We start from the raw sequence: 66,395 nt of genomic DNA on the forward strand, positions 1-66,395 counted from the left end.
CTGGACGCCACAGCCAGGGCACACCTGGACACTGAACCGAACAGGAACCTGCCCGCTGGCACACGCTGGGAGAATGGCAGCGCAAATTTGGGGCTATTGCACTGTTTCGGAGATGGGGGTTTTTTGGCTGGGGGGACTGGAGGTGTCTAAAGGTAGAGGCGAAGCCAAGCAGCGCCTGTTCAGCGTGACAAACCTGAGGCTGCTGAAAGCCCAGCATTGGGGCTGCTCCCGAGCTTTGGGAGCTGTTAAATGGGAGTGGGACTGTGAAACTGCAGCCAGGGGCGGGCCAGCCCAGCAGGACTGGGCCAGTCTTGGTGTAAAAGCAAATTAAAGCCCAGCTTTGGGCAGGGAGGTAGAGATCATCCTGTAACTCACAGCCCATGCGCGTGCAGTGGCACAGGGCAGCAGCACCCAAATCCCCATTCTGGGAGATGGGCATCCACAGCTTTGACATGTCACAATGTCTGCCTGTGTCCATCTTCCCGCAAAGAAATTCACTACAAACCCTTTGCTCACAGCTGTTCATGCAGGAGGAAGTAGCTCAGTACCTACAGAATATGGAAACACTCAAACACAGAAATACTTAATTATCAAACTTTAATTCATAAGACTAATCTTACAGAATAAAACACCAGGATAACCAGTCAAGGTTACACTTAAAAAATCCAGCAGTGCAAATCTAAGACTAAATATTTGTCATCTCCCTCCCCCCAAAATAGGCAATAGTTTATTTAAGAATACCATAATACATGGTACTCACATATTCCATTTAAAATAAATCTGCAGTGGACACAAATATTTAAGTTTTTTTTAATATAAAACCAAAGAATTAATTGCTTTGAGTATGGATAAGACAGAGTGAACTTCCATGAGCTACCAAGGTGAATCCTTGGCTAGAAAGTAAAATGGCCACGTTTCATACAAGACTTGTTATGGCTCTCCTGGTCCCCTGCTCCCCTTCGGTGACAAGGACGTTCACTAACAAAGCCAACGGTTGCATCGTAACAGGTGGGGAAAGGCTGGAGGACAGAACTGAGGGTGTAAACAGCTCCACTGGAAAAACCAAGTTACAAAGGAAGAAAAGTAAACCAAGAGAAGTCTGGAAACAAGCCCTGCAAGGATGGGAGCAGGGAGTGCTGTGCCCAAGACAGCGGCACCGGTGGGGTCAGGACCGTGGCTGTGGGGCAGGGGGTGCAGAGCAGACCCCACCGTGGCACCTGGGCAGCGCAGCAGCAGGGAATTGTTTCTCTTTGGCCCTTAGAGCATGGAGGAGCAGTGGGCACCAGCCAGCAGGTGCAAGCTGGGCAGGGTGTGTGTGGCACCAGCAGAGTGTGGTGGTGGTGACAGTTTCTTATCTCCTTTGAATCCAGATCACTCTCTTCCGTCACCAGAACATCCTGACTGTAGTCCACATTCCTCATCAATGTCATTAATGGAAATTACTAATTTACTTTAAACTTGGTATGAAACCACGTGAGTAACACAAGCTCTTATGCAAGACAGTCTCTGTTCAAACCCCAACCAGGCTGAGCAACAACACTTCTGCATTCCCAACAAAGTAGTGATCCTGAGACTGCTTACACTTGGGATGCACAAATGGAGAAGGAAAGAATATTGAACTTGGGACAAGTAGAGGAGGAGAAACCTGCAGTGCTGGGCAGGGATGGAGAGGGGAAGGGATGGCACACAGGGGAGCTGTGGTACTCAGTGTCATGGAAAAAGTTGGGGAGCTGGGAGACTGACAGGAGGGATCCCAAGACAGCAGCAAGGAGGGGACACTGCTTGGGCTCTGGGAGCAGCCAACAACAAACACCAGTTGTGTCCTGCAGGAACCTGCATTTGCCTCATGAATACTTCAATCTGCAATCAGCAAACCCAGAAAGCACTCAGTGCAACCTCATACGGAGTGCCACCCCAGGATGCTCCCAGGGAATCACACCTACACACAGCAGGAACCAGTCACTGCTGAAAAACATCCTGTTAAATTGTAATTTAATACAATACAGCTGAAATACACTTTTGTGCAGCTGTTACTGTTAACTTCCCACAAAAATTGTATGTCAGATCTCAGAATCACCTTTAGCACCAATTCCAAATGCCGAGTGTTCTTGCACTTTACTCACACACTGTGTCTCACTGAGGACCAACCACCAAACTCCTCCCCAAGACCATCGGTTATGTCGAGTCTGCCTTGGGATGGTCACAGTGACCAGAGAGCAAAATCCAAAGCCAAGAGAGAGGCAGGCAACAGCTGCGAGGCAACTGTGGTGCTATCCCACTAAAGAGAGGGTGTTTCTTAATGTCAATAACTGCCTCTGGTGTATACCAGAACACACAAAACTCCACATCATTCCCAGAAAAAAAAATGGATCTTAAAAGTAGTGCTGCTAATTTGTTAGAATATTCATTTCAAAGAGGTCCCCAGAAGCCTGGGATACTGAGCCAACAAACACCAACTAAAGCATTTATAAGTCACTTTCCTGTATTTTAATTCAAATTTTGCACATAGAACAAAAAAAATGAAACAATTTCATTTTTCCAATCAAAACCAACCTGCAAGGAAGCACTTAAACAGGATCACATTTTCTTAGTGTATTGTATTTTCTTCATGTTTAAAACTGGTTTGTATGTAACCAAGGGGTTTGTGCTCAGTCTCTTTTGAGCAGCTGGGCTGTACCTGGCCCAGGATGCAGAGCAGCTGTGCCCCTCTGGCAAGGAGCAGCAGGAGAGTGACACTGCCCTGTGCCCCGGCAGCCTCAGCAGTGGGTCGGTGCCTGTCCCCACTCACCCCAGAGTTACTCACCCGGTTGCTGTGTCCAGCACAGAAGCCAAAGGAGCTGGGAGGAGCTGGAAGTCGGGCACATGCCCTCCCCAGGAGCAAGGGGGCGAAGGAACAGGAAAGGAAACGAACATGAACAGATGCACGACAGGTCTGAGCACGTCAAGGAACAAATGGGAGCTGATCATCACAGAACCAGCAAGGTGGCAAGTGCCAACGTGGCCCCAGGTGACAGAAAGTGCCAGTGTCACTCCTTTGCTTATCCTGTAGTGCCCATACCTTCCACCAGGTAACGAATTGTTAATTTAAGCCTTAACACCACAACTGGCAACTAGAAAACCACAAGTGTGATGGCTGCATTTCATCCATGACATTGTCACCAGTAAACTCAGGCCAGCTCCCCTCTGCCCCCACTGCTCCAGGGACTGCCAAGGGAGCTGACACGGCTCTTCTGGCCTCAGCCACTCATGTCAAGACACACTGCTGCTGGCTTGTACACAGAAAGGAAATACCTCAAGCTACAAGAGTAACAAGCACGTCACTAGTTCCTATGTAGGATATGAAACACCTTTAAAACTCATACTGTGTGGCTGTTCTAACAGAAAATACAAACTAAAAGCTGCTATCTAGAGGCTACAGGGAAGTACGTAACCTCAACACCTACCAGAAAGCCAATGTGTTTTCCAGTCTCTCAAGTAAAATACAAATAAAGTAAGTATTCATTTGGGAATTTGCACCTGCTGAGCTTCAACTGGGCTCTTCCCTCAAGGAGCATATTCAGATTAGCTATTCCTAAAAGGCTGTTTCTGCATGGGTTTGAGCTACTGGCACGGAGCAGCACCGAGCCCCAGCGCTAATGCAGAGCAGGGATATGTGAACTGCTCCAGTCTGGTTGCACAATGCCATCTGCTATGGGCTTTGCACCTGTCCAGGGCTGAGGGCTCTGTTCACAACACCTGAGAGAAATGGCACGTGGATGGATGGCTGGGATGACACACAGAGCATCACAGCCCGAGGCGCAGCACGTTCCTTCCGACAGAATGAGGTGTGAGGGCTTCTTGTGAACTGAAACAGGAGAAAAGCTGGAAAGTGGTTTACATTTCAAAACATCACTTGCTGGATAGTTAATCTAAAATATGATTCACTGAATTCAAGATCACTACAAATTTTCAAATCCAGCTCAGAAAAGACTGCTGCTGTTATTAAGAATCCAAAACAGCATCTGAGCTTCTCTCTTCCCTACTGCCCCCACCCCGAACAGGGCAGGAAGGTCTCTGAGGTTCCCTCCCTTTGGGAGATCTGTGTCACCCCGCTCCCGCCAGGCAGCGTTACGGTGTTTCCATCCATGTCCATGTCACTGTGTCCCCTTGCTCGCACCAGGCAGCACAACGGTGTTTCCATTCCAACAGCTCAGTGTCAATGCAGCAGTTGCAATATGATCCTGGACTGCAACATGCACGAGCAAGAAAATGCTCCCAAAATGTAGCAGCCCAGGGCAGGAGATGAAGCACTGACCTGGCACGAGAAGGAACAGCTGGCAGCACTGGGTCACCTGCCATGGCAAAACATCCCTGCAGAATTCACCTGCTCCACACACGCTACACAGACCAACCCGGAGCTGCCAGAGTCAGGAAAAGGTGAGGAAAAATCCCAAACAAGCAGGGCATCTTTGGGTTAAAACAAAAAATTAGTTCTGCTACCAAAGAGTGGAAGCTGCCCTGGAGGGCCAGCGGGATATGGCTTCACCGAACAGCAATGCTGCACACTGCTACAGTTTGTTCTTAAAAATCTGCTCCTCAAAGTCCCAGTCACAACCAAGTAACTAAATTAAGTCTAATGCTGATAACTGAAAGATTATGAAAATATTTGTTTTTGTTCAAACCATGTAAAAAATCCTCAATAATACATTGTAATATTTTCTTTTTAAAACTAAACTGGAAGATCAACTCTCAGCAGATTTAAGTGTATTACACACGATATTTTGTGAATTAAGATTTATTGATTTCCATTGTATTTGCTTTAAATATGGTTGAAGCTGACTGCAGAAAAGGGATGGTGAAATCTTTAAGTTAAAAGTAAACTAATGGTGAAAGAACATCACCTCTGGCTTCCATCCATGCCTCGTTTAGCATGTTTTAATAGTAAGTTCCAGGACTGTCACATCCAGGGATGTTGGAGGCCTCTCCCAGCAGTGTCCTTAGATTTGTGTCATTTTCCTGTGCCAGAGGTGAGCGTGCTTTCAAAAATACTGCCACTTCCCCAGCACCGTGTCTTTGATTGCATCGACATACTGAGTTGGGACCCAATAGACCCAGTAGTAAGATGCTTCTGTTGGGCCCAGCTGAAATGCCTGCAATTAAAAATGACAACATTTACACATGGGAACAAGGAGCTGGTCCCAGTGGACAGGCACAGCTTGTCCACTGCCAAACCAGACTAGCCTGTCCCACCTGCTGCTCCCTCCAGCACTCAGGGCATCCTACAGCTCTTTGGTGGGCAATTAAAGGAGCATTCCAGAGAACAAGAGCTGCAGAGCACTGAGAAAACCACGAGCTCTTTCCTTTTACAACATCACAACAGTAACCAAAACTCCTGGCCAGTTTCAAGAACATGAGGAAATTATTCTAGTAGACAACCTGAAGCATAACTCAGAGTCTCTAAAGAAATGACAAAGCTGAGAAGCCAAACAGGAACTAAACAAGACAATGACCATGTTTTTATAGTCATAGGATTTTATATTTAGACTTAATGTCCTCTTCCCAATTTCTCTCCTATGCCCAGAAGAGGGGCACCACGGCATGTCAGAGCCTCTGTTCTTGCTGTGAGATAAGTATATTGTAACGTGTGCTGAAGAGGACATCATCTTACATGAGTGGTCAAAAATCAAGTATTTGGACAGAGACTAGAGCAGCACCCTTCTGCAGGTCATGATTTTAAGGAAAAACATTTCCCTTTCCTCCCCCGACAGAAGGAAACAGACTTCTTATAGAAAAGAAACTTACTTCAACATTAAAAAATAGTTACTGTACTTTGAAAAGTAGGATCTTAAAAAAACCCCATGGACTAAAATAAACAGCCAAAAATTCAGCACATTAGCACAGTTCTCTTCTGAAATGTAACTTTGCCAGATCCCATGCCAGTTGTTCAGAAAATTACAGGTGTGAAAAGATATTACAGCATCAAATCCTTTTTTCTTAACTCCATCAAGGCCTGTTTAAATAAATACCACAGAAACTAGAAATTAAATCAGGTAGCAAAAAATATCACTACCATTAAGAAATCATGAGCTATGTTGTGAGTATGTTTACTGGTTTAACACTGTCACAGTCAGAAGATACAAAATTATACTTAAGCACTTCATGTTTGTGTGAAACCAGTCCAGATTTCCACACAGCAGCAGATATTCAATATGGACCCAAAATATTGACAGTGTGAGAGGAGCCCATGGCCCCATCTCCACAAAGCTGGAGCCACCATCCACCTCCAGCATGCTCTGACCTACAGCCTCAGTAGTGTGCACTGTGTGAAGGAATTAGATGGTTATGATTAAAGTAGAGCTGTTACTCACCATCATGTGATAATCCTCATGGCCTTCAATAGGTTCACTCACCACATTTTTAATGGACCCCATGGGTAACTTTTCTGTTCTCTCTACATTAAAATTGATCAAAGTATTATTTCTGACATGCGGGGAAGCAGTATTTCATATTAATTTCATACACCACCTCCATTAATGCCAAAATCTCCTCAGGTCAACAGTCTACCCTCCAGGTGAGTTTTGGATACCTGCTGCCCAGGACGTGGTGGCTGCAGCACCACACACCCCACAGCTGGCACCCCAGTAGTGTGAAGGAATCCAAAAGTGCATCACACAGTTCCCCTGCATCACAGGAAGTATTTCAGTGTTCATGATTTGGGCCTAGACTGAGTGATGGGAAATCCCAAGATTTACTTAATGTTTTCACATAAGGAACTCCCCTGAGAGCAGCAGGGATGCTCATCCTAGTGGAATCTAGTCCAGGTAGGAGAATATTCAGGACTAACTACCAAGGATTATACTGAACTCTCAACAGCAAGGCTGAAAGCTGGCAAAGATAGGCTGATCTAACTCTGAAAGCTTAGGCCTGGCTTTACCCTGTCACAGAGTGCAGAGAAGCACAGGGAAGGGAATAAAAAAGAGTAAATAGGGAAAGAACAAGTAAGAAAAACTGAAGCCCCCAAAAGACTACAATTACAAGGCAGGGTAACGTCAGCCAGCCAGAGGCAATGACAAGAGCAACAAAATACATAGTCCAGGGCAGAGTTTTCCTGTCAGCTCTGTCCTCACTCCTTTCTGAACACTTAATTCCAAGATCCTGCCTTTCAGTTCAAGCCTTCAGCATCAGCCGAAAGTTACCTTCTCAGATACAAGACAAAGAATACCCAAAACACTTTAAGAAGGAGAAACTGAACTCTGAGTTCTTGAGATAGATCTATTTCATTTGTGATCCAAAAAAACCTCACACCTACCTACAGAAGGCACACAGGGAGATAAACTCAGTGATGTAAGGAAAAATATTCTCTGCCTCAGCACCGTAACTGAGCTCACTCTGAACTACCTGTTCAGACCTGTGACTTCATTCATGAGAGGAAACCCCACTCTGCCCTCCTTTAGCATCCCCCAAATCAATTTCTGCTCTGAGTATCCCAGCAACAGACAAATCCTATTATCAATGCCTCTGTGCAACTGACACAGAGCAACTGGGGAACATCTGCCTGTACCAAACTTCAGACTACAAACACCTGCACAAACCCTCTGTGAGGCCCAGGGAGGCTGCAGGGGTGGGGGGAAGAACCAGCTCCAACTCTCCAGGGCCAGCAAATGACAAGCTGTGTGAACACCCAGATGTGTTTACTCCAGCCCTTACCTGCTAGCCTCTGCCATGGGTTTCTCAGAGTAGGAAGTTTTTCCCAATAACAGCCAGCAATTACAGCCATTCCCTAGAGGCAGCAAGCTGCTGCTAATTTGGGAAAGTAGGGAAACGGGTTACAGGAAACACATGACTACACAAAGAATCAAATTCACAGCTTTAGGAACACTACGTAGAACACCTCAGAAACACTATACTTGAAACTCTTCTGGAAGGTGATGAAAGAGATTAGTCACCTAAATACTGTGCATGGATTTAGAACCTGGGACCAGTAACAGAAAAATCTGCCTACCCAACCTATTGAGGAAAAACATGGCCCAATGCCTTGCTCCATCACTTCACCCAGGAGAGAAATCATTGCAACTGGCATCAAGAGAGGTTTTAAAGCCAGAAAAAATCTTCACAGTCAAGTCTGTCCTACAAAGAAAGGGTCAAAAACTTTTGACACTTCTGCTTACTTTGGAACTACTGTAGCAGCTGGAGGCAGTATAACCATCCAATTAGGCTACTTTACTGGGACAGTGAGCAAGCACTTTCATCCCTCTTGCTCATCACTATATACTGCCCATCCTAGTCAAACTGAAGGAGCATAGCTTCCTTGGCAGGTGAGGGGATCCCAGTGTCCCATTTAGTCCCAGCCAGCAATTAAGCACAATGCAGCCACTCACTCCCCCTGCCCCGCTGGGATGGGGAGGAGAACTGGGGAAAAAAGTAAAAAACTCATGGGTTGAGGTAGGAACAGTTTAATAATTGAAACAAAGTAAAATGTACTACTACTACTGGTAATAATAACAGTCATAAAATAAAATTAAAAAGAAACTCCAAAGAAACTAGTGATGCCCAATACAGCTCCTCCCCACCCACTGACCAATGTCCAGCCTGTCCCCCATCAGTGACTAGTCCCTTCCAGCCAACTGCCCCCAGTTGATACTGGAATGACGCTCTGTGGTGGGGAATACTCCTTTGGCCAGCTCTGGTCAGCTGTCCTGACCCAGCTCCTTGAATGCCTCCTCACAGGCAGAGTCTGAGACACCAAACAGTCCTTGACTGAGGGAAGCACTGTGCAGCAACAACCAAAACATCCGCTGTTATCAGCATTACTCCCATCCTGAATCCAAAACAGCTACTGGGAAGAAAACCAATTCTATCCCAGCCAAAACCAGGACAGAGACATCCTCAGCAAGGTAATTTATCCCCACGTCATTCCCAGCTCCTCCTGGCACCACTCATGGCTGCAAACCAACCCCTCTGCACAGCACCACAGTTGTGCATTACTGAGACGAGACATAATTTTGGCTGGAAGGACAGAGAGTGCCGGAGATGCCAACACTCCTGGTTTCTATCCCAGTTCTGAGTTTTCCTTCCAAGTCTTGGCTAAGCCACTGAGCCCCTGTGTACTGCTGGCATCAAATCCATGCTTATGGAGTGCTTTTGAGATATGCCAGAAGTGTCAAATACTATTGTTTACATTTGGAGCCAGGAACAGCACACTGGGCCAGTCTGCTGGCACCACTCAAATCCAGTTTTTCAGGAACTGATGTGGAATATCAAGTACTATTCAATGACCTGGGAGAATGGCACCTGAAAACAGGAAACGAAGTTTTTTGAAGCACTGCAATACCAACATTATTCCCTAAACACAACTCAGTTAGAGGAGAAGCTTTTCTAGGTCACGCAGTTCAGTCACAGCCTAATCACCAATTGTTCATCCCCGAGGCTGAGAGGTGCTCACCTTTTGTACCAATCCACAGCTGGTCTTGCTCGAGTTTGAAGGTCAATCTGACTTTCCCCCCTGACTTGTTGTACATGCCAGACAGGGGCACCGTGGGCAGACGCTCCTGCAACGAGACACAATCAGTCACGGGCAGGGGCTGGGACAGAAAAGCTACATTCTCTCAACTTTTTAAGCATGAGGACCATCCATCTTTCCAGCTTTCTGCTAAGACAGCAAAGAATGACTGAATCAGCAGGGAAAGGTCTCAAATCACAAAGAAGTCTCTTTTCTGATTCTGAGTGTCTCAAGACCTTATTCACGCACCTGCACACCTTTGACAGAAGGCATCACATCGTCAGGTTTTCCTTTATCCAATACTTTTCTGTGTTGCTACAATATAAAAAGAGAAATTAAATTCACAGAAACATTACAAAGCTTTGCAATGTACTTCCAGCTGCTCCCCCGACTACATCCCAATGGCACTGAGAGACAGCTGAGGGCTGTTCACAGGCATCTGTCCCGTGGGCATCAGTTCTTTTCAAACTTATTGTGCACTTTCTAATATACTCTCAAGAAATTACCAAAAAGAACAGAACTCCAATATAATGCCAAGGGTATCAGCCTTCTCAAATACACACACACATAAATACATGTCTATAAAAACCGAATTGTTACATCCAGTGAACGGCAGAAGCCCTCTGTGACTGGCAGTGCAACCCAGCACCAAACCAGAACGGATTAGAGCAGTAGTAACTTTTAAATTCACACTCACAGCTTGTACCTGGCTGAGCATCTTTAAGAAATGATGGGACTGACACTGAGTGTGAACTGCAATAAATCACAGAAAACCAACAGCATGCTTCATAGAGGCACTACTTAATTTTAACCAAATTTATTTTGAGAAAGGCACAGGGCTGGTAATACTTTGAGCTGGCAATCCTTCACCAGCCACACTGCAGCACCACCAAACCAGCCTCACTGCACTGTGCTCCAAAATGTGAGAGGAGAATTAAACACCCACATTCCCATCAGGGCTGGGACAGCTGAGGGAACTGCTCTCTTGGTGTTCATTTTAAGCAGTTTTTGGAGATCAAATTCTTTTGTGCCAATAAAAATTAGTTATGTTTTAGACAAAGTTAATTTGGACTGTGTTTGCACTAACATCCATCAAACACTTCCATTTCTTAGCCAAAACGCTTGGCTGTGCCTGGCACCACAAGCAGTCTTGCAAAGCCCCAGTCCCTGCTGGACTAAACAGTTCTCTGCAGGAGAACCACGTAAATCCTACCGCTCCCCCACGCCAGCAATTATTGAGACATTAATAACCTTTTGTCTGCAAAGTGGCTCCTTTTTGTTTTCCTCAGCTTTGACCTCCTGTTGAGCAGCTTCTTTGGGTGTATTTACTGCTAGCACATCGTTGATGGTAGAGCCCACAACCATTATTTTCGCTCCATTTGTTACTTTGATTTCCCGCAACGTTTTCTCCTCTGGCAGAAGTCCCTTGAACATAACTTTCTGCATGGCCGGCGGGAGGCCTAGAGACAAGCACAGCGATTAGGAGCCCGCGGCAGCGGCGAGGGAGGCGCGAAGGAGGCGCGGGGGAGGCGGCGGCGGTCCCGACAGACCTGTGAGCGAGTGGATCTTCTGCTTCAGCTCGGCTCCCGTGCTGTCCAGGCAGAACTTCACGTCGTACTTGTTCTTGTTCCAGATCACCTTCAGCTCCACCAGCTCCCTCCCGCTGCCCTCGTCGCCGCCGTTGCTGACAGACGCCTGCGGGGGCTCCTGGCGCTCCTCGCCCTCCGGAGACCTCCCCGCCGCCGGCAAGCCGCCCCCTCCGCCGCAGCCCAGCGGCAGTTCCTGAGGCTCCGCCTCCATGCCCGGCTCCTCGGCACCTGTGGGGAGCGGACAGGAAGATCCTGGCCCACGGGACGCTGCCCCGGCCCGGCCCCGCTCCAGCCCCGGAGCGCCTCCCGCAGTGTGTCCGGGGCCGGCTCCCCGCGCCGGCGCCTCCCAGCCCGCCCCGCCGCCCCATGCACCGGCATTGCGGGCTCCCAACACCGCGAGGTCCCGACACCGCGGGCTCCCGACACCGCGAGCTCCCGACACCGCGAGCTCCCGGCCGCGCTCGTACCATCAGCGGCGGCAGCGGCGGCGGCCATGATGATTGTGTACAAATCCGCCGCGGGGCACGCCGGGAAACGCTGCCGCTGCCGCCGCCGCCGCCGCTGCTGGGCCGCGCCGGCTCCCGTAGCCGCCCCCGTCCGCCCCTCAGCGTGGGGGCGGTGCGAGCCCCCAAATCTCGCCCCCGCAGCACCGGCCGCGCTGCGCCGGGAGGGGCGCCGGACCCTCCGTTCAGCTCCCCGAGCACCGGAACCCCCCCGCACTGCCGGGCCTGTGGCGGCGGTCGCGGTCCCCTCGCGCGACCGGAGGAAGCGGGTGGAGGCGCCTTTAAGGGACGCCCCGCCCCCAGCCGCGATGCGCGCAAGGATTGGCTGCCGCGGCCGGGCGGAAGCGGCGCCGCGGCGACGTGGGCGCGTGGCGGGATGGCGCGAGCTCTGCGCGCGCTGCGCTGCGCGGCGGGATCGGGATCGGGATCGGGATCGGGATCGGGATCGGGGTCCGGGTCCGGGTCCGGGTCCGGGTCCGGGCGGGGGCCGCGGGTCCGGTTCGGCCCCAGCCCCACAGGTAACCAGCCCCTCGGCAGCCCCGCCCCTGCCCGCCCCCCGGGGCTCCGCTGCGGCGGGGGCGGGGCTTTGGGTTGGAAAACATCTATTCGGGCTCTCGAGGGGCGGGTGTGGGGAAGGTGGGTGTTGGCTTCCTGGAGAGCTAAGGGGTTGATGCTCCTGCCGGAGCTCCTGAGCTCGCCCTGCCAGCGTGTCCCGGTGCCCTCCTGGTTGTGCGGGGTCACTGTTAGTGTACCGTGGCAGTGCTGTTCCTGGCATGTGCCAGCTTATAACGGATTTCCCGGTCATTTCAGGGAATCTGTTCGTGGGAGCAGTCATCCATAAGTTATTTTCATAGCCTGTGCCCCCGCAGCTGTGTTCGTGCGGTCACCTCCCGCCTCGGTAACGCTACTATCGCAGGCAGCATCCATCGCCCTTCCAGCTCATATTTAGAACTCTTCTCTGGGTCTTCAGTGTGACAGTCTCCTTTGATTTCCCCACGACTACAGGTTTTCTGCATTTGGGTGGCCTTAGGACTGCTTTGTACAATTACATGTTTGCCAAAAAATACCAAGGGACCTTTATTTTAAGAGTGGAGGATACAGATCAGAATCGGGTGGTGCCCGGAGCTGCAGAAGGAATAGAAGATATGTTGGACTGGGCAGGTATTTAGAAACATCTTTCATTTTTCACCTACTGAAACCTTATCTTTCTAACAGTACTCAGTTTGAGGGTGGGTTTGGCTCTGCCTTTGTATGAGCTGTTTTGACAGCCCAGCTGTTCAAGTCCTGCTGTGCCGGTGTTCCAGGTATTCCCCCGGATGAGAGCCCCGGCCGCGGCGGCCCTGCTGGGCCCTACGTGCAGTCGCTGAGGCTGGAGCTGTACCGCAGGGCCAGCGCGGCGCTGCTGGACAGTGGGGCTGCCTATCGCTGCTTCTGCACCCCACAGCGCCTGCAGCTGCTCCGGAGGGAGGCTCTGCGCAGCCAGCAGACCCCACGGTATGAGTCCCTGTCCCTGTCCCATGCGGGTCTCTCAGGGCTGCGCACTTGCAAAAAGCCACTTTGCAATGGGATTGTGCCTCGCTGCCCGTAGAGAGAGAAGCCATGTGTCACCCTCCAGAGATGAGGTGTTTGACTGGATGTGTAGTGGGCGGGTTACAGCTAAAATTCAGGCATCTGCTTAGAGTTTTGGGAATGTAAAAATGGCTGATGGTGTTGGCCTGTGTTGAGTGGAAACCTTTGTTCTCATCTGCCAAAGATATGACAACCGGTGTCGGCACCTGACACCCACGGAAGTGGCCCAGAAGCTGTCACAGGGCCTTGACTGCGTCATCCGCTTCCGGCTGGAGAAGGGGGTGGAACCCTTCCAGGACCTGGTCTATGGCTGGAACAAGCATGAGGTGGCTGAGGTGGAAGGTGACCCCGTGATTCTCAAGGGGGATGGCTTCCCCACGTACCACCTGGCAAATGTGGTAGATGACCACTACATGGGCATCACCCATGTCCTGCGCGGGACTGAGTGGCTGACTTCAACTTCCAAGCACCTGCTCCTCTACAAAGCCTTTGGCTGGGAGCCCCCTCAGTTTGGCCACCTCCCACTGCTGCTGAACAAGGATGGTGGGAAGCTGTCCAAGAGGCAGGGGGACATCTTCCTGGAGCACTTTGCTCGGGACGGCTTCCTGCCAGAGGCACTGGTAGACATTGTCACCAACTGCGGCTCAGGGTTCACAGGTAACACCACAGGCTCCTGCCTGCCAGGTCACTTCATGCTGACTTTGTGGCATGGGCTGGTTTTATTTTAATAGCTGAGAACTTTGTCAGTGTTTGAAGGGGTCAGGAAATGGGTGTAAGGTAACCAGTCAGTCACTGGGGTGCCACCAGGGCTTCTGCAAAGCTCCTGTGAAAGGAGCTGGAATGGTGGAAATCTTTCTGCTGCTGTTCAGCCATTAAAATTGAGTCTGATGCTTAATGGGTTCCCCCTTGGGAAAACCCTCACTTCAAGGTTGAGCAACTGTGAACTCTTGGGAAAACTGCATTCTGTGGTTAATAATTGCAGTGTTGTCTGACACCTGTGCCACTGCTCCTTTAACCTGACAGACCATGAGGAATTGAGTCAATGTCTCCTTTTGTGGTTCTTGCTGTGTGGGGATCATAAATTAACTTGTGTTCTGAGAGCTCTGCTTGGGAATGAAATCTTCCTTGGGCAGCGAAGCCTCTTAGCTGAGTGTTACTTCTCTCTGGCTGACTGAGGTGGAGGTGTTCCGCTGAGGAAGGTGATGAAGCCAAGCAGAATGTCCCAGTTCCTGGTGCCTTGAGAGTAGAGCAGGCTCCTGGGGAGAGGGCAGCATCCCGTGTGTGCCTGCTGACAGTTCCCTCCTGCCTGCTGGAGGATGTCCCTGCTGCTGCTGGTACTGCACAGGTGGCTGTCTTGTGTCACCTTTCCTCAGTGTGCTGCTGGCCTGGCCCCGTGCCCGAGGCCTGTGGTGAGGAGAGTGGTGGTTGTTCTGTGTGGGAGCACACACCCCTCTGATTCTGTTTGGGTTGTGTTGCAGAGAAGAAGATGGGGAGGACTTTGGAGGAGCTGATCTCCCAGTTTGAAGTAGGCAGAATTACAACCCATTCTGCTCTTCTGGACCTGGAAGCTCTCCCAGAATTCAACAGGTAAAATATTAGTGGTAGCTTTAAAATGTAGTAAGTACCACATCAGTGAGAATTTATTCCTAGCACTTGGCTTTGCCTGGAGGTTTTGTTTGCTGGATCAAGCATGGTTCTGGTGCAGCAGCTTTTGGGCTGTGCTAAGAAGAAGCATAAGTTTCTTCTCACACCGTTCCTGCCTCCTATCCTGTGCACTGCGGCTGGCAACATTGGAAATCTAGGCAGAGGGTGGATGTAGCTGGGAGGATCTAAAATCTTAGTTTTATAACATAAGAAAATAACATCTAAAAAGAGCTAACGCTTCTGAAAAGTTCCTCTGCAAGTACACTCGTGCTGCTAGGACACTGTGCTGCTTAGAGTGGTCTCATCATCAGTTCACTGTGGGGCACCAGAGCTAAATGCTTCTTTGTAGAGTGTCTGACCGTGGTTTAGTGTTGCTTTTCTAGCACTTCTAACTGAGTTGTAGCTCAGTTGGTCAGAGCATGGTGCTAATAAAGCCAAGGTCATGGGTTCAGTCCCCACATGTGCCATGCACTTAAAAGTTGGACTTGATGATCCTTGTGGGTCTCTTCCAACTCAGAATATTCTGTGCTTTCTGTGAAATGTGGTTGGGGTGATAAGATCCAACATAACCCAAAGCAATCCAAAAGCAGGTCTTTTCTCTGTTACAGGGTTCACCTCACCCGTCACATTGAGAACCAAGGGCTGCGCCAAAGGCTCGTTAGGGAGCTGCAGGGGCTGGTGGAGCTCGTCTATGGGGATCAGCAAGTGGATCCAGATGTTCTGGAAGATGAATATGTGGAGCGAGTCCTCCTGCTGAGAAAAGTATGAGTAGTGACAGAGCACTGTGCTACCATTCTGGGAGCTGAGGTGTTGTGGAGATTCCTGGATGAAGACTCGGCTGAGCCCTGGGCTGTGATAGGAGCTCTGCTGTGGCACAACCTGCACACAGCTGTCACAGCCAGCTCTGGTGGCTGTGTGCCAGCCAGCTGCCAAAATCCCCTGATACAGGCGGCTGAGCTGTGGGAATGGGCCTGGTGAATGTCCTGGTGGTCTTTGCAGTCTTAAACTCATCCCTACTTTGCCGAGCCAGCATGGAACTCCCTCAGCAGAGGGATGACGTGTCCCTGCCGTGGAAGTGATCATGGAATTGCAGGATGTTTTTGAAAGACCCTTCTGCTTCCCACTCAGAACTGAATGGGGGGTAGTACTGGATAAGATCAGCTATGGCTTTGTCTAGATGAGCTGACAACCTCCAAAAAGCCCTTGTCCTGTAGCCCAGGGAGTAGCTGACTTGGGAAGGAAGCTCCAGCCCCCATGTCCCTCATGACAGCATGCAGGTCCCTCATGACAGCATGCAGGTCCCTCATGCCAGCAGAGGCCTCTCCTGGCCTCTCCCACTCACCTCTCCCCTTTGCTGACAGGACAGCATAAGGTGCTTCTGCTTTGCTGCTGCTCTGGGCCTTGGAAGCAAAGTCCAAGCAGCCTCTGCCAAGAGGGATGAAGCTCCTGGAGACACCAGTGGGGTTTGTGTCAGGAGCCTGGGTTTTGGTGAAGGGGCTGAGTGCTCGCAGGGGGAAGGTGACTCCAGCTGTTCCCAGTCTGCTCCGGGGATGCTGCTGGAGTATCTGGGAGATTCCTTGTGAAGGATAAAGCCCTCTGTATGGGCAGGAAGGGACCCAGCTGTCCCAGTGTGAAGGCTGCACATGGCAACAGGATGGTGACTCGTGTGGTTTCCCACTGCATGCTGAAAAGTGGCCACTTCCCCAGCTAGCTCCAAGTCAGCCACATGTTGCTCAGCACCTCAGGGACAGCCAATGCTCTCTGAGCTGCCTCTGTGTCCCCACTCACTCCGGGGGGCTCTGGGGGTGGAAAACCGAGCTACCTTGCTGTCAGCACGAGGGCACTGCTGTGAAGGTGTGAACACTGCTGTGAAGCCCAGGCTGGATGGAATTGCTTCCTCCACAGCACAGCCCTCTGCCCTGCCAGCTTTGCTTTCTTTCCCTAGGGTCACATAAGCCTCCTGAAGAATCTGGTGTCGAGTGATTACTCTTACCTGTGGGTCAGGCCCTCGGTGTCCCGGCAGCAGCTACAAACAATTTCTGCAGAAGTAGATGAAATAGGAAAACTAGTTTTAGGGTAAGTGTGCTGCTGTCTGAGCTGAGTAGTGGCAGCAATGGCTTCTCATCTCTGAAAATTGTGTTCTTTAAAAACCAATCAGAATTACTGCTTTTTCTATGGATTTCCACATCTGTGGCATAATTCTGTGGTTTAAACTTGGTCCTTTGAATGAGCTCTGCTTCTTGTGAGCAGAGGGAGCACCCCGGGCACAGGGCAGGCGTGAGAGTTAGGAATCCTGTGGTTTTCATGTCCCCAGACTGTAAGGACACCTTCTTTCCTAAAGGCTCATGACAAGGCAGGCAGCTGCCTTGACTGTGGAGGAGTTGAACAAAGACCTGAGAAGTCTCCAGAAGCAAACCAGAGAGACCAAGTACAGCAGCATGATGCAGCTCCTCCGCTTGGTGCTCAGCGGGCGGCAGGTAAAAAGAACAATTCTGAGATTATGTGCAATCTACTTTCACAGAGCTCAAACCCAAGTTTTACAAAAGTTCTCCAAAGCCTAATCCTGGCTCAGCTCTGGTGCTAATCCTTCAGGTCCATCTGACCAGGGCTGGCATTTGCCTTCTGGAGGAGAAACCCCAAGCCTTTGTTTGAGCTGCTAATGACCCCCCCCCTCAGTCTGGCAGCGATCCAAGAGCGAATAGCTCCATGGATTCAGTCACCATGATGCACAAACACGTGCCGGGAAGTTTCAGTTCCATGTGTTCAGTGACTCCCTCTGTGTTTGCAGCACGGCCCGAGCGTTGCCGAGATGATGGTGACTTTGGGAGCTGAGGAAGTGTGCGGCCGGATACACAGAGCACTGTCCAGCTGATACGGGACATTGGTGACGCTGCCAGGTGTGCACTCGGAGGGTGCAGGCAGCACCTGTGTGATCATCTCTGATCAGATGAGCTGGGCTTTAGGCCAGGCAGGTGTCTGTGCTGTTCCCATGCCTGTATGACCCTGCACTAAGCACAAGCCACTTCGTCTGGGAGAGGAACCAAATCCAGATTCAACGCCATCCTACTGTCACCTCGTGCAAGGAGCCTGGTTTGCAGGGTGGGAGAAAAAGACATGTATCAGCATTTAAATTCACACCATATGGACAGAAAGTAACTGAACTTCAGAGAGCAGCAGATCAGATTCTTTTTGGAGAGGGCCTTGCAGGGTACCTACAGCTACACAACACAGTTCCCCAATAAATACCATGGGCAGGTATATATATATATATATATATATATATATATATATATATATATATATTATAGCTGTTGCCCTCTTAGCTGCCCTGGTCTCCTACCAGGCTGCGTGAGCTGCTCGGAGAGGGGGACTCCTCCCTGTGTACTATGTCATGCACGTGGTTCTGCTAAAAATATCCCTGATCAGGAGATTGGGATGTTTTTTCCTCTTTTGTCTGATGCCCTTTTAATTATTAAATTAATGTGGTGACTTTGATTCCGTTCTCACCAATACTCTGCGCGCCGGTGAGGGGAGGAGCTCTGGAGGGCTGGTGGCGGGGTGTTGTGCTGAGCCCACGCCCACAGCGAACTCTTCCACGCCACGAAAACTCACGTGGGCTGCCCGCGGGGGCGGTGGAGCCGCTTCCTGCTGGGGCGGAGCGGACGGAGCCCATGGCTGGCACGGGGCAGCTGGAGCGGTGGCTCAGTGAGTGGGGCTGGGCTCTGGGGGTCGGGGCTGGCTTGGCCGCTGGCTCCGGTGCCTGTTCCAAACTGGGTGGGCACTGGACCAGCTTCATCTCCGTGGGGAAGAGCCCATCGGCATCACGGAACCCCGTTAGGGTGATGTGGGTGCTGTCTCGCTGCATCTGTCCCTTTCCCCATCTGTCCTGTCCATCCTCAGCCCCCAAAGCTGGCTGAGTTACAGGCTGGGGAGTGGGTAAAGCCAAAAAAAGACTTTCCCCCTGTAATTTAGCTGTGCAAAAGTGTAAAACTGCCTGTGTTCCAGCACAACAGTGTGGTCCCGGGAGAGCTGCCTGTAAATGGTTTTGAAGTTTCTCATGCTAAAAGCAGCATCTGCTGTTGTCAGGCTGTGCTTGACTTTAAGTGTGTGCGTGGGACTATATTTTTAGGCAAATTTTAGTAACAGCTGTTTCCTGCTCGTCCTGGATCTCCCCTTTCTGCTGCCAAAAGCCCTGGAGCAGCGGCACCAGAGAGATCTGAGCTGCTTCCTGCCCTGAGTGCTCGCTCGCACTGAGGCCGCGCTTTCCTTTTTCCTCTCTTATTTTTCTCCCTTTGTAAGATGAGGCCACTGACCCGAGTACCTCTGAGGAAAACTGGGAATGCATCCAGTGGTTCTGCGACCAGGTGAACGCTGACACGGAGGGGTAAGGCAGACAGACAGCTCTTTGTGTTCGTCCAGGCTGTGTCTGGCTCTGAGCTTCCCTCACGGCTCTGTGGGAATGGGGCCTGAGGCCACGGTGTGGGGAGCTGAGGGGGCTCGCTGGGCTCTGCTGCTCCCGGGAGTGGAAATGAGTTGGAAATTGGTATTTGCCAATGTGATGGAGGGTGATACCTAGGAGTGGGCTCTGACATTGATTGCTGGAGCCCACCGGGCAGCCGATCCTGCTGGCCATGCAGCCCCTCAGGAGTCTGGCCAAGGATTCCTGCTGTGGGGTTCTGCAGGAAAGCCCCGAGGGAGCTCAGCCTCAGCTTTTCCTTCCAGATGGGTGGAGGATCTCTACTGAGACTTCCCCACCTTCCAGCTGACAGTCTGGGCTCTGTGGGAAGTAGCAGGGACTCATTAAGTGGATGACCTGTCAAACCTTAGTGATCATCTCTGTTTGGAGCAGACTGAGCTCAGAGCTCATAGTCTGGCACCCAGCTCGTGCCCAGGAGCTGGAACGGGGTACCCTGGCTGTTATCAAAGCTCCTGCAGCTGCAGAGAGCCAGGTCTGGTGGTGCTTGCCCATGGACATTCCCCAGCCTGTCCCTGGTGCTCCTTCCCAAAGGACAACCCCTGGGCATGGCTGAGGGGCAGTGCTGGGATCACCAATTCCCCTCTTGTGCGTGTGCACGTGTCCCTGGCCGCCGTCATGCCCAAGGAAGGGTATCTGTCCTGTTGTGAATCCAGAAGTTGCTCTTCTCTGCAGACCAAAGCCAGCAGCATTTATTTTTCCTGGGAACTTGTGCATGGTGTGACTTGCTTTGCTCTTCCCCAGCCCGTTGTTTGCGCTGAGGCTGCTGGCACACAAAATCCAGTCCCCTCAGGAGGGGGAAGCTCTCCATGCTCTCACAGTAAGTACTTGATGCGCACACAAAGCAGTCACTTGGAAACAGTCTGGCAGGTAGAACAGCAGAGCAGACAGGATAGCTCTCTCTTCCTTTTCTCTTAGATGTTGATGTCTTTCTCTTTCTCTTGGATGCCTCTCGCTTTTAACTTTCCCTTGCACAAGGAATACAGAAACCAGAGCACAGTGGAGGGAGTAGCTGCCTCTGTGCCTCCCCACATTGCTCTGCTGCGGTGTTTCGTTGGTCTGCGGCTCTGGCTGTGTAAGCTGTGTCCCACCACAGAGGCAATAGCTCAAAAGTTGTTAGTGATGAGTAGAATAGAGCAGGTGGTCTTAACTGTGCTTCTTAGGAAGGTTGGATGAAGGAATAAAACATGTTCTTGCTGCATCACTTTCTCAGTATCTTGTATTCATGAGTGCAGTGCCAGAAGGTTCTTCGATTTAGTATTATAATGACAAAGTTTTTGAAAACTCCCCAAGCCTTGTGTGTTCAGTTCTTGTTGGTAACATTTTGTTTTCTGCAGGTGCTGGAGACCTGTGTGAACAACTGTGGTGACAGATTTCACAGTGAAATGGCAAAATTCAGGTTTCTGAACGAGCTGATTAAAGTGCTTTCCCCAAAGGTAGGTGATGGTGGCTATGGGGCATTTCAGGATAAGAAATGCAGCTCTGCTTTATCAGAGGCAGTGGGATCTTCTGGCCATGCTCCTCTTCGCTGGGGTAGGCCTGGGCCTGCCTGAAACACCCTGTCGGCATTGCAGCCATCAGTTTCCCTTTCTGGTGGATCCTGCACACATTTACCACTGGTACATGTTTCATTTTCCATTGCATCAGCTCAAAGGCAGAGCTGCAAAAAACTGATTTCAAAGAAATGCTCAACTGAAGAACAAAACTCCTTGTCTCAGTCTCAGGCTTGGGAACAGGATTTCAGTGAAACCACAGAATTTAAAGTATATATCACTGAAGACAATTCTGTTTACTGCTCTGAGAGGACAAGTATCATTTAATGAGTTTGACATGCCTGGTCTTGGGGAGGTTTGTGTTTTTGTAATAAAAAGAGTGCTCATAGGCAATAATGAGAGAAATTGGAGAAGACATCCAGATGCTGATAAGAGACAATAACTTTCGTTTCTGGTTTTGTTCAGTTTTTGTGTGTCTGGGGCTAGCTGAGGCCAGTGGTGTGATTGCATTGCAGCAGTTAAGGGGAGTGTTTAAAGTCAAGCACAGAACTGTTTTCACTGAAATAAAACAACCTGCTTTGGATTTTGGATTCAATAACTGATCAGAGAGGTTTGAAGAGGTTTAATTTTGATGTTACAGAACATGTGTGATTGTCATACACTCCACAGCATTCCTTGTGTTTATAGCCACAGCTCTAAACTGTTTCCTAACCCCAAGATACACAGTTGACAGCACTGTGAATAAACTCACAGGAATCCATTTTATCATTGGTTTCTGCACATAAACTCCTTGGGGCTGGATCCCTGTGCCAGATCTGGCACCAATTCTTTGGGTTTAAACTTTTTTTTCTTTCTTTACTGTCTTGTTTTCAGTACTATGGAATCTGGTCTTCAGAAAAAGTCAAGTCAAGGGTCACAGAAGTGATATTCAGTTGGACAGTCTGGTTTCCTCAGGAAGTCAAAATCCAGGATGCTTATCAGATGCTGAAGAAACAAGGTTCAGTTCTGTTATTTCAGTTTCCTTTTTCGCCTCCCAAGCCCGTGGTTTCCCCCACAGATATCTGCCCCCATCAGCTTGTGACTCAGCTTTTTCATAACATGCTGTTTGTAAGGAAAAGGGACAAAGGCCATACTTCCCAGGCTGGTTGGGTTCTGAAGGATGCATGGAACTGTTTAAAGGGATTTTCCAAAGAACAGCCTTCCTGGGCCACAGCCCAGACCAGTCTGGAGGCCTCTGTTCACACTGTGTGCAGGGAAAAAGTACAGGACAAACTCAGAAGTGATCTTTGCCCTGGAATACTCTCCCAGGGTTATGAGAGATGAGTTCAGAGGAATCCTGGGATGGATTTTTCATTCATTCCATTATATTTAGTAGTCCTCAGTGGTACTTTAATCCAGAAATCTGTGCAAAACCTCATGCCCTGTTGAGCATCGAGGTTTCTGCAGCTTGGGCATCATTGAACAGCTACTGTTACCTGTTCCAGGGATTGTAAAAGAAGATCCCAAACTGCCAGAAGACAAAATTTTACCTCCCCCTTCTCCAAGACCTCAGAATTCTATTTTTGACACAGATGAAGAGAAATCCAAGGTAAACCTTAGAGTCTTCATGCCCTGCCCTGTTTTGTACTGATGAAAAAAGAGGATCAGTAATATTTTGGGAGCTCCTGCTGTTTCAGACAGACTATATCAGAGTAATACTGGTCCTTCCTGCAGTGTAACAGCTAGAGAACTCTGTGAGGCTTTGTCAGAAATATTTGCTTAGTAAAAAGTGAAACTTTTTTACAGAAAAATGTCAGTTTCTGTGAAACCTCCCCAAGGGAGGGCTTCTCCAGGTGTTAGAGAAGTTCTGCAGAGCCAGAGTTCCTAATCCTGAACAGCCAGTGTATGCAGGCAGCAATATAACCTGGATTATATTATGGGACAGGATCTGACGTATTTCCAGGATTATAGGACCATTCCTGCAGCAGGTGTCTCTCATGTGTGATGTGTGCCTGCAGCACTGTGCCCAGAGGCTGCTGCTCACTGCTGTCCCATCCCTGCCCTGACAGCTCCTGGCCAGGCTCCTGAAGAGCAGCCACCCTGAGGACCTGCAGGCAGCCAACCGCCTGATCCAGAGCGTGATTAAAGAGGTGGGAACTCCTGGGAGAAGCCTCTTTGCAGCCAGGGAGGGTGGGAGGGAACTTGGCCATTCAGTCTTTGACAGGAGACTCTCTGTACTGTAGCCCCAGAGGAGGGCCCATGTTCAGTCTTTCCAAAATATTCTGAATTTACAGCATGGGATCATTTTGTTTTGTTTCCCTAAAATATGCCATTGCCAGGAAGAGAGGAATATGTGAATGTGCATACAGCAGGACACTTCCATGTCAATGAGACCTTGGCAATAGTACTGCAGTAGTGGTAGGAAATTTCCAAAAGTAAACTCAGTTCCCAGGTGGAAAAAAGTCACTTCTGTACAAAACTGCCTCTTTCCTGCATGCAGTGTGTGTGTGCACATCTGGCCTGTCTGTTTGCATGTTCCATCTGAAGGAGCATCCCACTTCTCTGCTTACGTAGGAGATTTGGTTCAACAAAGCCCTGTGGTCATTTTGGGTGTGTTCTGTGTGGCAGAAGCCACCAACCAGCTCAAATTTTGAAGTCACACTCGTGCCTGTGGTGAGATGAATTCCATATTCCACAGCACACGGCCAGGGTGCTCTGATGGGGCGGCTGGGGGCACGTTCTCACCTGTGCTGCTTTGTGCCTTCTCTACCTGCAATACAGTATCAATAGGAAGCAACTCCCCAGGTGTGACCCAGAGAGCTCCAGACAAACACGTGCACTGGCTGTGTCAGCCAAGTTATCATCTCCTTTTCTTTCATTTTTCATCACAGGAACAAGAAAAGTCAGCTCAGGTGTCCCGAAGAGTGAACACCATCAGTGAGGTTTCTGAGAATGTCAAACGTATGGATGAGTTACTGGAGAACTACAGGAGACATGAATTATCCCCAGCTGACCAGGAGACCCTACAGGTAAATGCTCTTTTTCCTGCATAAATGCTCTTTTTCATCCCTCTTCTAGAGGGAGCTTCACTTGCAGGTGATTGCAGAGACAGAAGTGTGAGTTTGCCTGGGATGTCCTGAGCAGTGAAACATTTCCTCCCCAGGCTCTGTTCCAGCGCTGTGAGAAGCTCAGGCCGCTGCTCTTCCGCCTGGCCAGCGAGGCGGTGGCTGACGAGGAAGCTCTAGGTAAGAGCCAATACTGTCCTCGTGGTTCCCTTCCCTGGGAGAGGAGTGCTTGGGCATTTGGTACCCTGTGGGCAAAGCTCTCCACTCTCACCATGAAACCCAGGGGAAATGGCATTGGGTCTCCTCTTGCTCATCTCTGAGGAAGTTGTTAATTTTCACTTGGAGCCCGAAGTTAAACAGTGAATCCATTTCTTCCAGCTGAGGTGGTTTTCTGAGTTTTTTTGAGTTCTGATGTTCAGAGAACTGAAGGCTTTTGAGGCCTTTCCAGATATTGAACTTCTCCGTCTCTGTAAAAACAGAAAGGGAAGTATATTTTCAATTTTTAAGTGTAATACCAAGGAAGGTATCCTGGTTTCAGCTAGGGTAGAGTTAATTTGATAAGAGCAGAGTCTTTGAATTCCACAATTGGCATTTCATTCCTGTCCATATGCCTTGAAAACCTGACTGAAGCAATGGTTGCTGAACAGACATCTTAAATAGCAACCCCGAGACCTCAACTGCACCTCACACCTTCCTTTCATACCCATGGGTGCCATGGCTCTCCAGCTGGGGAGTGCTGGGTTATAGACTCAAGTACACTGGGAAAACTTGTGGAGAACAAGAAAGTGCAGAAGAGATGGCAGAAATTAGGAATACTTAAGAGATGGGATAAGATTTCAAAGTGATCTTCATGAATGAGAGAGAGGCCTGAAATCAGCAGCCGTATGTGCAAAATGGAATGAAAGGCGAGTGAAGAGTTGAGGGCAGCCTGCTCCGCTGGCCTTCGCTCCTGAGCTGCACTGTCCCTTCCTCACGAGCAGTTTGGGGAGTACTGTGGAACTGTCCTGACCTTCCTGTTGGAACATGAGTATTTTGTATCTTCTCTGGTTTCCCAGCTGAGATCCTGCAGGCCAATGACAAGCTCTCACAGGCGCTGGGGCAGTACAGGCAGGTTGTGGCCAGCCAGGAGAACGGGGATGGAGTAGGTTCAGCTGCCAGCTCTGCCCATGCACCAGGTGAGAAGCACCCACGGCACCCCACGGCAGCTCTGCCCCGCATGCCAGGTGGGAGCGGGGTTTGGGAGGGAAGTGCTTTTCAGAGAATAAACGTGGAGAAAGTCCTATAACACAGGAAAAATATTATATAACCATCATTTTCTCTTGCATATAGTTGACAGAAAATATTCCTGAATTTTTTCACCTTTCAGGCACACCTGTACCCATGGATGTGCCATTCCTTTCTGGAGGCTCCTCGCTAACTCTGTCTCTGTTCCCAAAGCGTGCCGAGCAGCCCCACGGCGCATGAAGAGCTACACCCTGATCGACTTCTCTGAGCTGGAGGCCATGGCCCAGACTCCCCCAGATCCCTTTGCAGACACACCCTCGGCCTCCCGCCACAGCAGCACAACCTCCACCTGCCTGCTCGAGGAGGAGTTACAGTCCTTAGGTCTGTAGGTGCAGTTCAGTGTCACCCTTGTTACTGGGGGGTTTGTGGTGTTTAATAAAGAGAGGAGAACTTTGACTTCAGTGTCAGTCCCAAGAGAAAGTAGAGCCTTCCAGGTGTAAGTTTTCAGGGATGCAGCATCTTTAGTGGTGTTAGACCATAGCCAAACTGCTGTTAGACAGCAAAGGAAGAACCTGTGGAAAAGCCCTGTTTTCTGTAAATTATCTGTGGCATTTTGGTATCTTTCTTAGGTCTCTGCAATTCCCCTGTCATACAGAAACCACCACCTGATTTTGGCCTAGCAGAGGTGAGTGATGCTCAGATACTTTGCAGTCCATAAGGTGTAAAGACGAAAATCAGAGATGATTCCTGGTCTGGCTTTCCCTGGCAGCCTTTTTAGTGTCCCATTCTGTTCTGAGGAGAAACTGGAATCCTCTTGCTCTCAGTTAATCTCTCAAGTGCACTTTGCAACCAAATGACTCTATATGTATTACTACTTTAGGCAGTGTTATTATAAACGAAGTTCTTTCCAGCAGAATAGGTTTATTTTTGCTATTATTGTATAACATGAACCTGAAGGGCCTTATTTTCCAGCCTGCTGTACACAATGGATTTAGGGAAGGTGTAAGTGCTGTTCAAACCCTGGGACCACAGGAGAGTTGGGAAGACAGCTGTGCAGGGAAGAGTGAGTTCCGGAGCCTGGATGAACAGCTCTCTCCATTATCCAAGACCAAGACATTCTCTTTGTAAGTAAACTTTGCCTAATAAGAGATTTCGGGGCTGAGGAATTCTTTTACAGCAGGGAGGTTTAGGAAAACCTTTCAGCTGCCCCTGGTCAGTGATGGCAAGTGATCTGTGCACACGTTGGCTCTTTCCTGCAGTTGTGCACCTGTTAATTGCACTTTGTAATTGCACACCAGGACTTTCCAAGGGTCAGAAATTTGGGAGACAAATCCCATTGGCTGGTAACAAGGTGATGTTGAGCTGAAAGAACAAAAACCTTACAGTCAGGCCTTTTTATAGTAACCTGTAACTCAAAAAGTACTTTCCTCAGCTTTCTCCAGACTATGACAAAGTAGTTTCTAGGCATTCAGTGGAAGCTTGGAACAGTTCACAAATCAATCTCCACAGATCTTCAGAGCAGTGGACTACTATGATATGTTTATACAGTCTGCCATAATAAAAGAAATTTTACTGAAAATTTCCAGCTTCTTGCAATGTCTTTGAGCTGGAATTTACTTTATTCTCCCTGACTAGGGCTCCAGAGAAGCTGTGTGTAGAGACAGCAGACTTCCAAAGCCCTAAAACTAAGTTTTACTATAGTAACAGAACCAAAATCTGCCTTAATGAGTTTTGAAACAGGAAGATCTTCCATAGATGACAAGAGTTTTTTAATTTCTCAAGAACTCAGAATGTAAGCCTGTAGTTTCTTTATACCTAAAGGGGATGAGGGATTGGGAATACAGCAGAAGACAGTATATTCCCTGTAGAATCCCCAGTTAATGCAAGCTTTCTGCATGCTTTTCTTTCCAGGGATTTATCACCAATGCAATTGCCCTTCCCAGATCTTCCAAATAACTCAGTGGCAGATCCTCCACTCCTCAGTCCAGGCTATGAGCTGAAGCCTGCTGCCTCTTTGCATCCAGCTTCCTATGATGCTTCTCTAGAAAACCTTTTTGTGCCTTTAGTCTCAGTTACACCAAGTAAGTGCAATTCTGTGCCCCAGCTCTCCTTACTAGAGGCTTACTAGAGCTCTTCCAAGCAAGCCAAAGTAGCTTTGTGCTTTGTGGGTCAGCTGGAGACAAGTAATGACTGTTCTGTGAAAGGCTTGATGTACCTGAGAATTTGAGCAGGTGCTAGGGGTCATAGCATGGCAATGTCCTTGTCCTCTCTACTTATTACTCAGGAGTTTCGTGCCCTGACTAATCTTTGTAATGTGCTTCTAAACTCTCTGTCCTTCACACCTTCAGTCAAGCTTCAAACAGTTGTTCTACAGGGACCTAAAAGACACTTGTGAATGGGAATTGCCCCACTTCCTAAAGAAGAGCTCTTCATTCCACCTCTGCTTTTCGGTTTCACACTGTATGGCCCAGCTCCGCAGCCCCTCCCCAGAGCATTTCCTGGGTATGTGTCACCCCGGGGTCTCAGCCCAGGGCCACAGAGCCTTGACTCTTACTGCTGCTGGAAGAGGGCAGGTGCAAAGACATCCTGATCTGCCTTCAGTCTCAAGTGAAGGACTTAGCAGCAGATTTTGGAAGGGCTGGGTGGTGATGATTCGCGTGAGAATTTGCCAGGCATGCATGATAAGGAGCCAAATCTTGTGTGTGCTAAGAAAGGCACTTTGCTTTTCCCACTGCATCTCTGTTGGATCCACACCTGACTTCTCTCGATGACTGGTGAAACCTGAGCTGCTAAATCCCAAATGCAGACATTCAGATTCCTGTCTCTGCCTTAGGGGCAGGTGTAAATCAGGGGCAGGTGCTGTGTGCCACTTGGTTTGTGAGTTTGCTGAAGGAAGTAAAAGTTTGTCTGCATTTTCCTTTCTGCTGTTCCTTATCCCATCTTTCCTGTTCGCCCTCAGATGGGAGAGGAATCCAGGCTTTGATTCTGATTCTCGTTTTGTCTCTTGGCAGGCACTATCTGTCCACTCACTGTGTATGATAGGAATGGTTTCAAGGCCATGCTCCACTTCTCCAGAGACCCGGCTCCCGGCCGGCCAGATGTGCTGGTGATGGTTCTGTCCATGCTGAGCACCTCAGCTCACCCCATTAAGGACATAGTGTTCCAGGCTGCAGTCCCAAAGGTGAGAAGCCTGTGACAAAGTAGCAGAGATGCTCAGAAATGTCCTGAGGAGAAGGTCCGCCATTTCTTATTATTTGCCTTGCTCATGGGACACTGTGTGGCTCCCTTTCTCTGCACGGAGAGCCTGTTGTACAGTGGTGCCTGTGGCATCGGTGCCCGTTTCACAGAGTGTATCCATGGCCTTGCTGCAGCCAGAGAGGGCTCCAGACCTGCTGCTTCAGCCTCTTGGGTAGGGCTCTTGCTGCCTGTGCATATGTAGCATGGAATTGGCTGTTCAGGAATATCTGCCTTTAGTTGCAGGCTGTGCTTTTCACTGAAGGATAAGAGTCTGGCTGATATATCTTTAACCAGCTCCGTGGCTCAGTAATGCTCCCAGCCCTTTCCCAGCATGGACTAAAAAGTATTTATTTTGTTTTCTCTTTCAGACCATGCAAATTAAGTTACAACCAGCCTCAGGTTCTGAGCTGCCAGCCTTCAACCCTCTCCTCCCACCTGCAGTGGTGTCCCAGGTGCTGCTGCTCGCCAACCCACACAAGGTGCTGCTGATGGGCACTTGGAATCCCACTGGGTGTTTGCATGAGATATGGGGAGGGTCTTAATAATGGGGAGATGCAGTGGAGAGACAGGGCAGTCTGAACTGTGCTGGGAAGATGTCTTTCCTGCTCAAAGAGCTTTCCAGAGCTACAGTCTGAAGGATTGTGTGGGCAATTGCTGCAGGGGCCTGCACAGTTCTGGACCATCTGCCCACAGAGACAGCTCTAGGCACTCACTGTGCAGATGTTGGCAGCTGATGGAACACAAGCTGATGGCCCCCAAGGCACAAGTGATGGGTGGCAGATCTGTTGCATTGGTGGATAATTACGAGACCCAAGAATGTGTAAGGAGCCCTCTGTCTCTGAGAAGGTTGGCCAGGCCTGGATTGCCAACATGCCCATGGGTGGCTTGCACAGGTCTCCCAGTTGCTCTTGTCTATCTTAGGAAGATCCAGGGTTTCCTTCTGTGCAGAGCTTCTGCAAGGCTGGTGTTTCTCCTTTCAGAGGTGACTCACTGCAGCAAGGCTGTGAGGGGTGAAAGAGTCCAGGAGTTTGTAATCATGGTGCGTCCCTCTCTCTTCCTTTCTCTCCCAGGATCCTATCCGACTGAGGTACAAACTGGTGTTCATGCAGGGCGTGCAGCCCTGCAGTGAGGTGGGAGAGGTGACTGGCTTTCCAGAAGCAGAGCTCTGGGGCAGGAGCTGAAGTCCAGCTGGCTCAAACACTGCCATGTTGCCTTAGCCATGGAGGAGGAGGGACTGGGGGCCAGCAGTGCTGGCCAGTACTCCATAAGGGCACCTTTTCTCGGGATCTGCCACCTCCTTCTTCCTTTTTGTGCCTGGCAGGAGTGTGAACTGGTTGCTTCTGCCACAGCCTTTCCCTGTAGCTGAGCCTGCTTTACAGGAGCCTGCTGGAGAGCACCGCAGCCGCGGTGCTTCTGCCATGCACACCTTTCCTGCTGCTTTCTGGGCCATTTCCCCTTTACTTCTTGAATTAAAAAAAAAAAAAAAAAAGTGAATCTACACCAGCATTCAGCGCCCGTGCCAGCCTCTCTGGAGCCACGGCAGGGCCTGTTCCAGGGACACAGGGACAAGGAACACCCCCGGCCCCGTTTTCCCGGGGTCTGTGCCGAGGTGCAGCGGGAGCTGAGGGGCGGGGGCGATGGGCACCGGCAGCGGTGGGAGACAGCAGTGCCGCGCTGGGGCCGGGCGGGGCGGGCACACGGCCGGGGACCGCGGCTCGGCCCGGCCCCGCTGCAGGCCTGGGCACCGCCGGGAGCTGCGAGGCCCCACCGGCCTGGGCACAGACCCGGTGGGACACGGCTCTCGGCCGGTCACGGCTCTCGGCCGGTCACCGCCCCGGGACCGCCCCGAGACCGCCCCGGCACCGCCCCGGCACCGCCGAGCGTTTCCGGGTGCGCGGCGGGGCCGGGCCGCAGCTGCTCGGGCTGTGCCCCCGCTGTGCCCCCGCGGCCCGGCCGTGGCTATGGATTTCTCCCGGTTCCTGTCGGACGAGTTCGAGGTGAAGGGCTGGGTCAACGCGGCGTTCCGCGCCGTGCAGCAGGAGGCCCCGGGCAAGGTGGACGCCCACGCCGCCACGCTGGTGATGAAGCTGCAGCTCTTCATCCAGGAGGTCAACAACGCCGTGGAAGGTGCGGGCCGGGCGGGGGCTCTGCCCCGCGGGAATGTGTCGGGCCGATCGGGGCGGGGTTTGCGGCCCAGTTCAGCTCTGCCGTGTGCTCCTGGCATCCGTGTGTCCCCATACCTGGATCCTCCTAAGGCGCGACAGGCAGACCTGTGCAGGCCACCCGAGGGCGCGTTGGCGATCCCGGCCTGGCCAGCCTTGCCAGAGACAGAGGGATCCTCGCAGCGATCTCGGGTCTTGTAGTTCTTCACCAACACATCTGCGTTAAATGCTGAGAAACAGCAGTTCCTGCCAACGCTGGGTTAGATGGGATAACAGGGAAATTTCTTCTCCGAAAGGGTTGCCCAGCCCTGGACCAGGCTGCCCAGGACAGCGTTGGAGTCCCTGGAAGGATTAAAAAGCCGTGTGGATGCAGTGCTTGGGGGCATGAGTTAGTGGTAGCCTTGGCAGTACTGGGGGAACAGGACTGGACTGTTTGGAACAGTTGGACTTGATGTTCTTAGAGGGCTTTTCTAAACCTATGTGATTCCATTATAAAGTACATACTTAAAGTTTAAAGATACAGCTGAAGATTTGTTGTTCGATGTTTTGCTTTGTTGTCTAGTGTTGGGTTTTTTCAATTACTAAATATTAGATAAGATTATTGAAAGACCACCTGTTCCTGCAAGGGCTCTCACCCCTCCTCACTGCTCTGTGTTTCTGCAGAAACAAGCCATCAGGCTCTCCAGAACATGCCCAGAGTCCTCCGGGAAGTGGAAGTCTTGAAACAGGAGGCAACATTCCTGAAGGAGCAGATGATCCTAGTTAAAGAAGATATAAAGAAGTTTGAAGAAGACACAGCTCAGTCCATGCAGGTCAGTTCTTGTCTTAGTGTTGATCTGCAACTTGTGAAATTCTGAATGTTCCAGAGCTGTTCATATGAAATAATCTTGTGAACTTAAGATGGACAAAACCACTTCTTTTAACATAACAGTATAGTGGAAAGGTGAGTGTGATATAGACCTGTGCATCTGCATGTCCTGGGGAACAGCTGCTCAGGTGTCGCTTCAGAGCTGGTACCTGACTGGGGACACTGGTTTCTGCCTGGGGTGCAGAGCATTTTCAGGAAAAGTGGATACTAAAACTACAAGACCAGAATTCAGACTAGCCTAAACTTACCTTCTGTTGTTTGACTTTGAAAGATGATTTTACCTCTCTAGCTCATTCAAACTATTCTGTCTTCTGGTAATAACATAATCTTTTCACACCTTTTTGTTTTTAAAATTCAAGGAGAAAATAACTCCCAAGTATCTGTGACAGTCATTTTTTGTGTCAGTGGGGAACATAATGTTGTGTTTTCTTCTTCAGGTCCTGGTAGAGATTGACCGAGTGAAGTCCAGAATGCAGTTGGCTGCTGAGTCACTTCAGGAAGCAGACAAATGGAGCACACTAAGTGCAGATATTGAAGAGACTCTTAAAACACAGGTAAATACTGAATTATTTGGTCTGTGTGCCTCCAGCTTTTCGGGAACTGTGTTTAAAAATCGGATTTTGAAGTGACTGTGAAACTCTTCCCTGGTGCTGATGCTGTCTGAGGTTGCCCTTGGTAACAGGCTGCCTTTCCCTGCTGGCAGGATGTGTCTCTGATTTCTGCCAAGCTGACGAGCATGCAGAGCAGCCTGGCTATGCTGGTGGACACGCCGGATTACTCGGAGAAGTGTGTGCACCTGGAGGCACTGAAGAACCGGCTGGAGGCCATGGCCAGTCCTCAGATCGTTGCTGCTTTTAACTCCCAATCTGTAGGTCAGTAGCTCTTGGTGTCATTTACTATCAGCACAGAATTTATTGTCTTTAAAGCAGTGTTTGGGCGCAGAGTTGGTGTCCTGAAGGCTCCTGGCACTGGGTCCCGAGCTTCTCCTGGTGGAGCAGCTGCCCTGGAGTGTTTTCAGCTGCCTGCAGACCAGCGCTGCTTTGATTTTTGTGTGGTTTGGGTTACCTGTGGCCACTGCAGGAAAACAGATTACAGGCTGGTTTTACAGGCCACGTGGATGTGTGAGATGGAAGTGCTGCTCAAATAAGCAGAAGGGCCCTGTTTTTTGTTATCATGGTGTTGGTGTCATCAGGAAGGAAATTTGTTTGGAAGTGTTCTGAGTTCCTACTACTTTGTAAAAGCAACTTTATAAATTCTCCTTAGCAAATTTGTCTTTTTGGACAGTTCTTTGTGCTCTTCCTTCCCTGTGTTGCTGTCAGCACTTCTGAAAAGTAGTTGTTCTGGTTGTTGACACTCTTCTTTGTGCACCTCGAGGTCCTGGAGGGATCTGGGGCTATGGGCTACAAACCAGACTTCTGAGGGACCTGTGTTTCAAAGCTCTGTGCAGGAGCAGCTGTGCCATGAGTCAGTCTGAGGCACAAGGATCATTTTGAGGACAGGTGAAAGCAAAGCTGAGGCCTTTGTCATGTATGCTTTAGGTTTGTAAGTGCTGGCTTGTTTCTAGAAACTAATTATTTCCTTCTAGGAAATGCTCTAGCTTTATCTGGCTTTAATACTAGGTGTGTTAATACTATGTCCTGGTTAAGAAGTTAAATTAATTCCTTATGTCTGCTGCCTGATCTCATTTGAGAGTGGGTTTTAGGCAGTTCTGCTCCTGTTTCAGAAGATAAGCAAACAATAGATGAAGTTGTCTCTTTCTGTGTAGACCATAGTGCCTGCTCCCCTAGAAGAGGGTTTCTTGCTCAGACTGATGTCTCACCCTCTGCTTTGAGGCTGATCCTGATGCCTGTTATTTTGTTTTGTTTAGATCAGGCAAAAATGTTTGTTAAAGTCTTCACCGAAATTGATCGGATGCCCCAGCTTCTTGCTTATTATTATAAGTGTCACAAGGTAAGTGTTTTGGTAACATTTTAACATTGAGGAATAAAAGTCGTAATTCTTGCTGGGCTCTGACTGCAGAGGGAGCTGCTGCCCCACGGATCTCAGCTGTGCTGTGGTGGGGGATGGCACCTGTTCCTCTCTGTGTTTCCTTCTTCGACTTCTCTTGCTGGCTCTGACCAGCTTTGGTTACTCCCCTTGTTGCAGGAGTAGTTCTCCATTCGGGTCCTTGTGTCCCCTCCTGCAGCAGACACAGGATATGTGTGTTCTGCTTGATTACTCTGTGCCTCATGGTTTTGCTTTGCTTTCTGTGGATGTGCCTATGTCAGCAGTAACTTTATTACTGCAACTTGCCAGCTGCTGACTTCTGTAAACTCTTTTCAGGTAAGATTAAAAGTTGGAATTCCAGACAGTTCTGTAGCCATAACCTGAGCTTCAAATTTCTCACATGACTGTGACTTTTGAGGATTAAGTTCAAGGCTGGGGCTTGCCAAGTATTTCAACTATTATGTGGGGGTATCAGTTGCAATCTCATTTTATGAGTAAAATACCAATGTTAATTAAATCTTTGAATCACTAAGAAGCCTCAAGCTTCATGCTGAAAGTCTTTTCCTTCTGTGGTGCTGAATTATAAGTTATGCTGAAATGTGGAGAGAGGAGCAAGGGTGAGCCTCATGTTTTGGCAGAAGTGCTGTGCGTGGGGAGTACTGGGTTTGGAATAACAAAAGCAAGACCTGTTGCCTGTCAGTTTTCCTCTCAGATGGTTCTATTCCCCATCAGGTGCAGCTGGTGGCCATGTGGCAGGAGCTTTGCCAGAGTGACTTGAGCTTGGATCGCCAGCTGACCGAGCTGTACGACACCCTCCTGGGGACCTGGCATGCCCAGCTCCAGTGGGCAGCACAGGTGCAGTGACACGTTCATGCTGCTGCAGGGGTGGGAGAGGACAGGGTTGGGCATCCTCTGAATTCTCACAAAGCTCTGAAGAGCTCATGGCTGCTCACCCTGAGTTACACTCTGTGCTTGATTGGTGCAGGATGGGACTTGCAACCCAGTTACTGTTCCTTGTCCAGCCCTTGCAGACAGGATTTGAGCTCTGGTGTTCCACCAGCAGCAAGGTTGCTGTGTTATTGACATTAAAGCTGCTCTATCACTTTCATCTGTATCTTAAGTTAAAACTAATTTGTTGGTGTTGTAAATGTGTTCTGTTGCAAGACATTTGAAACGCCTGAATTGCTTTATCACTTGGCCTGGAGAAAGCCCTCAGGGTCACATAGGACTGATGTGTGTTGCTCTGTGTAAGATATCTGAGGGCTTCTGCTGTCACCCCTTGGAGTCTGTGTGCTTGTTTTTCCTGCCAAGAATAATGTAGGATCAAAAAAAGTTTTTGTCCTTTGGTGAAATGAAGAAATAAGTTCATATTGTTGAGCCTGTAGGAGTTTTTCATCCATGAAGGGTAAGAGATTCTTATCTTCATGTCACAAAGCCAGTGTCAGTGCAAGGCCTGTGCTGCAGAGGAGCCCAGTGTTTCCTTGAAATGTATTTTTTCTGCCTAATGATTCGATGTGACTTTCAGGTCAGATGTCAGGTTACATTTTAGCAGATATTCTTTGAACTGGGGATTGTAATAAATGGCACGTGTGGCACAGCTCATATCACTCAATCTCCTGTGTTGCTTCTGCTTTCTGAAAAACTCTTGGACCTTTTTGATGGTAAACACAGGTTTCAAAGCAAATGAGCAGAGTAGCTGATGAAAAAGTCACAATAAAGGCTGTAACAAGTTTTATGCTAGTGGAGGGGCTGATTCTCAGCGGATTACAGGCTTTTTAGCCTTTCCACTACTGACTTCTGCCTGTTTGACCAGTAATTTGGCTTGTGATACAGTCCTATTTCTTCATGTTTTACTGATTCATGTTGTTTCCCAACACACCTGTGTAAACTGAGTGCTCTGTTTCAAATGCCCTCTTCTGCCAGGTGTTTTTTGAATTACTGTAGTGCCTGTGTTCTTCTGAATTCAGTTTTTGACCTGTGCCTATCTTCGAGTTTCTTGGTGGCTGTACTCAAAGCACAATGGTAAACATGTACTGCCCTAAACTTGCAATCAGGCTGTCCTGTGTGCTAGGTCAGCGTGGCTCCAGCAGCCTTAGCAGACTGCTCCTGAGTTTTTTACCCCTGGTGAGGTGGTTCACATTTGGAAGCTGCCTGCTGCTCTCTGTTGCTGTGTGTTCCTCTCAGGTAATGTGCTTTTGCCAGTAGCTGTTCTGCTGCCACAGGTTTTCAAGAACCCCCATGAAATTGTGACTGTGCTGTTGATTCAAACTCTGGGAGCTCTGGTGCCTTCCATCCCTGTGTGTCTCAGCACTGCCATGGAGAGGACAGGCCAGGACACCAAGCTGAACCAGCTGCTGGAACTCCATGATGCCACTGTCCACTTTGCCAAGGGGCTGGAGGTAGCCATGCTGCCAAACCTGAGTAAGGCTCTGGCACTGAATTCTGTCATTCTATGCTGTCCCCTTTGTAAAGTCCCAGTGTGGGATTTTGTTTAGTCTTAGGTGGAGGGAGGGATTATCTCTTCTGAGTAATGTGCAGTTACCCGGCACTTGCACCTTTGTGTTTGTGTGTGTATCTTACACTGGGGCTATTGACACAACACTGAGTTTCCTGAAGCAGCCTTGTCCTGAGCACAGTGGCTCTGCAGGGTAAATAACATTTAACACTTCTCCTTTTATGAGCTTTACTATTTCTTCTGCCTCCCAGATGAGGAAATGTCTCCAGGGAGGCAGCGAGACCCATTGTGAGAGATCACAAAGCAGAAAAGTTGAGTTTCCTGGAATTGTCACACCTCACTAAACAAGAGAAAACCTGCTTGAAGGCTGCCTCCATTGGATGCTTGTATTTGATTTTGTAGTTTTCTGTTGCTACTGGCTTAGGCTTTAATCAAGTGACAATGCAAGGCCCAGTGTTTTTTTCTGAACTGTTGGTAGTTTATTCCCAGCATCATCCTTAGTGTTTGATTGCAAATCTGCCGTGTGCTTCCCCTCCCTGGGATGTTTGTCATTTTGGTCATGACTTGCTGAGTAATTCCAACAAACCACACAGCAGTGAGGTGCTGTGTTTGCATAGGTTTATGCCTGACTTAAGCTGTTGGCTATTTATAGACCCTTATGAATTTGGTGGGGCCGCTTTAAAGGCTGGCTATGGGAAAATCCAAAATTAAAGCTAATGGAGCATTCCTGATGCTGTGCTTCCTGTGTTTGGTTCCTCATAACACTGTCTTGAGCTGTTTAAACCCAGATTCCTACTTGATCCTGTAAATTATGATTATGATTGCAATGTCAGGGAGTGTGACTGTGTCTGTTGTCTGTCTAGCTGCATATGCGTCAGTCATCTTCTAGCTTAGTTTGTGGTTCATTACAGAAATTATTAAAAAGGACTTGGAAAAATAATGCCACATTCTAGAAGATGATGGAATAGGAAGACCTCTGTTGAACTGTTATCTGAGTGTGTTTAAAAAAAACCCCCAAGCCTTTATTTCCATCTCTTTTACTGTGGGGTAAGATGTTTGAGAAAAGAAATATCTCAAGAATGGAAAAGCCAGGTGACTCAGCTGAGGAGAGTCAAACAAGTTCCTGCATGTGTATGTGAGGGGAGGGCTCAGCTGTGATTCATAGGATAATTCAGTTTGGAAGGGACCTTGGAAGATGGTCTTGTCCAGTCACCTGCTCCAAGCAGGATCTGCTGTGAGGTCAGACCATGGTACTTGGGATACTGTTCAGTCTGGTCTCGAAAATGTCCAAGCACAGAGACAGTGCTGGCTTTGGACAGACTGCTCCATTGGTTTCCTGTCCTCAGGGTGTAAAAGTCTTTCCTGATATCCAGGATTCAAAGTAATTTTGGTTTGCTGCATGCTTGAGTTTGGCAAAGCTTTGTGAGAACAGCTGGTGTCCAGTTTTGATTTCAGCAGTAATCATTCAGCCCTGGTTTTTGTTTGGGTTGGCAGCTCCCTGCTCAGGCATGGCACTGAGAGGCTGAGTTTGTGCTTTGTGTTCAGCTCTGGTTGATAAACACTGGCACAGTAGTGCTGAGTGAATTGAATTAGTGTCGATTATTTTAAGTGTGAACCAGGCTTTGTGATAAATGAGGATTGCCCCTGTTTGATGCCGTGGGAGTAATGTGTTTCACTTCTCAGATGGTTTCAATTCTTCTGCTGTAGGTTGGAACGTTTGATAGATTTTTATCACCCAGGCTGTTTTCGATTAGTGGGTGATAATTTTCTTGAGGCACTTGTTGAGGTAGAACATCTTGGTTTTAGGAAGCAGGTAGAGATAATAATCTTGTTTCTAAAAAAATAAGAAAACCCAGTCTGTGTAGTTGAGATTGAAGCTGTTGGGCAGCATTCCAAGCCTGTGCAGGCAGCATGCTCTAGTGGAAGAACTACTGCATGTAGCTTGAAATGAGGCTTTCAGTAGCATATTCATCTCTTTGTAGACTAAACATCTGATTCTTTGTAGAGGAGCAGAACCTGGTAAAAGTGATGGAGCTGGTGGAAGCGGTGTATGGTCCATACAAGCCCTATCAACTCGAGTATGGAGACCTGGAAGAAGAGAATCTCCTCATCCAGATCAGTGCAGTGCCCTTGGTAAGGTACCAGTCTTTGCTCAGCTGTACAGGGAGAGGCTGAAGCTTCCGCTAAATACAGGGCTCTTTGTCATAGTTACTGCTCTCTTTCCTCCTCTCCTGTTTGGTTATACTTCCTTTTTTTTGTGGAAGACTCTGCTGTTGGCAGAACTGTTTTTCCTTGAAGATCTGGTGAACACAGGGTTTGGCAGCCTGGCTGTTGTTACAGTCCATGGGTAGGAGGGTGGAAGCACCAGCATGGTTCTGCCTTAGGAGTTTCACAAGAGTGGAGAATACTAGAGAACACTGTGTTAATGCCTGGAAGAACAGTTAGGCTCAGCTTTGTTGTTACTGTTGTTATTTAGGAGCATTGGGAAGTGATTGATTGTGTCCAGGAACTGAACCACTCAGTCAACAAACTCTTCATCCTGGCGGCTGGAGCCATCGACAACTGCGTCAAGCTCACAGATGGCCTGGGGGTGTGTGGGCTGCTGAAGGCCCTGAAGGCCCTGTTCTCAAAGTAAGGTGCCTTTAGGTACTGTTGCATTTATACCAAGCGAGTAGTGAGTGTGCAGTCTGTGGCCAAGGACCTCGTAGTTTATGAAAAATGGCTGAGAACAGAAAGTGTCTCTGAGTGTACCATGAATCATCAATATCCCTCTTGCTGCTTCATTCAAGCACAGGCTGTTTTCTGGAGGAAAAATAGAAGATTTTATGGCTAAATCAAAGACTTACCAGCTGTTTTCGATTTGGTTGAGCTGAATTTTTGTTTTTAATAAATACTTTTGAAGGAGAAAATGTTTCCCAAAACAAAATAAGGCAAATTAGGCTGATGAAAGTAGATCTCAGTGGGGAAATAAGTCTGGAGGTTGAACTTGATGATCTTGGAGGTCTTTGCCAACCTTATTGATTCTATGAATACACAGTCACTGGGACAAGTGACCTCACATTCAGGATCTGCGATATCTGAGATACCCCACGGAGTGAGGTTCACTCTTAGTTCTTGTCTTAAAGTATCACTTTCCTATTCCTATGCTGATTAATTGCTTATTCTTTCACGATACTGAAGGAGCTGCTCACAAGGTATGAATCAGGTATTGCTGCCCTGTGGGAAGGAGGAAGAGGAAAGCACCAGTGTCTGATCTCACCTTCTTTATAGGCAATTACAGAGCAATGTACGTGCCTCCAGCTTATTGGCATTATTAAAAAGAAAATGGGGGTGTGTAGAAAACAGAATGTTCTTCTTTTTATCCATGTTCTCGTCTGGGGAGTAGCTGAGAAAACAAATTCGTGACATTGTTGTCACCATGTTCCTGGAGTAAGGGCCAAGTGATGTTGGATTAGCAGGAGCCTTATAAACTTTTCTTGGCCTTTCCTAGGAGATGGTCAATGTAGTGGTAACTAAAATGTCTTTTTCCTTCCTTCTCACAGGCAGGGAGAGCTCCTGGTAATCCACATGCAGGAAACTGAGGCAGCCACACAGCATCTTTCATGCTCCTTGTCTTCTGGTCTAGGCTTGAATGGTCTATGGCTGATAAGTTTGCAGTGGAACCAGAGTGTCTCTTCTGTACTCATTTCAGTATTTCTGGTTCTTGTTTGGCCCTTGCAGAAGACGGACTGAGCAAATCATAGGACATGTCTTTCTGCTGCTCTCCACCCTGTTCTCTTATGCTGGTGCTTCTCTCTGCTCCATTCCTCACTGCAGGTATACATCTGACTTCACAAACACACTGCAGTCTATACGGAAGAAATGTAAACTGGATGATGTCCTGGCAGATTCCCTGTTCCAGGAGGACTGGACTGCATTCCAAAACTCTGTCCGGTAAAGGGTTTGGGGTTTTTTTTTTTTTTTTTTTTTGTTTGTTTGGCTCAGAGCTGATTTTTGTCTCAAAGCTGAAAGGGAACTACTTGGGGTCAGTTTACACAAGTTCTCAGTGCAGAACACAGGGCTGAGCTCACTGTGCTGCAGTGCTGCTGGGAGCACCAGTGTCAGTGATGGGTTTCAGGTTGCTCCTGGCACAGGGAGGGCTGTAGGGCTCCCCACCCTGCCTGGAGCAAGGCTGCATCCCATATCACTTGTAATATTAGCAGCTCTTAGAATTTTCCCAGTGACACTGAGCTGGCCTTCCCCATGATGACAAGAAGTAGCATGTGGATGAGGCCATTGGGCAAAAAAAATTGAGTATGTTATCAAATGGATGCAGAGTTAATCACCAAACTGACTCTTGACAGATGTGTGGGCTGTAGTTTGGTTATGGCATTTCTTAATGACTTGACGTGGATCTGAGATGGGTTCTCCGAGGGGAGTCTGGCACTATCTGCCTCAAATCTCACAGTGTGTTTTTGTCTTGTTCTTTCCCAGGATAATTTCCATTTGTGGTGAACTCCTTCATCAGTGTGGAGACTTTGAGCAGCAGCTGGCCAACAGGTGAGCACTGCTGACCTTAATTCATGAGCTGTCAATGTAGGAACCAAGTTGAAAGAAAACAAACCCCGAAGTGCTTTGGTTGCATAGACGTGGAGGGAAAGCCACCACTGATTCCCCCATCCCACCCTTTGACACGTCAGAGATGGGGCATAGACTGTTCTGCTCAGTCATGTTCCCTGAGACAGTCCCAAGAATCCTTTTCCTTGGATACCTGGCTGGCCAGATGGGGGTCAGGAAGGAATTTTCCACCAGATCAAATTGGCAAGATCCTCACCCTTGTGACATGGGGCATGAATCATGTGCTGAAATGAGTGTAGGTGTGCCTTAGCTGATGGATTCCCTGTAACCTGAGGAGTGTAGGCACAGGCAGCACATAGATCTCGTTACTGCTTGTTGTAAGCAGTGCACTGCTCAGCCTGTGGTTCCGTGAAATGCTCGGTGTGACTCGCGTAGAGCACAGCCTGCAGTGCTCGGTGGGCTGGGTGGGGCCCCACTGCCCTCGTTTCGCAGAGCACAAACCCCTCTGTCCCCTCAGCACTTCTGCAGCCAGTGAGTTGCACAGTAGATGTGAGGAGTGGCCTCAAGTGGAGTCTCTGTCAGTGAATGCTCTCCCTTCAAGTCACTCAGGGGTGATGCTGGTCCTTGGGCCAGCATGAGGACAGGACTGCTGAGTACAGAGGATTCTGCTGGTGACTTTTGTTTACTTGTTTCTAGGATTTTGTCAACTGCTGGGAAGTATCTCTCGGACTCCTACAGGCCTTGTAGTTTTTCTGGCTTTCAGGACACCAGTTCTGCAGAAAAGAAGAGCTCCATAAAAAATCCCTGGCAGGAATACAATTATCTCTTGAAGGAGAATCCATCTGAATATGGCAGCCTTATGGAAACACTTTACACTCTAAAGGTAGCCCTGGTGCCTGGGGAGCCTGCCTCTATCACAGTGTGCTCTTGGGCCCATATTTGGTAGATGAGACCTGGATTCCCCCCCCGTCTGATGACTTTTCATGCTGGGCTGCAGCCTTTCCATGGGCTGTGTTCTACAGAGACACTGATACATGGAAAGGTGAAATGTCCAAAGCCAGGAAGTCTGGACTCGTTCCATCTCTCCCCAGATCCTGGCTCTGTTTTGTGAACATGCTTTTATCAGCTCAGGTGAGGGAGATTTTATTGCAGCAAGCATTGGGAAATTTGTTTTGGAGCCATCTCGAATTCTGGAGCCCATACACCACCTTCTGAGGCTTTCTCTGCCACTTAGGCTCTGCTGCCACGTCCAGTCTGAAACAGAATTCTGCAGGATCATTCATGCATGGATGTGTGAACAGGGTAGAATGACTTTAGTTATCTTCTCGTGGATCTAAGTTATGTTTGCCATTGTTGGTCACATGGAGTAGTGAATTTAAGGTTATGAGTTTCATTTCCTCAAAATGTTTTGATTTCTTTTGCACTTGATTTACCTGCAACTTTTGAGGTTCTGCCTTCAGTGTCATGTGTTTGACTTTAAACCTTGACTAAACTGTTCAGTTCCACAGGTACTCTTCAGGTAGAACTCACTTAATTCCATGCAGGGCATCAGCTGAGCCCTTTGAGTAGAAGGCAGCATTGCCATCTTCTCTGCAAGTTTCTCAGCATCTGGCATGTGCCAGAGCCTGCAGTGGCTGGAATGTGATGCTGATTCCTTGTCCTGCAGTTCAGGGAGCCATGGCAGTTTCTGTCTTGAATAACTGCTTGGAATAGGTCATTCTAAAGGGAACAGGCTGTGCCATCACAGAGGAAAGCTCTGCTGTGCAAGGATGGCCTCATAAAACCTCTGCAAGCATGTTAACACAGCCTCTCCATGGCCACTTTAATGACTTGCTTATGTAAATGTTTTTCTGTCTCTGTGTGTCAGGAGAAAGGCACCAGTAACCACAACCTGCTGTCGTCGTCGCGAGCGGCCCTGAGCCGCCTGAATCAGCTGTCCCATCACCTGGCCTTTGACTCGGTGTTCCTGCGCATCAAACAGCAGCTGCTGCTGGTTCCCAGGATGGAGGTGGGCAGTGGGGGCCTCGGGCTGAGCTGAACAGGCAGGGTTTACCTGGGGGATCCCTTGTGTCAGCGCTGCTTACCTTTCTCCTGTTCAGAATGGTTCTCTCTGGTGCCACATTTCTCCCACAAGCTGCAGACAGTGGAAGAGTTTCCCTTCCTTCACCCACAGCCTTTGCAGCACACAGGTGTTTGAAGGCTCTGGTGTTTGTCTGAGGTGTTGCTTTTCTAACCCTTGTGAGCATGTTTCCCACAGGGAGCTGGGTGGAAAGAGGATGGGTGTTTTGGGCCTGAGGGACAACATGGGAAAGTTTTCTCACCATCTGTGTTCTGCTTTCTAGAATCCCTTGGGTAATCACAGTTCTTGTTGTTGGGTTGCCCCTTTCTGAAATACTGACAGGCTTCATGCTCTGGGAAGTCATCGATTCATCCTGCACTTTGTGCCTTACAGGGCTGGAGTTCTGGTGGCATTGGTGAGACCCTGACGGATGACCTGCCAAACTTCAGCCTGACTCCTCTGGAATATATCAGCAATGTAAGAAAACAGAACTGTCTTTCTGCTCTAGAAAACAAACTGCTGGGAACACTCCAGAGAGCAAAGATTTGCTTGGAGTAGCAGTTCTCTGTACAGGTCTTTCTTACCATGAGTGTTTCAGTGACTGCTTCTCTGACCTTGTGAAAAACTATTTCTTGTACCAAGTGTAATGATGCATGAGAGCCAATTTGTAGGTGAGTGAGTGGCTGTCAGGCTCAGCTCTCTGTTTTCAGGTGTATTTACTGCAGGTGAGTCCTTCTCTAGTAAAGGACTTGCCTCGCATTTGTTCAGTGACTCAGCGTTTGGTGCTTTTATTCTAGATTGGGCAATACATTATGTCGCTTCCTCTGCACCTTGAGCCATTTGTCACTCAAGAGGATTCTGCTTTGGAACTGGCATTACATGCTGGAAAACTGCCGTACCCCCCAGAGCAAGGTAGGGTAAGACCAAAGGCTTGGACTGTCTGGGGAAAGCTTTCCCATCCTGCATTACATAGGTGGGATGTGTTACAGTGACAAAACTGTTGGAGATCCCTTTCTTATCACCCTTTTTTTCCCAACAATCCTTTGGTAAAACCCAGAATGAGCCTCTAAATAATGAGTAAAACTTTTTTTGGTTTCATTCAAACTAGAAGCTTTGGGTTGATCTGTGTGAGTTTGGTGTTCATTAAAACAGTGGTTTGGGCTCTGAAGAGTTCTGTTGGGTTTTGGCTCCTGTTCATGCTCCAAGGGGCTGGTTTTACCTGCTGTGTCACTAATCCTGCTGCGGGTAACAGCAGTAGCCACCTAATGCCTTTCCCTGCAAGTTGGCAGCGTACCTGATGTGCTGGGCTTGGTCTCTTCATGGTGTTATTATTTCCACAGACAGTGAAGAAAGCGTAGGGCTTAGTATTTACAGTCTTCCTGGAACCTTCCAAAAACATGCTCTTCAGTTCAGGCTTTTGCATTACTGTTATGTCCCTTAAAGCATTTATGTGTTTTAATGGCTCGTTAATTTTCAAAACAGTGATGAACAGAGAATGCCTTTAGGGCTGGAAAAAAACTCCTGTGAATCCTTGTCACTGTCATGGTTTGCAAACTGCTCCTGGAACAGGATCCTGTAGGAGGTGCCAGGCAGTGCCTCATCCCAGCTGGTCGCCCATCAGCCCTCTAGAAGTGACTTACCTGGAGAGTAATCCAGGGGAGTGTTTTGGGTCTGGAGCTCATGTCAGTGCTGTACAGTACAGGGAGAGAACATGACTGCTTTGATTACTCCAAAACCAGCTGATGGACTTTGACTACCTCAATGTCCTGTGAAAGCAACAGTTCAAACATTATTAACCAGTTAGGATTATGTGTGGTACAAACCCAGCAAAGGTGGGGTCAGTGTGCTGGCAGCTAACGGGGATTGTCTGTGCAGGAGATGAGCTGCCTGAACTGGACAACGTGGCTGATTACTGGCTGGGCTCCATCGCCAGAGCCACAATGCAGACGTACTGCGAGGTCATCCTGCAGATCCCGCAGCTCACGCCACACTCCACCAAGCAGCTGGCCACGGACATTGGTGAGCGCGGGCACGGGGTCCTGGGCATGGCTCACGTCACACACGGGCTGCTCTGTCACCACGTAGGGTTCCTGCCTGTGTGGTAGATTCCTGCCACACTGCTGGTGCCTGTGGGTGGGAGCTCTTGGTGACAGAATTCCCTCTGTCATCAAGAACAAGGGTATCTTTCATTTCACAGTGTCTATTGCCAGTTAAATACAAATTTTTCCTTGATTTTGCAGATTACCTCATAAACGTGATGGATGCCCTGGGCCTCCAGCCCTCGCGGATGCTGCAGAACATTGTAACTCTGCTGAAGGCCAAGCCGGAGGAGTTTCGCCAGGCTGCCAAGAGCCTGCCCCGCCGCATGGCTGCTGGCATTGCGGCCATGAGGGGCCTGGAGGGTTAGCTGTGCCCTCTCTGCCTCCAGCATCACTGCCAGGAGGGGCCTGGAGTGCCAGCTGTGCCCTCCCTGCTGCTGGCATTGTGGGGATGAGGGGCCTGGAGGGTCAGCTGAGCCCTCCCTGCCACTGGCCCCTGCTCAAGGACTCACCTCCTCAGACTGGTTTTCATTTCCATAAGGACAGTGAAAAGATCTCTGGGGACTAGGGGAATTTATTTCAGACTAACTTTTAATAAATATCTTTGTCTAGGAGAAGCTTGTTCCATTTTTCCATCTTTAGAAATAAGGAAAGATATCTGACAGCCAAATTTACCAAAAACTCTCTGGATGACCCTGAGGAGTGCTGGAAATGTTGTGCCAGGTGCTGTAGAGTTCATGCTTTGTGGCAGCTTTTTCAGAAAATTTAATCTACTGTATGTGAGATGATGGGGTAGCCCCGACAGAGGGGGTGGCCTTTAGGCAATGGCCACTGTTCAGGGCTGTCATAAATACAGTCAAGAAGGGTCCCTTCAGTTGGCAGTTGAGGCTTGATCGAGCTCAACCCTGAGAATAAAACCAGCTCTGTAGGTTGTTCCTGGTGCAATTTCACTATTCTGCTGAAAGCCATGAAGTTTGTAAGGCATTTAAGGAAAGTGGTGCTTTCTTGTAGAATTTATTACCATTTGTTATATAGATTTCTGTGAAACAACTGGTCTAGCCTTAGTGTGCTCTCCTGAGAGACAATGGGGTGGAATACAGGGAGGTCCCTAAGTTGGAAGGCCAGCTAAGTCTCCAGCACCTGCACTGCTGCTGCAGCAGGAAACCTCTGCTCAGCTGGGCTTGGGTCTGCTGTGGCTCCGGCTGGGGAGACCCTGGCTGGGACAGAGCTGGAGCCAAGCACCTGAGACACTTCCCACTTTTATGAGTTCCATAAGCCAGCTGTGACTGGAATGGTGAGCTGTCCCTGTCCTGCAGAGAACACTCTGTTCCCTTCACTCCTGGTGTAAGGAGGGTGAATCTCACCAGCCGTGCCTCTCCCACCCTTCCTCTGCCCCGACGCTGCTGGGGAGGGTTTTGGGGCTGTTCCTTGTTTGCTGCTGTTGGCCTGGGCAGGCACCCAGCTGAGGTTGAAGGCATGAGGACAGGGGGAGCAGCCTGGGACCTGCTGCCCATCCCAGGGAGGTGGTGTCTATTGGTGAGAATGTGAGGGGAGATGCCCAGGTTCTTGCTCTCAACATTCCTCATCATTTAAGCAATGTGCTGTGTGTGTTCCGTTTTTTCACTGTTGAATCCTTTGGAGGCCTTTGCCAAGGGTGACACTGCATACACTGAGCATTGATTCAGGAAGGGAGGGTGTCAGGTCCTTGTTTCCCACTCAGCTGTAACATGGGATCAAGTGCCATCACTTTACAAGAGCTCTCCTGTGGAAAAGGGGGCTGTGCTTGTGGGTTTGTGGTGCTCAGAGAGGGAAATGTTCCTTTAGGGAGACAGCAAGTGAGGAGACAGGAGAAGTCTAGGACAGCTTGTAAGAGCTGGTTTCCTCTGTCTCTGCAAGTGTCTTTGCTGCCACTCAGGTGGGTTTAGGTGCTCGCTGAGCTCAGGCTGTACCTGGATGAGGTGGTTCTGTACAGAGCTGTGTGTTTGGGGACTGTTCATCCTTCTCCCTTCAAACAAGGACCAGCTGAGGGAGAAAGGGCTGGGGCAGAGTGTGAACGTGTTAAGGAGGTGCTCCCTGAATCTTGATTCAGTGAATTTTGAACACAGAATTCCCTTGTGCGGGGCAGAATCAGCCATGCTGGTGGCACCTCAGCTGTCAGATTGTCCCCCAGTTCTTCTGTCCTGCTGCTGGTGGTCATCAGCAACTGGATCCACAATTTCCACCACTGCTGAGGGGCTGGAGGGACCCTGGGTACGCTCTGCCCAACAGTTCTGCACCAGAGCACCCTGTGCTCGGGCAGCTTCCCATGCAGAAGGATCCTGGACTCCCCTCTCCACGGCTGCCCTGCACTGGGCGCCGTGCCCAGAACATCGTGTTCCTGGGTATGTGATTTAACCACACGACTGTGCTTCCTCTTGAACTTTTGCAAAAGTACTTCACTAAGGCCAGTCCTGGTGGGTTGTGATGGGCTCCTGCGAAAGCTTCTGGGGGCCAGAGCTGGCTGGGGCCAGGTGCATGCACTGCCCCACTCAGCTCAGCCCCACACAGATCCCCAAAGGCCCCAGCTGCCCTCATGCCAGGGTGAGCACAGCATGTTCTCCTTGCAAGCCACTGCCATCAACCTCTTGGCAGCACTGGACTGCCCCCACTGCCAGCAGGGAAGATAAAGACAACTTTTAAATCAATTTTTTTATTATTGCAAGAATGATAGTTAAACAGGCTGGTGCTTCCTCCCACCCCCGAGTCTCTGTGGAGTCTTAGCCTTGGCACACACCAACACCACCTGCACCATGAGTGGTACAAACCCTGGTCAGCAGCACAACAGGGCACACAGGGGCTCTGTGAAGGGAGAGTTCAGTGTTTGCTGTTTCCATTGTAGTTTGGGAATGGAAATTCTGCAGCCTCAGAGGTCAGAAGTAGCTTTGGTCCCATCGCAAGGCTCTGATCCATGGTATGGCACAGCTGCAGCACATGCTGTGCCCCATCTCTGCAGCCAAGAGTGCTGGAGAAGGGGATAGAATGAGAGTCTTTAAGGTCCCTTCCAACACAAACTCTTCTAGGGTTCTGTGGTCTACCAGGCCATGACCTTGCATCCACTGTCAGAATATCCTATCCTCTCCCTGCCACCACCTTGCTCTGCTCACTGGGAATTGCTTCCCACCCACCTGGTAACGAGACATGGTGACATGATTTTACAGCAATACTGATATACACAAGCTCTACACACTAAAGCCAAAGCCTGACTCTGTGAGGTTTATTGCAGGGTTTATTAGGCAGAGCTCCCTCCCAGCAATCAGTCATAGGAGAGGACAGCTTGGGCTTTTAATTCCCTACTAATTTTGACAGATGGTTGCCCAGCAAGTGCCACACAGCACAGCGGTGGCCGGCAGGAGCTGACAGGGCACTCTGCTCACTCGGTCTCCGCGTCGCTGTCGGGACCGAGGACGTCGAGGGGCTGCACACGCAGAGAGTCATAGTTGGGTGGGGGGGTGCCAGGCTCGGGGGGCAGCGCCTCGTCCCTGGGCAGAGCCCCCGTGGCCTCGTGCTGGAAGCCCAGGTTGGTGTGAGCCTCCACCAGCTCTGACACCGTTGGGGGAGCATCTGGGTACCGCGCCTGTGCCCGCCTCTGCTTCAGGCCTTTGCACCAGCCGATCACGTTGATGATGGTGATCCACAGCGAGTCGATGATGATCTCCCCAAACTCAATGAGGCACAGCACTGAGCCTCCCATCCAGAACCCAAACTGGCCTCCCAGGCTCGACAGCAGCCACACGATCTGCAGGAGGAGAGCGGAGTGAGCTGAGGAAGTGGAGCCCCTCAGATGTGCCCCACCCTGATCCATCATCCCCTGTGCCAGTGCTGACGTGGGTGATGCCCCTGCACCTGGGACTTGCCCACTGGGTCCCCTCCTGTGCCAGTGCTGGCCTGCAGGGCTGGGACATGGAGTGGGGGAAGGAACTGAGGGCTGCGAGCCAGTAGGCAGAGGTGGCTTCATTACAGCAAATGTTCGAAACAGCAGCCTCTAGAGATGTGACAGACTGTCCCCCCCTCCCAGCTGACTGGCTCCTGTGCCTGCCCTGCCAGACAGGCTGGGATGGGCACTCACCGTAGTGGCAGCTGACTCCGAGATGGTGCGGTAGTTGTACTCCTGGAAGTAAATGTTCAGCTTGATGATACCATTCCTGTAAAGAACAAAACCCACCTCAGTGAGGAGCTGGGCTGTCGATGTCCTGCACCTTTGCTCCAGCCTGACCACGGGATGGAGAGACACCAAGATGTGAGTATGAAGTGATAAATATAATGAAGTGGGAACTGTCCTTAATGCTGATTTTACTTAACTGCATGTTTGAGTTTGCCTGACCCAGTTTGCAGCTCTGGAGAGCAGAGGACATGCATGAAGTGCCTGTTGGATCTGCTTTCTGTACATCCCAGGCGAAGCCGCCGCAAACCTCGTCCTCCCTGCACATTTGCGCACGCTTGCGCTGGCCTGGTGCCAAGGCTCGTGTCAGGCTGATGTTAACAGGCTCAGCAGAGGAGATAAAGTGGTTGTTCCTTTCACTCACCTGTCCAGAGTCACATTTGTTGACATATCCCTTTCATAAGACAGAATATGGAAAATCCAGTCCTAGGAAAACAAAATCTGTTCAGAAAGAGTAGAGGCATCCTGTGCTCCCAAAGAGCACGAGCCTGCGGATGCCATGCCCCATCCCAGGCAGCCCTGGCCCCGTGTGCAGGTGGAGGGGGATGCTGTGGACCTGAGCAGGGCAGCTCTGCCTCAGCAGGGCCAGTGGGTGCTCCTTCCCTGTCCTGTGGGAAGCCCCCCTGCCCTTTTGGGGTGTGGAAGGTGGACTCAGCCTTGGGCTGACAGTGACACTCAGACGGAACCCCAGGAGGGAGGAGCCACTGTGGAGGGGTCCCTCCTCCTGCCTCATGCCCTGGTGCTGCTGCTGGTTTGTGTGTGGAAAACATGGACTTTAGCAAAGGTGCTTTGACCTGGACACCAGCTTTGACAATAGTGAGTGTCCGTGTGCCTGGGAACAGGGAACCATCAATGTCTGTTACACACCAAGGAATCAGGGTTACCTCAGAGGCTTCCGATGGCCAGTCTGCCATGGAGATGGTCATTTTGTACTGTGTGTCACTGGAGGGAAGAGGGAGAGCATTAGTATGGAGATTTCCCTTCCTCTGAAGTCTCTGGAACTTCAGTTTTCACACAGCAAACCAGCCCTGCATGGTTTGCTGCCCTTTTAGGTCAGGATGGCTGGGAGTCAAAATGCAGGATTCCTCTACACCTCCACAGCAACCAGATCAGGCTCAGGTACTCACTTGCATGTTTCTTTACAGGAGTCAATGCAGATCTGTCGCTGTTTTATGCTGGATCTCAGTGAGGAATAGCAATATGCTGTTTGGTGAAAACAAAATTAAAGTATCTGTTTAGATAAGGACCCACTTACTGGGTTATATCAGTTTCATTTATCAAAATGAATATTAGGTATGACCCTCCCGCATAGATCTGCTGTCTTCCCTTTCAACTTCCCCTTCCTTGAGAAACTTGGGCAAAACACTCAGACAATTTAATAATAAATTAAAAATAAATTGTAACTTTCTGAAGACAGTTTTTATAGAGCCAGCTTGCCCAGGGTGGTATTTTTGGCACAGCCCTGGCCTCTGCCAGCACAGAGCTGTCCCACCCCAGGGGAGCACCGGACCCTCCATTGCCCCTGCTAGGGGACCCAAAATTTTGGGTGCAGAGGCCTGGCGTGATACCCTGTGTTCTTTCTCTTTGGTGCCCAAGGGTTCACCCAGCCCACAGCCAAGACCAAGGTGTGGCCCCTTCTCCCCAGCACTGGCCCGAGTAGCCACGTCCTGTAGGGAACAGCTGTGCATGAGCTGCAGGGACAGGGCAGACCCCGCTCCCATCCCGGCCTGGCCCCAGAGGCCGCCGCGAGCTCTTACCCCAGCCCGGGTTATCCTCGTTATTGCAGTAGCTCACCCCTCCAGGTAAAGGGAACATGTAGTGCCCACATCCACAGATCTCAACCATGTGGTTTTGGAAACAGGAGCGCAGGCAGGCCTGGAGAGGGAAGAGGGATGCTTAGACTCGGGCTGAGGCCTCGGGCAGCTCCGCACTGCTGGCATGGCAGTGGCTCCCAGGAATTCCCTCCCTTTTGCACTGAACAGAAGATTTTGGGGCTGCAGATGCAGAGAGATGAAGGTGCAGGGGAAGTGGGGGCTGCCAGAGCCTGTCCCTGCCCAGAACCTCTTCCAGCCTTGCTGGGCATTGGAGTTTTTAAGGCCACTCACAGGAGCTGCCCATGGGTGAGACCTCGTGGGAAATGGAGGGAGCTCAGCTCCCACTGCCACTCCCACAAGAAACTGCTCATTTCTCAATTATTTTAGGGCTTCATAGAAGTAATATCAAGCTTCCAAAAGAGAACACAAATGTTCTGTTCCACCACAGACATGGCTGTGCTCTCCAGGCTTTACACAACACTGACAAAGGGCTGGTTTTACACTTTAAGACCAGGAATTTCCAAATCCTTCAACATAAAGAGCAGACATATGGATGATCTTCTCTGTGCAGCTGCTGCTCTTCCTGGGAGGATTGTGGCTGCAGCTCCAGCTGCAGCACTGCCATTAGCTTGGTGAGGCGTGAAGTTCATCATCTGAGATTGGAGTGGGATTCTGCATGAGGCAGCACAAAGCAATAGCAAAGTCTGTGAGAAGATAATTAGATTTAACAGTTGTGGGTAGAACAAGCAGAGAATTTCTGTGTGATAGGAAAGGTCCACAGAGTGCACAGAGCAGCCAGGGAGTGATGGAAGAGCCTGGTTTTGCTGAGAGGGCTCTGAAGTGGCGTTATGTGGACACAGAACTCCGTCAGCGTTTGCACTTCTAGGGAATAATGCAATCCTCCCGAGTGTTTGCTTAAACCTAATACAAACATCTTCAAAAGTTGGGTAAAGTGATCCAGTTGTTATTATATTATATAAAGGTAGAAATATAAAACCGCTGCCAGCCCAAAGCCCTCCCGATCTCTGGGTGCATCTGTGAATCACCCCAAATGGTTTGGGTGTTTCCCTTATTATTGGATCGCACCCTCAAGAGCTGCTTCTCTCTCTAGTACAGCCTGTTACAAATTAACCTGTGCTTAGTGTTTGCACTCTAATTTTCTACAGATTCAAGGTTTACAAACACTCAACTTTCTCATCCCATTTTCAGAGTGATGAAGAAGTAAAGGGCTGTTTTGCTTCCTGTACAAACCAGCTGCATTTTCAGGGTGAAAAGTTACTTAATCCCCCCAAAGAGAAAAAAGTTAAAGATCGTAGGAGTGTTAAGAGGGAGAATCTCTCCTTTGTATTCGCCTCCTGTCAGGGGTAAATACCACTTGTGTACACAAAACATGAGCTCCTGAGAAGTGTCACTTAGACATTGTCTCAGCAGAAGTTTCCCAGCACTTCAGTGACCGATCCTACAGAACCATGTGTGGCTTAGATCAGATACTAGGAAATACTTGTCATGGAAAGGGTCGTAAAGCATTTGAACAGGGCAGTGGTGGAGACACCAGCCCTGGAAGTGTTCAAAAACCACGTGGACGTGGCACTTGAGGACATGGTTTATCAGCGAGCACGGTGGTGGTGCTGTGTTGATACTTGGATTTGATGATCTTGAAGGTCTTTTCCAACAATAAGGATTTTATGATTTTATGATTCCCTAGTACCCTGCATGATGGCCAAAGATTTAACTGCTTGCATGATTTTCCTGAAGAGTTTTGTTTGATTTAAAAGGGTGTTTTACCTGTATGGAGTAGGAGGTGTTATATTGGCTGTAGAGGTTTTTGACAGGGACATCGGAGCCGTTCATGGTGCAGTCGCTGTAGGGATAACCCATCCGCTCCAGCTCATCCTGGAAAGAAACCCAAACACCAAACTGCGGTTATCACTTCTCCACAGGTCCCTGTGCCAGTTTTCCAGAGGCTCTGTAATTCCTGTGCTCCCCACTAGCTTTGCCAAAAATGAAAGTCAGTGATGACAGAGCTGAAGAGGCTGCAGCCCCTTCCCTGGGTGGATCCATGCAGGTGAGGGTGTTCAGGGGTTGGCAAAGCAGCTTCTGAAATGCTGGAGAAAGAGGCAACCATGGCCTGAGCCAAAAATTCTGGCCTCAATAAAGCACTTTGCCAGGACAGTTACATAAAATCCTCCATAAACTGCTCCAGCCCCTGGCAGGTGTGTACCTTGTCTCCTTTGGTTTGAGCCAGTTCAGCCAAGACTTAAAGCAAACTTGGTTTTGGTCCCATCAGATAACATTATTCTCAGAGAATCTGCTCCCGAGGAATGCCACACATACCACCAGCACTCCAATGGAGGTTTCTGTCCCAGCCATGGCGTAGATGCCCTGATCCTTGAGGAAGGGGAAGCTCTTCTGTTGATGCAGCATGAGCCTGGCCCCAGCGGCAGAGGACAGGTAGGGAATGTAGTCCTGCTGGCTGATGTCCAGAATCAGCTTCAGCCCTGGGACACCAGACAAAACACTCAAACAGGAATAGTATTGGAAAGTAAGGCTTTGGGAAAAAAGGGAGTCTGTTTTCTTCTCCCTGCTCCTTGGGAAGAGCCACGGTCTGGCTGCCATGGCAGCCTGACCTATGCAGGAACACTTCTGGTGGTGAATGCCCAGAATGGCAATAACTGGGACTAGTCAGGTGCTGTCTCAGATATTTCAAATATCCAGAGGATGCCCTCCTGCTATGTGTAACATCTGTAGTCACTTTTTTCCTGTGTGGCACATTTTCCTTTTGGGGGTCATCCCCTTCTGCAAAGCCTCTGTTCCATGGTGCAGTGCTCCAGTGACAGAGGAATCATAAATCTGTCCCGAGTCACAGAAATGGGCACCACGAGGCAGACCCCTCACGTCTGCCCCTCCAGCCCCCTCCTCCACCACAGAGTGATCCTTACCAAACTCGGCCCCAGGGTTGGAAGAATTCAAAGCCTCTTCATCCATGCCCCAGTTAAAGATGTAGCAGTTACCATGGTCTGGGTGGTAGATTTGGGTGAAATTCCTGGAAGAATCATACACATAAAACTGTGACTCTCGGGAGGACTAAAGGGGTGTGACATCAAGCAGATGGTGGGCCCAGCTCAGCAGCTGTGCTGGGGCTCACCTCCCATTGCTTCATTTGCTGAACAGGGACTACAGCTGATACCACTTCAAGCCATCTGTTTTTGAAAAAAAAGTCAAGGCAAGGTACAGGTGTCTGCTGGGACATGGCCCTGGGGACAGCACTCAGTTGGGATGGAGAGGAACACACGTCACACAGGTGAGAGGAACAATTGCTCAGCCTGAGCTATGGTTACAGGTTTGGGCTGGCATTATAGCTCGTGCTTTGACAGCAGTTCTCTGTCGCCCTTGTTGTAGAAGGGACATTGCAGAAGGACAGGGCTCCCCACACCCTGGGGTGCTGCTGTGTGCTCCCCTTTCTCAACACTGGAGATAGGAACTTGGGATTCATAGGAAACAAAGTTGGCTAAAATGCATTTCTCAGAGCCTTGTGCAGAAAGGGAGGGAAGCTGTAACTGGGGGTCTTGCTGCTGACTCAGCACGTGGTTATCCTGGGTGCTGCTACTCTTGATATGTCATGAGCAAAACAGCCCATCCAAAACCCTAACTCAGCCAGCACTGTTCCAAAATAATGCATTTCAGTCAGGATCACATCCAGAAAACCTCTGGGAAGTGTTGTTAGAGCTGAGAATCAGCAGCAATCTCATTATTAGCTGATACATACCTTAAAAAGAGAAAAGAACCTGCCCTGCCATGCCATTAGCATGCTGTTCATTCCTGCTGGGACGGAAAGGAGCAGGGAGCTCATGTGCACCTACTTGTAGTTGCAGGGTTCAGCCCCGTAGAGACACGCCAGGATCATGTCCTCTGCCTGGTAGCCCATCCTGATCCTCTCATGCAGCGGGACCTTGGAGAGGATGGAGGTGGATTGCAGGATGTACCACTCGGTCACTGCCTGCGCCGCGCTGGTGAAGTTCCTGTACGTGCAGTTGTCAGAGCCCTGATGGCTGCACTGGGGACACAAAGCAGGCAGGTCTGAGCCCCCAGGAGGATGGCAGGGGCTGTGGTGTGACCCCCCTCCCCACATGCTCGTCTGGATGCCAGCCCTGCCTGCAGCTCCCAGGAACAGAGAGGTTCAGCCTGGCAGAGCCACAAGCCAGCTGTCACATTGAGCTGGCTGTCACACTGTGTTACAGGGTCCTTCCCCAGGGACATTTCCCAGCTGGGCAGGTTATACATCAGCCCCAGGGTGACCTCCACAAGCTAACAGAAAATGACACTTTTGGGCCAATTCTTTAAGGCTGGAGTTGCCCCAACTTTTGAGGTCTGCTCATGCAGGGTCCTTGGAGCCTCCATGGGAGCAGGGATGAGGGGTTGCAAGAACACCATGTGCCTCTGCACTGTGGACTGCAGCAGGAAAGGGATGGGGGCAGCCACAGCCTCTCCCTGGCATTTTGGGAGCCTGACCTAAGGAAGGGGTGAACGTGTCTGGGAGCCTGCATGGAACACCCCTGCCCTGGCTCTGCCCTGGGCTCAGCCTGCAGCAGGGCCTGGGGCTGGGCACAGCCAGACCAGAGCCCCAAGGCAGAGTGGCCATGGGCAGTGGGGAAGTGGGGAAGAGACAGAGATCTCCCCGCTGCATCCTTGCCAAGGCACTCATCCCTCATCCCTGCCCGCTGCCACTGCGGGACCCCTCTCACCAGCTTCACTGCCAGCTTGTACTTTTTCTCTTCCGACGTCGTGTTGGCTGGGGTGGGTGGAGCAGTGGTTTCATTGCCTGTGGTTTTGTTATCCACAGAGCTCTGGTAGCTCCAAGCAGTGTCATTGCTCACACTGGTTTCCTTGCCCATGGCAGTTTCATTGCCCCCAGCAGTCTGGTTGGTCTCAAAGATGTCCAGGATGATGGGATTGTCTTTGTCGTGCTCGTCAATGAGGACCAGGGGGATCTGGTTCCAGAGCTCCAAGTCGAGTGGCGGGGACACATTCTCGCTGCCGTTCCCTGGCGTGGGCTGCAGGATCCTCTCCAGCGCCGCCTCAATGAGCCTGTCCAGCTCTTTCAGCAGGTGCTTCACCTCTGAGTACCTGAGGGACAGGGAGCTGTGACCAGGCAGTGTCATGGTGCTGGGGATACCTGGCAGCTCACCTGCCACTGGCTTGGACCTTCCTGGGGACCTCAGACTGCTGCCTAGGATTTTCTGGAGGACAACAGGAGTTTCCATGCACAGCACGGCCAGCTCAGACACTGGCGTCCCAGCAGGCTGCAGCTGGGCAGAAGGGCAGTGGGAGGATAAACAGCGAGTGCTGCAGGGGTGAACGTGCCAGCATGGGGCCACATTGGTTCTAGTTCAGTAATTCACTACAGTTTACACAAAACATCTCTAGCAAGTGGAGGAAAAACTACCCCTAAGCAATTGTGTTGGCTGAGAGCGTCTTGCCTTGGGCTACACTATCGCACAGATACGAATTTAAAGCAACTATAAATTTAAAGCAACTCTAATGAAAATCAGTGACTCCTTTGAAATCACACTTCAGTTCTATCTCTGTGGTTCCTGGCAGACAGGACTGTGGAACCAGATCTTAGTGACTGGAGTGTGAGCATTGAGAAGAATGTTCACAGCGAGGAAGGGTAAGGGAAAGAATTGTGGAGAAAGATGGAAAGACTCATTCTGGCTGAGAAAGGTGAGCTGAATTTGGCTTTTTTATGAGCTGAGGAAAGTTTGCAGGAAGGCAAAAACCTTCCTTAGATTGACTGATATGGTGCAGAAACTGTGTTAGGAAGAAACTCTTCCCTGTGAGGGTGGGGAGGCCCTGGCACAGGGTGCCCAGAGAAGCTGTGGCTGCCCCATCCCTGGAAGTGTCCAAGGCCAGGTTGGATGAGGCTTGGAGTCAACCTGGGATAGTGAAAAGTGTCCCTGACCATGGCAGGGGGTGAAATGAGATGAACTGGAAGGTCCCTTCCCAACCCAAACTGTTCTGGGATTCCACAAAGCCCAGGAGAACTTGCAGGCAGATGAGCCCTCCTCCAGCCCTGAGCCATTCACCTTCATACTGTTCTTTATTTAGTTTTTAGTACTACTTGGTGAGTCCACTGATGCTCCTAACACGATGTCTGAGACAGGAACGGGCCCTCAGTACCTCACTCTGGCAATCTTTCTGAGGGGTTAGAGCACAGATGGGGAAACTGGGAGAAGAACTTACTTGAAAGGGTTGGCGTTGCAGACGGTGACTGCAGGGAACTTCATGGTCTTAAAGCCAATGGAGAGAGATGAGGTGACATTGTAGGAGAGGTAGGTGTTGATGAGGATCCCCCACTGCCAGAACACCAGGGACGCAAAGAGCAACGTTAGGAAGAACCAGATTAATTTCTTCTTTGGACCCTCCTTGATGATGCGCTTGGGGCCGTGGGTGTTGGTGTTGTCGCAGTACCAGACCAGCAGCTCCTTGTAGGTGTAACCAGGGCCCTTCTGCAGGCGATGCAGCGCCCGGACCAGGTACTTCTTCAGGTTCATGCTGCTGCCTGTGAGCAGGAGAAAAGACATCAAACCAGCTCTGAGGAGGAGCACGGGCTGTGCCATACCAGGTGCACCTGTACTGTCAGCACAGCAGGAGTGGAACAGTCACTGCGATGGCATGGCTGTGGTTTACAACCCAGGAAAAACTCAGCACAGACGTTATGCAGGGTCATGCCATGGCAGCAACATGTCACCCAGCCTCCTGGGAGGACACAGGAGAAGTTTGGGATTGGCAGTTGCAAAGGCGGTGAGTGCTTTGGTCACATTTTGGGGTTTTTTCTGGCCCCACCAGAGCTGAGCGACCGGGACCTGCAGGACGCGGCTGTGCCTGGTGTCTCCCAAGCACGGCTACGGGCCCTGCAGTGTGGCAGTGCCTGAGCAGGTGCTGCTCAGGGACTGGGAATGCTGTGTGCACACTGGTACAGCTGGAATGCCGTCCCAGCCTCAGCCAACACTAGATGGACCAAGCAGTACATGCAGGAGCTGGCTTGGGTAGAGCTCAGGCTCACAGCGCTCAGGGTTCAACCTCACATGGAGCCTAAGACAATCTTTCTTAGAGCTAAGAAGTATTAGAGAACATCCAGCTTTCAGAGGGACAGGAGAAGGGGAGCTGGAAGCAGTAGCACCTTTCCCAGGACCAGGAATGCTGTCCAGGGATTTGCTGCCCGCTGGAGGAAGGACAACAGATTGGTTTTTTTCCACCAAATTCCTTTGTCTGTCAGATATTATCAGTACGGCCCCCCCACTCCCCTGCTCTGCTGAGGGATGCTGCATACTTGGCATTCATTTTGTGAGTAAATAGAACATTTTGTGCTGCTATTTTAAGGTTAGAATCTGTGTTACTAAATCTGAACATCCCGAGGCAGGATTTCGAAAAGAACCTGAAGCAGCCACTCAGAACATTTTTCAGATTTAAGCTGCAGGAGAGCAGAGTTAAAGATTAATGCTGGGAATAGGCCCCATCCTGGGAGGAAGAGTGCCGGAATAATGCAGCAATAACCCACTAAGGAGCAGCACTCAGCAGGGCAGGAATGAGAGTGACACAGCATTACTTGGAGGTGAGCAAAGAAGGCAGTAAAGGTGTGCACGGCCCTGGGGAGTAGAAGCAGGTGGGTTCTTCATACTTTTCTTATACAAAAATAAAAAGGTGATACTGATTCCTTGATCTTCTGGCCAGATCTGCAAGTTCTCTTGAGTAGCACACAGAGAGTTTGGTAACAGTATAAACCCAACAGATTTTGGAGTCTCGCTCCACGACACAAAAAGAGATGATGGTTTTCACTGCATGACTATTACCTGTGATGTTAGACGTAGGTGATCCTCTCTGGGAGAGGACTTTGGAAAGAACAAACCCCAGCTGCTTCCTCTAAGATCCGAAGGCAGGCTCTACTCCTATAGAAAAAGATTTTGTTCTCCAAGGAAGTCGTGTCCTGGGACTTGGACCCCCTGCACTCCCAATATCATCATCTCATCCTTCATGACCTTGTGCCACAGAGGTTCCTCCTGCTGTTGCCTGGGGGTGGTTCACTCATGGAAGGAGCTGACATTGCACCAGACCCTGGCTGGGTTTTGGGCAGAGATACAAGGAGAATGGGAGGAATGACCTCAGCCTCTGCTGAACTGCCCACAGTTGTGGGAGGACATGAGGGCCATCCTGCCCCAGCCCCACGGTGGGAGCTCAGCCCCTTCCCAAGGGCTCAGCTTTGGCTTAACAGAACTGAATCCTCAGAGCTCATTTAAATCTGGGGAGCCCAGTGAGACAGATGAGGAAGTATTTTCTGCCTTTTAAGAAATCCAATAAAAGATTTAGATTAGATTGAAATTTCAACCCCCTGCCCAGTGCGGGGCAGGATCCTGCCTGGCTGGTGCTGGCTGGCTGCGTACCCTAGGCTGTCCCTGCTGTCACCGACCGCTGGCTCCTGCCACAGGGACACCCCACTTGTGCACAGGTCTCTGTGGGTCACTCATCAACCTGCCAGTGCTGGGAGAAATTATTTCTTTTCATATGGGATAATAGAAATGGCATGAGGCAAAAGCTGCATTTGACTATACCTGGATGACTTTTTTGCAACGTATATTCTCATTTTAACAGTTTTCTTCTTACCTTTATTTCCAGAATGTTTCTAAACAGGCTTCTTCCTTGCTGGCAGCTGGAAGCTGCCCTGGGTGAGCTGTCCAGGCCCCTGTTATGGGGGCTCTTCCCTGGCACAGCACTCAGTGCTTGGGGGCCAGAGCTGCTCAGGGCAGGGTTGGTGCCAGGTTTGGTGCCAGCCTGGAGTGGGTCTTGCTCTGCCCCATCAGCGGGCTTCACCTGAGCAGAGAAGTGATAAGTGAGGGATGTAAACACCCACTCTCCATCAGTGCACAGACAACTGTGCCCCCTTCCCAAAGCCCCTCCAGAGTGAGGAAGCGGAGCAGTGATGGAGCAGGAGCCGAGCAGGGCTGGGGGCACTGGAGGTGCCACCCCCTTGATAGACATGCAGCCCTGAATCCTTTGTAGGTGGCTCCAGGAGCCAGCACTGCTTTACATCTGTGCCCTGCTCTGGGCTGCTCTGGTCACAGCTGGAGCGTCTGAACTGTGTGGAGCTGACCCCAGGGACACGAGACCCTGTGGTGCCCAGGGTGCCATGGCCCCTCTCCTGGCAGCACGTGCATCCCTGTGATGACCAAAGCCATCCTAAGAGAAACCTGCTCCTGGTTCCAGTGGGGTTTCTCTGTGCTGTGGACATGTCCTCCCTGTCCCCAGCAGCTGAGTCCAGCCCTGCCTCATCCCAGCATCACCCTGGGTGAAACTCCTCCACCTCGCAGTGACATCAGACTCCCACATTACGAAATGAATGTGTTGACTCTGTCGAATCTCCTCTGGGATTTTCGTAGGGCAACTGCCACTTGAAGGAAATAAAGTCATGAGCAAAACTTGGCCCACTCCTGGAAGATCCAGGGTGGGACATGGGCTGCAAAACCACCCTGACGCTACCAGCCTGGTGACACTGGGAGTGCTCAGCACTTTCTCTACTGGGACACATCAGTCACTCCTCTTTGATGAGCAGCTGCTCATTTGCCATCTCCCCGGAACCCTGAGGGAAAGGCCTCGTTTTCCTAGACGAGACATCTATACTCTCTAGTGGTATTTTTGCAAATTAGAGTTATTTCTTTTATTACCTCACAAGTTTACAGGTTGGCAGTTTGAAAAGTGGAGCAGCAACATGTCAGTGAGCAATGAAAGCCTGTCGCAAGGTGGGGTCAGGGCTCCCAGCAGATGCTCTGTGTTGCTGCTGGTGTGCAGGGAGAGTGGCCAGGGCACACAGTGCCAGCTCCAACGCCCACGGCTCCAATCCACACAGGCGCCTCCAGGTCTCCAACTCCAGCAGGCAGGGGTGCAGCACTCCAGGAGTATTTACAGTCTGGGAGCTTAGATAGCGCTTGCCTGACTCTGTGCTCTGTGTCACTCCCCACTTCCCTGCCTAACCCTGAGGTCCCCTCTGCTCTGGAGCCAGGCTGGGAGAGCTGAGGCTGTTCATCCTGGAGAAGAGAAGGCTCCAGAGAGACCTTAGAGCCCCTGCCTGTGCCTAACGCAGCTCCAGGAGAGCTGGAGAGGGACTGGGGACGAGGGATGGAGGGACAGGACACAGGGAATGGCTTCCCATTGCCAGAGGGCAGGGATGGATGGGATAATGGGAAGGAATTGCTCCCTGCGAGGGTGGGCAGGCCCTGGCACAGGGTGCCCAGAGAAGCTGTGGCTGCCCCTGGATCCCTGGCAGTGCCCAAGGTCGGGTTGGACAGGGCTTGGGGCAGCCTGGGACAGTGGAAGGTGTCCCTGCCCATGGCAGGGGCAGAATGAGATGAACTTGAAGGTCCCTTCCAACTCAAGGCAATCCATGATTCCATGGTTCCCGAGATGTCCCTCTCTTGTAGGACAATCACAAGCCGTGCTCCTCACGTGCCAATAAGGTCACATTACCGAGAGTTAACTGCTACTTGGGCAAGGAATGACGGGAATCCTGGATAGTAAGAGGAGCAAACCCCCAACTCCAGCAATTCCACGCCCCTGGGATGCTGCGAGCATACTCTGCCTCATTGGGAGACACCATCCTGGGGGAGATGGCACATTTCCAATACCAAACCAAGCACTGAACTATTCCATAAAGCTGCGGTTTGCTCCCATTCTCTTTTATCAGTGAGATTAAAGGAAGCCCCTGTGTAAATACAGGTTAAATCCGAATGACTACCCCTGGCTGCACGCCGGGTACATCCCAAATACCTGCTCAGCATGAAAACCTGCCCCGCTGCTGCAAAACCAGGCAGAGATCGGGTGACTTCAGGTCTGTATCAGTGTAAAAGACACTGTGACCAGCCCCGTCGAGCCGGTCCCTTCGGCCCCGAGACGCCGCCGAGGGATGCCCGAGGGCGCTGAGAGATGCCCGCGGGCATCCCTCCGCAGCGTCTCGGGGCCGAAGGGACCGGCCAGCATCGACCCCGCACACTCTCTCCCGATCCCCCCCGCCCTCCCGGTCCCCCCGTACCTGCCGCCCGTGTGGCTCCGGCAGCGCTCCCCGCTGAGACCGGGACCGGCCCCGCCACCTCCCCTGTCCCGCCCCGTCCCGCCCCGACGGGACGGCTAAACCCGCCCTCCTGCTGGCTGGAGTCGCTCCCAGGTTGGTGCTGGGTCCTTGAAATGTTACTTTGTTTTTCTCCTAACGCATCCCAAGGAATGGCACCTGATTCTGCTGCTCCTACTCCCGTCACGTCAAGAGCATCTGACACAACGTGGGATCAGTAGCACAAACCTCACAGGATCACAGACTTACAGAATTATTTGGTTTGGAAGGAACCTTAGGAACATAGAATCCTGGCATGGCTTGGGCTGGAAAGGACCTTAAAGCTCATCCAGTTCTAACCCCCTGCCCTGAGCAGGGACACCTTCCACTATCCCAGGTGGCTCCAAGCCCTGTCCAGCCTGGCCTTGGACACTGCCAGGGATGGAGCAGCCACAGCTTCTGTGGGCACCCTGTGCAAGGGCCTCCCCACCCTCACGGGGAAGTGACCGTATCTGACCCTGCCCTCTGGCAGTGGGAAGCCATTCCCCCTTGCCCTGTCACCCCAGGTCCTTGTGCAATTCTCTCTCCAGCTCTCCTGGAGCTCCATTAGGCACTGGAAGGGGCTCTCAGGCCTGGTGGTTGTTGCCCTGCAGCAGGTCACAGTGTGTTTCTTAGGCTGGTTTGAGATGCCGCAGGTGCCAGGACATCACCTTGCTGCTGTACCTTCCCTGGTGCCAACTGTCCCTGGTGCCAGCCTTTTGATATGGGTGAAATAAATGCAGGTGAGGTGCATTAGTATTCTGAAACAGTTTTATAAGCTGTTTTAGAAAGATCCTATAATCTTTCTTCTATTTTAAAAGAAGTATAAGAACTTACAACCTTGGCAAAGGCTGCCTAGGATAGTAGTGGAATCACCATCCCTGGAGGGATTTAAAAGCCATGTGGATGTGGCACCTGGGGACATGGGTTAGTGGTGGCCTTGGCAGTGCTGGGGAAATGGTTGGACTTTATGATCTTGGAGGGCTTTTCCGACCTGAATGATTCTTTGATTCTATGTTAATTGGTTTTTCTCCCATAAGAAGCCACTCTTCGCAGCTGTTTGCTCCCCTGCCTGCTGCTGGACACACTCCTAGCCGGAGTTTGAACACCCTGCACCTGTCAAGTGTGGACTAGACAAGATGCTGATGTTCAAAAAGAAGGGGCAGAGCTCTGCCTCAGTGGCACCCGTGGACTGATCTGGAACTTGACGATCTTTCCAGGAGAAATGAGCACTGTTTCCATAAAATGACAGTGGAACTAAATGGGAAAGCAGCTTTTCTGTTTCCTTCAGGGCTGGGAGGCAGCAACTCAGACGGGCCGGGGCCCTCCCAGCCCAGCTGTCGGTGATTTTCACTGTGATTAGCATGTGCTTTGGGATTTCATGACTTAATCTCAATATTATGTGTCTTGCACGCTGACTCCTGTTGATCCCATAATTAATCCCTCAGGGGGGATGGAGAGACATGCCCCCCCATTTTCTGTATTCTCCTAGCCCAGGGTCAGCCCAATGTGTGCCATGGGCTGGGATCCCTCAGCCCAGCACTGCTGAACAAACACGTTTGGAGGTAAAATCTTGAGCATCTTGAGCGATGTGGGAGACGTCAGCTCTCACAACAGAACAGTGAACATGTACAACCCTCCTTGGAACCATAAATCACTGCTGAGAGCAGAGCATTGTACATGGGAGTGATTGCCTCTTGCTAGGAGAGGTAATGGCAGATTCTTGTTCAATCAGGACTTGGTCAGACTTTCCCAAATGTCCCCGTGTTTTGTCATTTGGGAACAAAAAGGATTTTTATTTTTAACTGGCACAAGTGCACCTCATGTCATTATGTCAGGGGTGGAATGTGGGACTGTGTTTGAGAAGTATCTCCAAGGGAGTCTGGAATGAACAGGTTTGATGGACCAGGACCTACCGGGTTCCTCTGTCCTGTCACAGTAATTGCCCTCCTATCGCCACTGCTTTCCCAGAGAACAATGTCTGTTGCCAGCTCTGGCAGCTCTAGCACTGGAAATAGAGTGGGTGGCGTTTGTTCCAGGGTTCGGAACATCAGATGCACAGCCAGCAAAGCCAGATGACCTTGAGTTGGCTTGGCTTTCCATCATCTCTCACTTGTTTATGAGAAAGTTTATTCCATAAGCAAAAACCTCCTGCTGAAAATACAGCTGAAACACCACAGGAAGCTCCCCTGCATTGCAGGCATTGTGTTCCCAGCAGTGTGTTGTGCTGGCATGATGCACTGCTGACAGCTGCTAAATACAGCTGGGACACCAGATCCATGGGGAAAATCAGCCCTGAAAGTGACTCTATCTTCCTGATCCACTGTGTTTCAAAAATATCAACTGCTCCTAAATTTGTCTGATGGAAGGCAAATGTTTTGATGGAGGCTGTGGCTGCAGTGGGTACAAAGGCAGTAGGAATTTTGCTGGATGCTGTTAGGTCTGGATGTACAGATGAAGAAGAGCAGAGGTGCTTGTTCCTGTCAGTTCCCACCAGTCCCCATCGGTCCCTGTCACTGTCACCCACCCAACGCTGGTGCAGTCGGCACAGGCTTACCCAGTGCGGTAACTGCCAGGTTTGTCGTGTGCACTTCCAGGGACACGCTGTCACTAAATGAAATCGAGTCATTAGTTGTGACCAGTAAAATCCCAGTGAAATGACAGCGAGCATCTCAACCACCCTGTGCCGGGAGCCGCTGTGTAAAACCTGTTAACTGGCCTGTATTTGCGTTACAAAGATCAGGCAGTAAAACCCAGACTGGCTTTGTTTTACAAGCCACAGAAGAGGGGAGGGACGGGGCCCCGCGGCCGGCTCCTGCTCTGCCTGGCGCAGCCGGTGGCCACGGTGAGGGGTTGCTCCATGACAGAGCCGGGTGCTGGGCTGTGGCACCGCCGTGTTTGTGGCTCTGCCAGCCAAGCTGTGGCTACAGGGAGGGAGGGATGGGGCAAACTCCACTGGGGTCCATTCCTCAGCCTCAGCATGGTGACATTGGGCACTGAGTCCCGGTTCACCTGTGGATGACACTGGGCAGGTTCTCAGTGCAGCACTGTGATGGTTTGTCACTGGTGGGATTTCCCCTGACCAGCTCTGTAACTAATTGCCACAGAGAATTAGTTGCACTCATCTGCCTTTTCCACTGTAGAAGTTTACGGGAAAAAATATCCCGCCTGCTGTGACTCCAGCATCCTGGGATGTGGCAGCTCAGGTGGAGTCCAGTCCCCGGGATGCCCCCCAGATGCCCTGGGGCAGGCCAGAGAGTGCCAATGTGGCTCCAGCAGGATGCAGCAATGCAAAAGTGCCCTGGGCTGGTGTTTTATGGTCCTCTCCCATGTTCTGGGGCAAATGTGAACTATTTTGAGACTGATGACATTTTATAACAAGACCAGAACTGATTTATAACAAGACCAGGAGTGATTACCTGTGTGTACCCAGGGGAACAGCTTGTACCGTTCAGGACTCGTTATGTAAACTTGGGTGAGAAGGTCTTAAAACCCAGAAGGAAGGTACTGGAGTGAGAGGCGTTGTGACAACAGGGTGATTCACCCTGGCTCCAGCCGGCTCCCACCTCCGCTGTGTTCTGGGTGATCACATCCTGCCAGGACTGCAGTGTGCTCTGCTGCAGGTGAATAAATATAGGGAACACATGTTTTAATCCATAGAAACGCATTTAGACAAAGCACATGAGTGGAAGAGAGATGTGACCCTGTATCCCATACCCCATACCTGGTGCTGGATGGAGCTGGGCTGCCCAGGTTTACGGGTTGGGGTTGGGTTTTTCTCACTCGGCCCCACAGAGTGTCCTCTCCTGTACTTCGTATCTCACTGCTTTGGGAACACTGTCAATGGCAAGGCTGCCAGGGTCTCAGTGCCACCATGGTCCTGGGGGCATCACATGGAGAGCTATGCAGGGCTGGCAGCCCACCTGCATGCCCAACAGTGAGGGGGGCTCAGGTCCCGACAGGGTACAGCTCCCACTCAGCTCCTTCTGGAAGGGAAACTGAGGTAGAAGTGTAAGACTGGGAGGGACAAGGCAGTGTTACAGGAAAGTGCCAAGGCTTGGGTGAAGATTCCAGAGGACAGAGAGGCAGGAACACTATGTCCACAGCCCTGGGGCCAGGTGTGTTTCCCGGTTGACACCTCAGGCTGTGTTACAACCAGGCCAGGGAGCAGGTACGGTTGCAGGTCAGCATCCTGATCCCATAGCTGTCTGTGCCGGGGCCGAAGGGGAGAGCCCTGGTGCAGTGTGGCCGCAGGGACAAGGACAGGAGGAGCCCCTGCCCTTCACCACCACTGCCCCCAGTGCCTTCACCGCCAACCCCAGTTCCCCAGGGCCAGGTCATCCTGAGTCCACACTGCTCTGGAGAGCAATGGACAGCTAAGTGGGATGAGTGAAAGCCGGGCCCAGCGCTGCCCACAGCTGGAGTGGCACAGCAGGTTTCAGTCCAGTGTCTTGGATGGGAATGCCCAGGCTGGCCTGGGGTTTCTGTTCCCCCTCATCACCTTGGGCACCGGTCTCACTCAGTCTCATTCCAGTGTGTGCCGTGCCCAGCGCTGTTGCAGCGTGTGCCAGTGGCAGTGTGGGCAGCTGGCGAGGGCTCCGCATGTCCCGGCCCGTCCTGTTCGCAGGGAGACGCCGGCATCGGGATTAGTGCTGGGGCCGTGTCACGGCACGTCACTGTGCAGGCAACTGTGGGTCAGACTGTGACTCACGCTGCCTGCAACTGCTTCGGTGCTGCCACGGCTCCCCTGCCACAGCTTGGCCTTGGCGGGGGATGCTCCAGCTGCTGGAAAATGCTTCCAAAGTGCTGAGCACGGGCCAGGCTGGTGGGGATGGCTCAGACCAGCTGTCTGGTGTGAGGAACTGCTCCGG

The 66,395-nt window shown here is 50.4% G+C and overlaps 5 protein-coding genes across 9 annotated transcripts; 3 read left to right on the plus strand and 2 right to left on the minus strand.

Moving 5' to 3' along the window:
* Positions 1-580: 580 nt before the first annotated feature.
* On the minus strand, positions 581-11,671 carry UBFD1 (ubiquitin family domain containing 1). Its single transcript, XM_042037602.1, has 7 exons — positions 11,535-11,671; positions 11,029-11,295; positions 10,730-10,938; positions 9,728-9,793; positions 9,422-9,527; positions 6,348-6,430; positions 581-5,129 (listed from the first exon to the last, which is right to left on the minus strand). Exons 1-7 carry the CDS (start codon positions 11,560-11,562, stop codon positions 5,019-5,021), a joined length of 870 nt encoding a protein of 289 aa, XP_041893536.1. The 5' UTR covers positions 11,563-11,671; the 3' UTR covers positions 581-5,018.
* A 195-nt stretch (positions 11,672-11,866) lies between these two features.
* Positions 11,867-18,278, plus strand: EARS2 (glutamyl-tRNA synthetase 2, mitochondrial). 2 transcript variants are annotated; one of them, XM_042037600.1, is made up of 10 exons: positions 11,867-12,088; positions 12,381-12,468; positions 12,576-12,731; positions 12,875-13,064; positions 13,324-13,796; positions 14,618-14,726; positions 15,392-15,545; positions 16,729-16,859; positions 17,125-17,260; positions 17,572-18,278. In XM_042037600.1, the coding sequence occupies exons 1-10, from the start codon at positions 11,879-11,881 to the stop codon at positions 17,653-17,655; spliced, it is 1,731 nt and encodes a 576-aa protein (XP_041893534.1). In that variant the 5' UTR covers positions 11,867-11,878; the 3' UTR covers positions 17,656-18,278. The 2 variants fall into 2 exon arrangements, with proteins under 2 accessions (XP_041893534.1, XP_041893535.1); XM_042037601.1 differs by lacking the exon at positions 12,381-12,468 and having other exon boundaries at positions 11,924-12,088.
* A 108-nt stretch (positions 18,279-18,386) lies between these two features.
* Positions 18,387-29,851, plus strand: GGA2 (golgi associated, gamma adaptin ear containing, ARF binding protein 2). Its single transcript, XM_042037599.1, has 17 exons — positions 18,387-18,488; positions 19,083-19,167; positions 20,002-20,077; positions 20,595-20,693; positions 21,624-21,747; positions 22,235-22,338; positions 22,799-22,879; positions 23,621-23,758; positions 23,893-23,974; positions 24,850-24,969; positions 25,232-25,399; positions 25,648-25,703; positions 25,991-26,142; positions 26,930-27,099; positions 28,030-28,199; positions 28,624-28,734; positions 29,326-29,851. The coding sequence occupies exons 1-17, from the start codon at positions 18,455-18,457 to the stop codon at positions 29,434-29,436; spliced, it is 1,881 nt and encodes a 626-aa protein (XP_041893533.1). The 5' UTR covers positions 18,387-18,454; the 3' UTR covers positions 29,437-29,851.
* Positions 29,852-30,118: 267 nt separating this feature from the next.
* On the plus strand, positions 30,119-44,995 carry COG7 (component of oligomeric golgi complex 7). Of its 2 annotated transcripts, XM_042037597.1 has the most exons (18): positions 30,119-30,382; positions 31,081-31,229; positions 31,723-31,839; positions 31,989-32,157; positions 33,153-33,235; positions 34,004-34,126; positions 35,494-35,692; positions 37,732-37,859; positions 38,203-38,357; positions 39,543-39,659; positions 40,200-40,265; positions 40,980-41,166; positions 42,151-42,291; positions 42,736-42,819; positions 43,140-43,254; positions 44,218-44,361; positions 44,583-44,746; positions 44,799-44,995. In XM_042037597.1, the coding sequence occupies exons 1-18, from the start codon at positions 30,217-30,219 to the stop codon at positions 44,919-44,921; spliced, it is 2,430 nt and encodes an 809-aa protein (XP_041893531.1). In that variant the 5' UTR covers positions 30,119-30,216; the 3' UTR covers positions 44,922-44,995. The 2 variants fall into 2 exon arrangements, with proteins under 2 accessions (XP_041893531.1, XP_041893532.1); XM_042037598.1 differs by having other exon boundaries at positions 30,120-30,382; positions 44,583-44,995.
* A 2,059-nt stretch (positions 44,996-47,054) lies between these two features.
* SCNN1B (sodium channel epithelial 1 subunit beta) lies at positions 47,055-61,536 on the minus strand. 3 transcript variants are annotated; one of them, XM_042037525.1, is made up of 15 exons: positions 61,471-61,536; positions 59,052-59,258; positions 58,244-58,339; positions 56,634-56,952; positions 55,136-55,517; positions 54,254-54,447; positions 53,333-53,436; positions 52,728-52,891; positions 52,179-52,286; positions 50,337-50,454; positions 49,707-49,782; positions 49,464-49,521; positions 48,944-49,005; positions 48,487-48,562; positions 47,055-48,156 (listed from the first exon to the last, which is right to left on the minus strand). In XM_042037525.1, exons 4-15 carry the CDS (start codon positions 56,942-56,944, stop codon positions 47,791-47,793), a joined length of 2,019 nt encoding a protein of 672 aa, XP_041893459.1. In that variant the 5' UTR covers positions 56,945-56,952; positions 58,244-58,339; positions 59,052-59,258; positions 61,471-61,536; the 3' UTR covers positions 47,055-47,790. The 3 variants fall into 3 exon arrangements, with proteins under 3 accessions (XP_041893459.1, XP_041893460.1, XP_041893461.1); XM_042037526.1 differs by lacking the exon at positions 58,244-58,339; XM_042037527.1 differs by lacking the exons at positions 47,055-48,156; positions 48,487-48,562 and adding an exon at positions 48,590-48,867.
* Positions 61,537-66,395: the final 4,859 nt, after the last annotated feature.

This window comes from Corvus kubaryi, unplaced genomic scaffold (genome assembly GCF_017639235.1).
Source record: "Corvus kubaryi isolate FWS band 111438036 unplaced genomic scaffold, C.kubaryi_AGA036_p1.0 37387, whole genome shotgun sequence".
NCBI lineage: Eukaryota > Metazoa > Chordata > Aves > Passeriformes > Corvidae > Corvus > Corvus kubaryi.

What these genes read in the sequence shown, in the direction of transcription:
- COG7 (XM_042037597.1), top strand. Translation starts at nt 30,217, where the DNA reads ATGGATTTCTCCCGGTTCCTGTCGGACGAGTTCGAGGTGAAGGGCTGG. An exon ending in AAGAGACTCTTAAAACACAG is followed by an intron (nt 31,840 to 31,988) that starts GTAAATACTGAA and finishes CCCTGCTGGCAG; the next exon opens with GATGTGTCTCTGATTTCTGC. An exon ending in AAACACTTTACACTCTAAAG is followed by an intron (nt 41,167 to 42,150) that starts GTAGCCCTGGTG and finishes TCTGTGTGTCAG; the next exon opens with GAGAAAGGCACCAGTAACCA.
- EARS2 (XM_042037600.1), top strand. Translation starts at nt 11,879, where the DNA reads ATGCGCGCAAGGATTGGCTGCCGCGGCCGGGCGGAAGCGGCGCCGCGG. An exon ending in AGATATGTTGGACTGGGCAG is followed by an intron (nt 12,732 to 12,874) that starts GTATTTAGAAAC and finishes CCGGTGTTCCAG; the next exon opens with GTATTCCCCCGGATGAGAGC. An exon ending in GCTCTCCCAGAATTCAACAG is followed by an intron (nt 14,727 to 15,391) that starts GTAAAATATTAG and finishes TCTCTGTTACAG; the next exon opens with GGTTCACCTCACCCGTCACA.
- UBFD1 (XM_042037602.1), bottom strand. Translation starts at nt 11,562, where the DNA reads ATGGCCGCCGCCGCTGCCGCCGCTGATG. An exon ending in CTTCTGTCAAAGGTGTGCAG is followed by an intron (nt 9,528 to 9,727) that starts GTGCGTGAATAA and finishes GTCTCGTTGCAG; the next exon opens with GAGCGTCTGCCCACGGTGCC. An exon ending in GCTGTGGATTGGTACAAAAG is followed by an intron (nt 6,431 to 9,421) that starts GTGAGCACCTCT and finishes ATTTTAATGTAG; the next exon opens with AGAGAACAGAAAAGTTACCC.
- GGA2 (XM_042037599.1), top strand. Translation starts at nt 18,455, where the DNA reads ATGGCTGGCACGGGGCAGCTGGAGCGGTGGCTCA. An exon ending in GTGAACGCTGACACGGAGGG is followed by an intron (nt 19,168 to 20,001) that starts GTAAGGCAGACA and finishes GCTCTTCCCCAG; the next exon opens with CCCGTTGTTTGCGCTGAGGC. An exon ending in TCCAGAGCGTGATTAAAGAG is followed by an intron (nt 22,880 to 23,620) that starts GTGGGAACTCCT and finishes TTTTCATCACAG; the next exon opens with GAACAAGAAAAGTCAGCTCA.
- SCNN1B (XM_042037526.1), bottom strand. Translation starts at nt 56,944, where the DNA reads ATGAACCTGAAGAAGTACCTGGTCCGGGCGCTGCATCGCCTGCAGAAG. An exon ending in ACAAGCTGGCAGTGAAGCTG is followed by an intron (nt 54,448 to 55,135) that starts GTGAGAGGGGTC and finishes TTGTGTCCCCAG; the next exon opens with TGCAGCCATCAGGGCTCTGA. An exon ending in TCCTGTAAAGAAACATGCAA is followed by an intron (nt 49,522 to 49,706) that starts GTGAGTACCTGA and finishes TCTTCCCTCCAG; the next exon opens with TGACACACAGTACAAAATGA.